The sequence below is a fragment of the Erinaceus europaeus genome, chromosome X, assembly GCF_950295315.1.
Source record: "Erinaceus europaeus chromosome X, mEriEur2.1, whole genome shotgun sequence".
In the NCBI taxonomy this organism is placed as follows: Eukaryota; Metazoa; Chordata; class Mammalia; order Eulipotyphla; family Erinaceidae; genus Erinaceus; species Erinaceus europaeus.
Window position 1 is genome coordinate 1,174,311 of NC_080185.1, and position 59,795 is coordinate 1,234,105.

At 59.7% G+C, this 59,795-nt stretch overlaps 6 protein-coding genes and 1 pseudogene across 11 annotated transcripts; 6 read left to right on the forward strand and 1 right to left on the reverse strand.

Moving 5' to 3' along the window:
• Positions 1-3,404: 3,404 nt before the first annotated feature.
• IKBKG (inhibitor of nuclear factor kappa B kinase regulatory subunit gamma) lies at positions 3,405-21,632 on the reverse strand. Of its 4 annotated transcripts, none has more exons than XM_060182612.1 (10): positions 21,551-21,632; positions 12,761-12,962; positions 11,992-12,203; positions 9,448-9,566; positions 8,168-8,320; positions 6,533-6,629; positions 5,863-6,006; positions 5,614-5,756; positions 5,440-5,501; positions 3,405-5,339 (listed from the first exon to the last, which is right to left on the reverse strand). In XM_060182612.1, exons 2-10 carry the CDS (start codon positions 12,945-12,947, stop codon positions 5,197-5,199), a joined length of 1,260 nt encoding a protein of 419 aa, XP_060038595.1. In that variant the 5' UTR covers positions 12,948-12,962; positions 21,551-21,632; the 3' UTR covers positions 3,405-5,196. The 4 variants fall into 4 exon arrangements, with proteins under 4 accessions (XP_060038595.1, XP_060038596.1, XP_060038594.1 ...); XM_060182613.1 differs by lacking the exon at positions 21,551-21,632 and adding an exon at positions 20,942-21,025 and having other exon boundaries at positions 5,637-5,756; XM_060182611.1 differs by lacking the exon at positions 21,551-21,632 and adding an exon at positions 20,942-21,016 and having other exon boundaries at positions 9,448-9,563.
• G6PD (glucose-6-phosphate dehydrogenase) lies at positions 18,639-26,950 on the forward strand. 2 transcript variants are annotated; one of them, XM_016194878.2, is made up of 13 exons: positions 18,639-18,912; positions 19,466-19,593; positions 23,604-23,641; positions 23,734-23,842; positions 24,045-24,262; positions 24,798-24,956; positions 25,038-25,163; positions 25,295-25,388; positions 25,534-25,720; positions 25,799-26,034; positions 26,121-26,197; positions 26,276-26,368; positions 26,465-26,950. In XM_016194878.2, exons 2-13 carry the CDS (start codon positions 19,474-19,476, stop codon positions 26,553-26,555), a joined length of 1,548 nt encoding a protein of 515 aa, XP_016050364.1. In that variant the 5' UTR covers positions 18,639-18,912; positions 19,466-19,473; the 3' UTR covers positions 26,556-26,950. The 2 variants fall into 2 exon arrangements, with proteins under 2 accessions (XP_016050364.1, XP_016050363.1); XM_016194877.2 differs by lacking the exon at positions 18,639-18,912 and having other exon boundaries at positions 19,463-19,593.
• Positions 26,951-29,412: 2,462 nt separating this feature from the next.
• FAM3A (FAM3 metabolism regulating signaling molecule A) lies at positions 29,413-34,073 on the forward strand. 2 transcript variants are annotated; one of them, XM_007538300.3, is made up of 9 exons: positions 29,413-29,546; positions 30,414-30,527; positions 30,962-30,985; positions 32,525-32,648; positions 32,769-32,827; positions 33,106-33,156; positions 33,335-33,419; positions 33,490-33,616; positions 33,756-34,073. In XM_007538300.3, the coding sequence occupies exons 1-9, from the start codon at positions 29,534-29,536 to the stop codon at positions 33,849-33,851; spliced, it is 693 nt and encodes a 230-aa protein (XP_007538362.1). In that variant the 5' UTR covers positions 29,413-29,533; the 3' UTR covers positions 33,852-34,073. The 2 variants fall into 2 exon arrangements, with proteins under 2 accessions (XP_007538362.1, XP_060038597.1); XM_060182614.1 differs by lacking the exons at positions 32,525-32,648; positions 32,769-32,827; positions 33,106-33,156; ... (1 more) ...; positions 33,490-33,616; positions 33,756-34,073 and having other exon boundaries at positions 30,962-32,501.
• Positions 34,074-38,047: 3,974 nt separating this feature from the next.
• Positions 38,048-41,661, forward strand: SLC10A3 (solute carrier family 10 member 3). The gene is made up of 2 exons (XM_060183192.1): positions 38,048-38,738; positions 39,924-41,661. The coding sequence occupies exons 1-2, from the start codon at positions 38,637-38,639 to the stop codon at positions 41,424-41,426; spliced, it is 1,605 nt and encodes a 534-aa protein (XP_060039175.1). The 5' UTR covers positions 38,048-38,636; the 3' UTR covers positions 41,427-41,661.
• Positions 41,662-42,135: 474 nt separating this feature from the next.
• Positions 42,136-43,106, forward strand: UBL4A (ubiquitin like 4A). Its single transcript, XM_060182615.1, has 4 exons — positions 42,136-42,316; positions 42,406-42,511; positions 42,635-42,840; positions 42,927-43,106. The coding sequence occupies exons 1-4, from the start codon at positions 42,269-42,271 to the stop codon at positions 43,035-43,037; spliced, it is 471 nt and encodes a 156-aa protein (XP_060038598.1). The 5' UTR covers positions 42,136-42,268; the 3' UTR covers positions 43,038-43,106.
• Positions 43,107-52,166: 9,060 nt separating this feature from the next.
• On the forward strand, positions 52,167-53,755 carry LAGE3 (L antigen family member 3). Its single transcript, XM_060183438.1, has 4 exons — positions 52,167-52,363; positions 52,663-52,986; positions 53,241-53,369; positions 53,489-53,755. Exons 1-4 carry the CDS (start codon positions 52,167-52,169, stop codon positions 53,601-53,603), a joined length of 765 nt encoding a protein of 254 aa, XP_060039421.1. The 3' UTR covers positions 53,604-53,755.
• Positions 53,756-56,404: 2,649 nt separating this feature from the next.
• Positions 56,405-56,501, forward strand: LOC132536033 (U6 spliceosomal RNA; annotated as a pseudogene).
• Positions 56,502-59,795: the final 3,294 nt, after the last annotated feature.

The window sequence follows — 59,795 nt, forward strand, 5'->3', positions numbered from 1 at the left end:
CCCCCACATGTGGGGAGCCAGGGGCTCGAACCAGGATCCTGATGCTGGTCAGTGCGCTTTCTGCCATGTGCACTTAACCCGCTGTGCCACCGCCTGGCTCCCAACTTAAGTATTTCTTAACTCAGGGCTGGACACCGTAGATATGCCAACTAAACTCAAGTCCAGCAGATTATGTAGTGGTTGTTTAGCTACTGTGTAATTGGCCTTCAAGTCCTCAACAGCTGGGGAAAAAGTCAGAACTTATGAGAGGGTGACTATAGAAACTGGATGGTGCCAAGACTGGCTCCCCTGGTTTAGCTGCTTTGGCCAGGGACAGGCCACTTCACCTGGAGTCCTAGTCTTAGTCATAGATAATGGGCCCAACCTACACAGCGTCTGTCATCACTTGTCACTTCCCTCGGGATGTCTTTCTCTCTGCCCTTAATGTGGGTCTCTCTGTCCTCACTGTAAGTAACACTGATTAAGACTGACCCACTCTCTGGAGGGACTCTGAGTCACTTGAGGAAAAGATGGCCGTGCAACCTACAGACATGGCCCCAGCTGTGACCACAGAATGAGCCTAAACTGACAGGGACCCAGAGATCATGCGAACCCCTTGGTCAATAGTAAGAGACACAGGCCCCAGGTCAGATCGATGCGGTAGTTAATGATATATGTTTATTTTAGTATGAGAGCCGCTCTACATTAATCCAGCTCTCAAGTCCCACACTCTAATACCACTCTCCCAGATATTTCTCAATCCTGCCTTTATGGCAAGAGCTCAAAAATCATTAAGAGTCCTAGTATCCTAGAAATGTTTCTATCTAAATCGGTATCATAGCTACCTCTCATCCTGAGTTTCTTAGCTCTACTTGACTGCTCTTATACTCCGGCCCCTATTAAACATCTCTACGCCTTCTTACCTTTCAGCTATCGGGCCCCAAATGCTGCCACGACCCCACCCTGACCTGCCTGCAGATGACCACATCAAGCGTCCAGAAACCTCATCTCTTCAGAGCCCTACCCTACTACGGAAATATTAAGGACAGCACAGGTGTGCCTGGGCAGACCAGGATGACTGCCCACCTCGGCAGGAAGCGGTTACAGAAGCGCTAAACTCCGTCCTTGAACATCCCCAAAAGAATTTTGGGTCCCTGCTCCTAGAGGGGGGAATGTTGAGGGAGAAGCACCCAGAAATGGGAGGGGGTGCAGGTGTAGCTGGGGCCTTGGGCTTTAAAGGGGGTGAAACTTAAGGGGCACACGCTCTCTCCTGGGACCACGTGACCATAAAGCTTGTGAGTCCTCGTTTCTCTCTTTCCGAACACGTTTTTGTGTCCAACAAAGTTTAATTTACCTGAATGATCATGTTCCTTTCAAGTCTTTGTGGAGGTTGGCACGGCGAACTGTCTATGGGGGACAGAGGCTGTGGCCCCGTTTTTCCTTGAACAGTGCCAGAGACTGAACCTGGGACCTCAGAGCCTCAGGTAGGAGTCTTCTGGGGAGGGGGGACATAGAACATGTGACCCTGATCTTGTACATTTGGGGGCTCACGCACCTGTGACAGCACTCAGCCACAAGGTGCCTCCCGCCCCAGGCTGTGTTCCACCCTCCATCGTAAGGTCAGCAGGGCCAGTCCACTCAAGTTCCAGAAGATGGAAACGGATGCTCACAGGAAGTATCCGTCGGCAGGGCTCACGAGGCCCTTGGCTCCCCGCAAAACTGACAGCCCCGCTATTCACCATAGTCCCTGAGGTAGAGTCCCAGTGTCGCCAGCTCCGCCAAGTGGTTTGGTGACAGGCTGTGTCTGCGAACACTAAGGGCAGAAGGATCTCCAGGTTCTAAGCTGTGACCAGCACCATTCTGGGTGACTCTGCCACCTAGTGGACAGATTTCTAAAGCCAGCCAAAAAAACCACAAAAGGGGGGAGAGAGGGAAAAACTGGGACACACCTGCCAGGTGTGCAGGTAGGAGAAAGATGGGCAGCAGGTAAATCCTTGGTGAGGCCACAGGAGGCCAGTCCGCCTGTGCCCCGCCCAGGCCCAGCGAGCCTCTGGAAGGCGGGCGTTGACTGCAGGCACCATGCCCTTTGGATATGGGACTGTGCCCCTGCTGCCAGAAGCCTCCCAGTAGCCTCCCAGTCTTGGTGGGGACAGAACCCTGGCTGGCACGGCAGCATTTCTAAGGGGCTGACTTCGGCAGCACCACCTCACCCTGCTGCTCCTTGTCCCCTCAGTAGCCCTTGGGATGGAAACAGAAGCTCGGAGCGGTCCAGCCACGCCCTACACCACCACACTTGCAGCAGGAACTGAGGGCAGGGCCTAGGGGGTCTCCCAGGGAGGGCTCAGTGTGGGACAGAGGTGGAAGGCTCTGGCCCGATGGTGGAGACCAGCACGGAAGTGCACTGCTCTGCGCAGCTTTCGTGAGCAAGCGGTGAGTCTGTGGCTGCTGCTCTTAAAGAGACACCGGCCTGGCGAGCCAGGAGAAACGCTCGCCCTTCCCGTGGTAGACGGTGGACAAGGAGCGCCACTCAGAGCGCGTCTATAAGCGGTTTGGAGCGGCCTGGGTAACGAGTGGGTAGTCGTGTCACCACGCAGGGGAACGGGGCTGACCAGAGGTCCTGATGTCCCAGCACACTGCAGTCCGGCGCGCCCACCCTCCCACTTGCCGCAGCTGAATGTCCAGTCACTAGGGGACAGAAATCTGTGAGGAAGCGAGAGAGCCCAGTGAGCCCCAGGGCTGCCCCAGGCTGAGTGAGTGCAGACCTCCTTACTGAGTCCTCAGGAGCCGAGATTCTGGGTCCCCTCCCTGATGGCGCCGCTTGTGGCTCCCCGGCAGACTGCTGAGGGCTGGAGGGTTCCAGAGCAGCACGTGCACGGGGCAGAGGCGGCTTAGTGGTGGCTTTACATGTGAGGGCCTGGGTTCTGTCCCAGCACTCCCAGACCAGTAAAGCAAGAGAGCCTGGGGCCAACGCTCACAGCAGAGCACACCCCTGGCCGAACAAGGCCCTGGCACCTGCAGGTGCCCTGGAGAAGCCCCCAGAAGATGGCACTTTGTACAGAAAGCCGGCCCCAGAAGTGTGGGTTTGCATCTGTGCAAGGCCCACAGCCCACACACAGCCACAGCTGTCCCCAGGCCCCTGCCCTCCGTGGCCCTGGGTGGGCACGGACACTCTTCCTGCTACTCGGACAAAGGCTCAGCTGCTCTGCTGCACAAGTGAGGGGCAGTCACCACCTGTCCCTGGCAGAGGGCCGTGCCGTCCCAGCCCAGGGAGCCGCTCAGCCTTGTCACCCAGCCAACGCGGCCGCTGTAACTCAGGCTCCCTTCCGACAGCTACAAAAAGACGTGCGGTCCCTAAGGATGAAGGCAAAGTGGCAGATGTTACTGAGGGACGGCCCAGACACTCTCCCACCCCAGCACACCAGGCAGACACTGCAGCGACATATATTTTCTGTATATCAAAGTCATACATGCAAATTAAGGGCACTTAGGAGCTGACATAAATAAAGCAGGAACTGGTGACCGCAGCCCCCACCCACGTCTGCCAGCAGCGGCAAGCGGGCACAGGTAGCTTCTGCCTTACTGGCATTCCAGCCCCCTTCCCGGCTCTGCCGCATGCCCGCAGCGTGCACTCACAGGACCTTGCTGGCACTGCACACACCCGACTGCACCACCCGAGCAGAGCAGCCTGTCCTGCCCCGTGCCCACTGGGCACCAGAAGCCCTTCTTTTGTTCACAGAAGTGCAGGTGCTTGAGGGCCCAGGGGCTGACGCACTTTACAGTGCTCGCCCTGCTGGCTGCCGGGGTCTGAGCTGAGACACCCCCCCCCCCCCCCCCCCGGTGGCAAGTCAGACAGGCAGCACCGAGTTCGCCCACACCCGGGCCCGTGGAAGCCAGGGCAACAGGCACAAGGGAGGCAGGCTGCTCCCCTCACGAGAGGGCTGCAAACACCGACCCTGGAAGCCTCTGGAAACCCAGCCTCCAAGCAGCCAGACGGCTAAAAGCCGACGCCAACACCGATGCCGACTTGCTGGCGGGGGCAGAGAAGTAGCCCTGTGCCACGAGCGCAACAGTGAGAAAGCAGCAGAAGGCGGGTCGGCCCAGAAGCAATCCCCCTGGGGCCTCCAGGGCACCTGACTCCGGCCCCACTTGGATCAGACTTCAGGCCCGCCAGAGGTCCTGGCAGAGAATGAACTCCTCTTGCATTAAGTCACTGTTTAAGGCTGTCTGTAAAGCAGCCGTAGGGAACTCAAAGACCCTCGGGAAGAAAGTGCTCTGCTGGCAAATGGTGCAGGACAGATGCAGCTGCCCAGTCCGCACGGCCCACAGCGCAAATGCCTGACGGCTCCAGGCCGACCAACCCTGTGTCCTAGCAGGAAGGACTGTGACAAAGACCGGAAGGGACCCCTTGACACAGCCTGGTGCCAGCGGGCAGTGGCTGTGCCCTCCTCTCTGCGCTGGGCAGGCCATGACTTTGTGGCCAGGACAGTCAGGCTCGAGGACAGCGGGGCAGTCCCCAGTGGTTTCCAACTTTGCCTGTCACTACAAGAGGCATCTGAATGGGCAGAAAGGGGCTGCTGGCTAGAGGACGGCTGCACCATCAGCGGCGCCACAGTGAAGGAGAGAGGACAGTGCGGCAACCCAGCTTCCACGCAAACACTCCACCAGGTGGCAAAGGAGGCTGCAGGTTCCCGCAGGCAAGGGCTGTGGGCTCACTAACAGAACAGAGGGCGGCCAGCAAAGACAGGGCAAGGCTCCAAGCCAGAGCCAACCATGTCCGCAGAATCAAAGGTCCCTGAGAGCTGAGGAGAGGCTAACGCTCACTTCAGAGCCGCGCACCTAGGGCTGGCCACACCCCACACAGGCTGACGGGGAAACAGGGGAGGGGGACCCTGCCGGGGTGCCAGCCACCCAGCTGTCCTCGCTCAGTGGTGCTGCAGAGGACTCCACTATGGGCACACTACACTGAAAGCCCAGCAGATGAGCTGCTCCACCCAGAGCAGCAACCCCCCAAGAAGCCCAGCCCTGAATCTCAACTCCGCCAGCAGCGACGGAAGCAGAGGAGCCCAGAGATAAGCAGCTCAAGCAGACAGAGAGAGAAGAAAGGGCGGTGGGCCTGCCACAGGCCGAAGCAGGAGGTTCTGCGGCAGCTCAGGGCCTAGTCCCAGCTCTGGGCAGCGAGGGCAGGAGGAGGGCGCTGCCCAGGCCCGGGGGGCAGCCCTACTCAATACACTCCATGACGTGGATCTGCAGGGTGTCCATGTCGGGCGCCTGGTACTGGCACTTGGGGCAGCAGAAATCGGGAGGCTCCTCAGGGGGGCTCCTCCTCTGGCTGGGCAGGGCCATTTGGAAGGAGTGGTGGGCTGGGAAGACACCAGGGCAGGGTGCACGGGGAGTCAACAGGACCCACCTCCAGGGCCGGGGGTGGGATGCCCACAGCTGCCCCCTGCCAGCCCTGCTCACCTGGGGCGGGAGCTAAGGGGGGCTGTGAGAACTCCATGTGGCGCTTCCGCAGATCCTCGATCCTTGGAAAAGAGGCAGCTCTGGTCACTGGCTGGCCCGGCGCCGGCCCGCCCCGGCCCCAGAGTCCCCCTGGCTGACTCCTGGCAGCTGGCCCACCCCGGCCCCAGAGCCCACCTGGCTGACTCCTGGCAGCTGACCTTCAGGCGGCCGTACTCCCTCTGCAGCTGCTCCAGCTGCTCCTGCAGGACCTCCTTCTTCTCCGCCAGCTTTTCCCGAGCCTGGCGCTCAGCCTGGAAGTCCGCCTTGTAGATGTCTGCCTGGCAAAGCCAAGAGGGCAGGTGGCAGCCGTCAGCAGCGGCTGAGCGGGCACTCCCAGCCAGCGGCAGGAGCAGCAGCAGGGCCGAGGCCCACGAGCCAGCTCACCTGGGCCTTCAGCACCGGCACAGTCTCCATCACGACCTTGTGCTGCTCCGCCGCCTCCTTCAGCTTGTCGATCACTTCCTGCTTGGCCACCAGGGCCTCCTCAGCCTGCTGGAGCTGCTGCTTCAGATCTTCCAGCTGCATGCCCTACAGAGGGAAGGGGGCCTGACAGAGCCCACCCAGCCCACAGAACCCTGCTGCCCCCAGCTGCTCCAGGGCCGAGCCCAGAAGCCTGGCACGTACACAGGACACCAGGAAGCAGGGCTGATGGGATGAGGCCGCCCGTGCTGACATTCCCTTTCCAGAGTCCCCAGCTGGCCAGCCCTCCTCCTGCCCTTCGAGGGACAGGCTGCACGTGCCACTCTGCCTCCTGCTAAGCAGCACACGCCAGCGGGCCAGACGTCTGCAGACCCTGGTGGCAGCCTCCCCAGCGCGCGCTGACAGATACTGCAGATGTGCGCATCAGACACGGGGCCTCACACCAATTCATACCGTGCCTGCAGATCAACCGGAAAGGGACCAGCAGCTTGCAGCCTGGGCTGGAGATGTTCCTGGGAGGCAGCTGTGCCCCCTTGGCTGCCCTGGTGTCACTCTGGGTCAGGCTGAGGACGGGCCCCCGGACCGCTCTGCCCCGCAGCCCCAGGCTGGGGAGGAAGACGCCCGCTGTACTCACTCTGTTGCGCTCACTGCTCACCAGGCTGCTCTTGACGTGGTTGTCGTACTCCTGGAAGAGCTGGTGGTAGGCCACCTGCAGCTGGGCAAGCTTCCGCCTGAGAAAGGAGCTTGGGCTGGAGCAGCCCCCTCCGGGTGCCACTCCACACCATCCGCCTTCCTGCCATGTCCACACCTGAAGGGGCTCCTGGGTCTTGGAGGCTCAACAGCTAAAGCTCCCCTCAAAGCCAATGTGCGGGAGGCAGACATACTTGTGGCGTGCCCTGGGCTCAAACCTCAGCAGCAAGTTAACTGCCGCAGCGCTCTGCTCTGCTCTGCTCTGCTCTCTCACGCACCCATAAAAAAGGAAAAGTTAGGGGCCTGGCGGTGGCACACCTGGTTAAGCACTCACTCACAGCACAGTGCACAAGGAGCGGGGTTCAAGCCCCTGGTCCCCACCTGCAGGGGGAAAGCTTCACGAGTGGTGATGCAGGGCTGCAGGTGTCCCTCTGTCACTCTCCCTCTCTATCTCCCCCTCCTATCTCAATTTCTCTCTACCTCTATCCAATAATACATAAAGGCTATTTTTTAAAAAAGGAAAAATTAGGGTGGGGATAGATAGCATAATGGTCATGCAGAGACTCTAATGCATGAGGCTCCCAAGTCCCAGGTTCAATCCCCCGCACCACCATTAACCAGAGCTGAGCAGTGCTCTGGTAAAATAAATAAAATGAAGTGAAAAAGGAAGTTATGAGATAGATGTTCTGTTCTCTTGTTTATTTAGTAATGACAGAGAAGTGCGAGAAGCATGGCACCAGGTTGGTTCACGCTGGGGACTGAACCAATGCTTTATTCACTGAGTCACCTCCCAGGCTTTGGGGGGGGGGGAAGCGTAGTTCTTATTTACCACATCAAGCCTTACCGCAGAGCTCATGAGAGAGCGAGTGTGAGCGAGTGTGTGTGTGCACAAGTGCAGGTGTGTGTATAGTTGTACATACATACAGACATCCACGCACGTATCTTTTTAGAGAGAGAGAATTGGACGAGGAGGAGAGAGACCAGCAGTACTGCTTCACCACTCAAGAAGCTCCGCCCCCTTCAGCTGGGGGCTGGGGGCTTGAAGCCAGGTCCTCGTATAGGGTAGGTGTACTCTACCACTGCACCACCACCCGGCTGCCAAAGTATATATTCTTCCGGGCACAGGTGTAACATAGGAGAAAAACAGGACTTGTACACGAGGCCCCGGGTTCCAGAGCCAGTGTCACGTGTGCTGGAGTGGAGAGGCGCACCTGCTAGCTGCCTGCCTGTCTCACTCAAAGGAACAGAAACAGGGCCAGGCAGAGATGAGCCCATTTGAGTGCACAAGGAATCATGCACGAAGACCCGGGTTCAAGCCCCTGGTCCCCACCTGCAGGGAGGAAGCTCCCTGAGCGGTGAAGCAGGACTGCAGGTGCCTCTCTGTCTCTCTCCTTTTCTGTCACCCTCCCCTCGGGATTTCTGTCTCTACCCAGTAAGTTAGGAAGATGCGAAAAAGAAAGAAAGGAATGTGCGTGAAAGGCTAGGAGGAGCCCGCAGTCTCCTGGAGGCCAACCTGCTGAGACAGGCAGAAAGGCAGCAGGGCGCTGGGGGCGCAGGGGCCAGGCGGTCGGTCACTCACTTCTCCTCTGAGGCGGCCTGGCGCTCCATGCGCAGCGCGGCCTCCATGCTCTGGTTCTGCATGCGCAGCTGGTCCACCTGCACGCTGTGCTGCTGCTGCAGCGCCTCCCGCTCGCCCTCCAGCTGCCGCACCTGCTCGCTGGCGGCCCGGGCCCTGCGCCGGAAGGGTGGGTCACAGCCGGCCTGCTGCCCTAGCGGTGCGGGAAGCCCATCTGTGCGAAGCAGCAATGGGCGAGGCGGGGCCGACTGCCGGCAGCCAGCCAGGGACCAGGATGCCCAGCAGGGGAGTCCCTTCGGAGGTCCCGGTTTCTCCAGAGGACGGTGCCAGGCTGGTGGCAGGGCACCAGGAACACAGGCCATGCCCACAGGTACTGTGGCCCCAGGAAGGGCAGGCCCAGTGGGCAGTCAGGAGAGACTCAGAGCGGAAGCAGAGGCAGACACACAGATGCTTCTAAGAGCTTGAAGACAGGCAGGTGAGGGGGCATGGGGAAACAGCTGGAGGGACTGGCAGCTGTGCACTCAGGCTACTGTCGCCCCCCCCCCAGCTAGTCTAGAAACAGCCCGGCTCTGCCGGACGCGTGAACCCACCCATCTGGAGGGGGGCCTCTCTCTGCCTGTGTGCGTGCTGGGAGGGCAACACAATCTCGTCGGGGAGCTCACAGCCCTTGCAGGTCCCACTGAAACCGCTCCTGTCTCCTGCCAGAATCCCCTCGCTCCCACTGATCTGAACCGCAGCCTGCGTCCCCCGCAGCCCCCACTCCACAGCACGCTCGGTCTCCACCCGCCGCCGCAAGGCTGGCCACCTTTCCACCTGGGAGGGGCGCCGTCATCGCCGTCTCCCCACACTCGTCCCAATGGCATGACAGAGGCCAGTCATTGTCACTGTCACTACCAGACGGGCTTTGTGACGGGAGGGGGGGTGTAATATGGGGGTGGGGCAGGAAAGGAGGCGCTGGCCACACAGAGTGCCAGGGCTCTTGGCACACCCCAGGAAGTACAGCTATAAAACACAAAGAGGCTTGCTTGCGTTCTGCCGTGTTTGCCAGAGAGCCCACAGGCTGATACATCCACCACCACCAGTGCCCTGGCCTTCTTCAACAGGGCAGCCAAACCCAGCCAGGGGGCGCCGCTGAAGCTATGCCAGTCGGTCAGCCATGGGGCTTCAAGGCCCTTGATGGGGGCACCCCTCCCATTCCCGAGATGATCCCCCAAGAATCAGAGGCCCCTAGGTGTCCCAAACCCTCTCACAGCAGCCCCCAGGGACCTCCCTTCCCCACTCACCTGCCCTCCAAAGCCTGTAGCTCCTTGGTGGCAGCCTCCAAACGACTCTGGCTCTCCTGAAGCTCCCCCAGCAAAGATGTGACCTGTGCCTTCACCGAGGCCTTGTCCTCGGCCATCTGCTGCATGACAAAAAGCCACTTCCTATTGGCCGGAGTTCTCTCCAGCTGCCCCTTGTCACCTCTCACCTCGGGAAGTAACCCTGGGGGGACCGGGGGCTGTGAAGGTGGCTGGTCACCAGAGGGTGTTGTCCTGGCCAGTAGAACCGGGCCCGACGCCAGCTGTCGGGCACCAGCAGCAGCCCAGCGCCGCTAGGGGGACCTTCTGGTCCACAGAGAATTCCAGGGCTGTCCCAACTCCAAAGCACACTGCACTGCCGCGGCCTTGTCCACTGTGACAGCAAGGAGTCCACTCAAGAGACCTCCCCAAATGCTCTCCTGCAGTCCCCAAGGCCGGCCTTCCAACCGACAGCTCGCAGCGGCCGACACTCCTAAGGCATGGCCCTCGCCATCCCCCTTGACTCCCCCTGCTCCCACCCCCTCCACCAGGAAGCCCCACAGAGAACACCGGAAGCCAGTGGATGACACCAAGCAGCTGCCCTTGGCTCTGTGAGGGGTGATGGCGGCGCTGCAGCTGTAGGGTCTCCAGGTCTGAGTTCTCAGAGGCGTACAGTGGTGTCTGGAATTGACTTCAGCTCAACATCCAGAGACAGGAAAGCACGTGTCCACCAGGGGGTGCTCACAGGAGTACTGGGCAGCCAGAGAGGGAGCCAGTGTGCAGCCACGGGCAGGCGCAGGCCCTGTGCACACACGAGGCGTGTGCAGGCATGTGACGCGCCAGTGAGCAGAGCCCCAAGGGTATGTATGAAGGTGACCGTTGTTGAGGCCCCATTTCCAGAGTGTCCAGAAGAGGAAAGAAAACCCAGGCCAGGAGTGCGGTGGAGCTGCGGTTTCCCTGCATGAGAGCCCACCCCTCGCTGTCTCTGGCTGCTATGCGAGGCACCCAGGACCTATGCCCTCCCAGTGAGGTTTCTTTCTGGGTGATCAAAATGCTCTAGAGTGAGAAAGAGGCAGCAACTGTGCCTGTCCCACTACACAGGAGACTGAATGGGACTGAACATGACCCTGTGAGGCTTGAGCAGCTTTCTGAGTCACCCAGCAGGCATCACAGCACCCCGGATTCTCCCTGGCACAGGACATGGGCTAAACTGCTGAGTCAGGGTGAGCTGGCCTATCCTTGCCAGAAACAGGTGAGACAGCCACCAATGCCCAGCCCGTCCCCAAGGCCGGCCTTCCAACCGGCAGCTCGCAGCGGCCGACACACCTAAGGCATGGCCCTCGACATCCCCCTTGACTCCCCCTGCTCCCACCCCCTCCACCAGGAAGCCCCACAGAGAACACCGGAAGCCAGTGGATGACACCAAGCAGCTGCCCTTGGCTCTGTGAGGTGTGACGGCGGCGCTGTAGCTGTAGGGTCTCCAGTCGCCCGTTCACCAGCTTCCTCTTAGTACCAAGGCGCCAGGGACACCAGCCCAGGGTGGCCCTGGGTCCAAAGTGGCCCCAGTAAGAAAAAGACTTTTGTTGTTGAAGGCAACAAGTCTGTGATGATGTGTTACTATCGTTAAGACAGCCCTAGTAATCTAATACAAACTAAAACCCCTTCAGCTCAACCAACATTTCCTGAAGCCTTAGGATGTGACAGGCTGGGCACGGGCTGGTAGAGATGGCAGCCTGTTTCCTTCCTCAGGAGTCTGATGTGAAGGGACAGACTGAGGCCAGGCGGGTGAGATGAGCTTCGGAGGTAACAGCACACACCCACACTGGCTTCCTATCACTCCTCTGGCCCCCTCTCGCCCAGAACACAGCTGACCCCAGCCGGGCACTTGGAGGGTACTCCGCTGCACTGGGCAAGTCCTTTGGTCAAGTCTGTTTTTATGCTTCCATGAAATGGGCACAAGATGGGAGTCGGGCGGTAACGCAGCCGGTTAAGCACAGGTGGAGCAAAGTGCAAGGACCGGTTCAAGGATCCCGGTTCGAGCCCCCGGCTCCCCACCTGCAGCGGAGTCACTTCACAGGCGGTGAAGCAGGTCTGCAGGTGTCTGTCTTTCTCTCCCCCTCTCTGTCTTCCCCTCCTCTCTCCATTTCTCTCTGTCCTATCCAACAATGACATAAATAATAACAATAACTACAACAATAATAAAAAAGAGCAACAAAAAGGAAAATAAATAAGTAAAAAATGTATATTAAAATAAAGAAATGGACACAAGAGATCTCCTCCAGTCTTCAAGAAAAACCCCTGACCCTGGTGCCAGGCAGAAGGCCGCATTTGGAGGTGACCACTGAGAAGGGCTCACTGGACGGAGAGGACAGCGTCAGCGCTGCCAGCCCCAGAGCCCTGCCCCATCGGAGTGGCTGGTTTGTGGTTCTCCCCTCGCAGTCCCACCTACACCCCGTTGCCCGGAATGGCTCTCTAGCACGCAGCACCACCATGCTCCCTGGGCCCGGGCGGCGGGCGGCGGGCGGGCAGCGAGCGGCGGCCGGGCCCTACCTGCTGGCTCCTCTGGAGCCGCTCCAGCTCCTGCAGGGCCCGCTCCCTCTGGCGCCGCAGCTCCAGCTTCTCCAGGCCCAGCCGCTCCACCAGCTGCCGCGCCTCGTGGAACTTCTGCAGGACGAACTCCTTCTCCTCGCGCTGGCTGCCCTGGAAGCGCCGCAGCTCCTCGCAGCGCTCACGCAGCATCTGGTTGCTCTGGCGGATGGCGTCTGGTGGGACACAGAGGAGGGGAGGCCTGCTGCACCCGCCCACAGCCCGGGGGCCTGGCAGAGAGGGCACAGGAGCCCCGCCTGTGCTTCTGGAAACCCTGACCATCCGGCCACACGGCCCCCCCGACAGAGAGGTCACAAGAGCGCGGCAAGAAAGCGTGGGCCTGAGCACTCTTCACAAGCCAGCCCAACCCCTTGTCTGTTTGGAGTCAGAGACAGCCTGCCCTGGGCACCAGCGGTGCCTCATGGCGTGGCCTGCCCCACAGCACACGGCAGGGGGAGTGGCGCCGTCTCTCAGGATGAAGGGGGACCATGAAAGGCAGCTCTGACCCCAAGGCACACGGTACACCTCCAGGGGCTGTCTGTCAGGGCTGACCACCCAGACCGGTCCACAGCACCCTGTGAGCAAGGCAGGGTGAGCCTACCCTGGGAGCCCTCCAGAGGCAGAGGGAACAGCGGTGCCCTCAGCTGCCCGCTGCCCGCAGGCACAAACCCAGTCTGCACGCAGGCAGTGGAGGCCGGGAGCCATTCCACTCCGCCCCCAGCGCCATGCTCACCTCGCAGCTCCTGGTTCTCCTCCAGACAGCGCTGGAAGGTGTCGGGAGCTCCGTGCTCGGAGGGCAGGTGCAGCATGGCTGGCTTCCCCAAGGAAGAGTCTTCGCCCAGCATTTCCTGGTCCCCTGCAGGGCCGCCTCCGGGCTGCACCATCTCACACAGCGGGCTCTTCCAGGGGGGTCTGCTCATCCAACAAGTTGGGGTCTGCAAGAGGCGGCAGAGGCAGCAATGAGGCCAGTGAGCCAAGGAGCGTGGGTCCCACAAAACAGGGAGCTGGCTAATGGGCTTGGGGCTAAGCGGTGGCATGCACCCCCCACCAAGGGAGGTGTCACTCAGAGAAGATGTGGTCCAGCGCCAGAGACCCACTCTGCGGGACGCCTCCCCTGGCAGTGAGCTGCAGTCAGGACGCACGGGGACAGGGATGGGGCAGGGGGAGCTGGGAAGATCCCTGAGTGGAGACAGGCATAAGAGAGGCAGCCACGCTCACTTCTGAGCAGGAGTGGCAGGGGCTGGTCCCTCCCCTCAGCCCTGCATTGAATGGAGGCCGAGGCCCCAACAACTTACAGCCACCTCCCAACCCCCAGGACCAACGAGTGGGCTGTGCTCTGGAAACTGGGTCTATGTGACTATGAGAAAGGGAAGGATTTGGAAGCTGGCCGGCTCATCCTGGGTTAGGTGGCCTGGAGTTCATCAGCTCAGTGCACAGTCTCTTCCCCTCTTTTCTCTCTTTTACTGACAGAAACACAGAGAAGAAGAGAAAGACCTTCCACTGCTCATTAAGCTTCCCTGCTGCAGGTGGGGGCCAGGGGCTTGAGCCCAGGTCCCTGTGCACTGTAATGTGAGCGCTCAACCCGGTGCACCACCGCCCAACCTCCAGGTGTCCTTTCCTTTTTTTCTTTTCTTTTCTTCCTAAAGAACTTCTGTTCTTACAATTGTAATGCTAGGAAGTCAATAATGAATCCAATAATCCATGTCCACAACTGATTTATGTAAAAATATTAGGGCTAGGGAGACACTGGAATGGCTATGGGGAAATAAATATAAATAAATAAATAAATAAATAAATACTCAGGCCTGAGGTTCCAAGGCCCGAGGTTCAATCCCCAGCATTGAGCAATGCTATGGTGCGCACAAATCTCTTTCCCCCTTAAAAATACATTATTTTGGGAGTCGGGACATAGCACAGCGGGTTAAGTGCATGTGGCGCAAAGCTCAAGGGACGGCTTAAGGATCCTGGTTCGAGCCCCCGGCTCCCCACCTGCCAGGGAGTCGCTTCACAGGCGGTGAAGCAGGTCTGCAGGTGTCTGTCTTTCTCTCCTCCTCTCTCCATTTCTCTGTCCTATCTAACAACAACATCAATAACAACAACAATAACTACAACAACAATGAAAAACAAGGGCAATGAAAGGGAAAATTATAAATAAATATTTTTTTTAAAATACATTATTTTTTTTAAAAGTAGACAAATCTTCCAAAATAAATAAAAAATAAGTAACTCGATTTTTTAGTCCTTAAACTGCACATCACTTGCGTGTGGCTGTGGCTTTTATTTGTTACTCTCCTTCAACTCTGAAGAAAATGATCATGACGTTTCAGACACCCCACTCCACTGACAACACTTACTTCAGCCCTTACACTAGAAAATTAATAGCCAGTATCAAACTGACCTGAAACCCCAGGTGTCCTAGGGGACAGAGGACAGAGAGACACAGAGCAGGAGCCCAGTGAAGGTGGGGGAGAGACCACACGATGCAGCTGGGACCACTCCAAGTAGGAAGTGACAGGTCAGCTCCTGACACAGCACCGCTGGAGGGAGGGAGCGTGGCCCCTCTGAGTCCAGTGCTAGACCACCAGCCCCAGAGGAGATGGCGCCGCTGTGTGCAGCCAGGAAACGGACGCGCCTCCTCCCAGGAGGCACTCAGAGATCCCCCAGCACCCGCTGGGTACTCCCTGGAGCCAGGGGCCGGAGGAGACCTCGGAGTGCTGCGTGCCAAGGCAGCCGCGAGCGAGAACTGGGCTGGCAGCAGGGCTCAGAGGGAGACCTGGGTGCTCCCTCGATCCGGAGGTAGGCCATGCACCAGCCAGGCGAGTTCTGACCCAGCCCAAGACTGCCCACCTGGAGGCGGCGGCCAGCCTTGCCACAAGTCCTTAGAAGCGGCCGGCACTGAGGGGGCGAGCCCCACCAAGGAAACAAAGACGAGAAATGGAGGAACGAGTACAAGGAACTCCAGATGAAGCCGGGTGTCTGACCACGACACTGGTTCTGCTGCCTCAAGCAGTGTCCCACTGCCACGGCGGCCCTGCGCCCACAGCTGTGCTTCCTGCCAGGCCCCCTCAGCAAGCCACAAGCTCAGGTCGGGGTACCCCAAGGACGGCTCTAGCTGTGAAACCCCATCACCTTGGCACTACCCCCAGCCATCCCCACAGACTCCACCTCAACCTTCATGCCAGTGGTGCCCCCACAGACTTCCTTCCTCAACTCCAGGCTCGCACCCAGGACTTACCAAGTCAGGCCTGACAAGCCAGATCACCTGGCTAGGGTGTCTGTCGTCACTGGCACAAACAAGGTTCAAGCCCGGCCCCCTCCACATGGAAGGAAGCCTCGGTGCTACAGTGTTCACCTGTCTCTACTGAAAAAAAAAAAAAGTCAGCCTGGAGCAATGAAGCCCCAATGATGATTTAAAAAAAGTAAAGGGAGTCGGGCCCAGTCAAGTGCACATAGTACAAAGCACAAGAACTCGCTCAAGGATCTGGGTTCAAGCCCCTGGCTCCCCACTGGCAGCTGGGAGTGTGTGTGTGTCTCTCTCCCTGTCTCCCCTCCCCTCTCTATTTTACTCTGTCCTATCCAATAACACCCCCCAAAAGGGGGGGGGTTCGACATGTTTACCTGGACATCAAGGTGTTCTCTCAAAAGGGGCCTCCCCAAATGCTCTCCTGCAGTCCCCAAGGCCAGCCTTCCAACCGGCAGCTGGAAGCGGCCGACACACCTAAGGCATGGCCCTCGACATCCCCCTTGACTCCCCCTGCTCCCACCCCCTCCACCAGGAAGCCCCACAGAGAGCACCGGAAGTCAGTGGATGACAGCAAGCAGCTGCCCTTGGCTCTGTGAGGTGTGACGGCGGCGCTGCAGCTGTAGGGTCTCCAGGTCTCTTCTGACAGGCAGGACACCCACTCATGCTGTTACTGTCTGAAATCCACCTAAAGATAACGCGAAAGCCCTAGACATCTACCTGAAAGAAATGAAAATGCGCACGACACAGGAGTGCTCCTGGCAGCACTCCTCATGGCAGCAGGGCAGACAACCCAATGTCCACCAACTGATGAAAAGACAAAACCTGGTCTGTCTACATGCTCCATGGACAAACCTTGGAAACACGTTAAGAGAAAAAGCTACCTAAAAGCACACGTATGATCTGTATGATCTTAGTTATATGAACTGGCCAGAAAAGACATGTCCAGAGACAGAAAAATTCGTGAAGGCTTGGGGCTGGGATGATGGGGAGACCGACTAAGGGGATGAGCAGTGTTTTCTTCTCGGACTTTCTGCAATCAGTAGTGAAGGTCACATGACTCTGATTGACGACAAATGAGAGTTGGAACCTCTAAACAGAGAAATGGGGCACAGGAGAAAGCTCACACAGTAGAGCACAGGAACTGCACACCTGAAGCCCCAGAGTTCTCAAGCCCAATCCCTGGCGCCACCCTGTGTGAGTACCGCAAACGCGGGAGCTCCAGTGAGCTGTCTTTTTGCTGTGGAACTGTAGTTTCTTTCGGGTTTTTCTGTGTGTTTGTTTTGTTTTTGTTACCAGAGCACTGTTCAGCTCTGGCTTATGGTGGTGTGGGGGATTGAACCTGGGACTCTGGAGCCTCAGGCATGAGAGGCTGTTTGCAGAACCATGATGCTATCTACCCTCTGCACCCTGGCACCATCCTAAGGCAAAACCGAACAGAACTCTGGTATCTCACACCCAAAAATAAAAGGGATCTTTAAATTATTCAAATGAACGAACTGAGGAATTGAGTGGTGTGTGAATTATAGCTCAATAAAGCTGCTGCTGAAGACAGAACAGGAGACTTGTGAGGGGGAAACAATAAGCCTCCAGGAGGCTATTACGGAAGCTGGGGGTGGGTCTACGCCAAAATGCTTTCTTCTCCTGAACACGTCCAAAACGTTTCCTATAACGATGTCCAGGGCACCACTGTCACCTACAATCCCAAAATGAAGGTCACCCTGCGCCTATCCTCACCCACTTTGCTGGAGGGTTTGCTCAGATATCACGTGGCTCCTCCCCGCCCAGAGTCCCCATTCGGGTCTAGGACACCCTGCAACATCTGGGCTCCCGCTCCAAGGAGCCTCTCTCTGCTGGCTCATGCGCTCCAGACACAGCGGCGTCCTCGCTGCTCCGCCGCTTGCCGGGCCGGCCCTGCAGCCTCAAGTTACGGGAAGGTCTGAGGTCAGTGAGCATCAGCTGTTTGGCAAAGACATCGAACCAGAGCACAGGAGGACGTGGGGCGCTTCGTTGGCGGCGGCGCATAGCTGCGCCCTTTCCAAGGCTCTACCGCTAAAATGCGGTCCGGTCCGAGGGGCAGACAAGGCCTTTCCTCCAACCAGAGGCGCCGTCCGACCTCCCGGCCCGGGCCGCCCGAGTACCCCGGCACCGGAACCTTGCCGCCGCTCCCACACGCTCAGCAACAAGAGCCGAAACGGGCGGGGGCCCGCCGAGAGGGCGACGCCTCGGAGCCCGAAGGCGGCTCGGGATGGCGGGGCGCCCGGCGAAGCCGTGCCGTATTGGGGCAAGAGGACCAACCTGTGAGCGAGTCGGCCGGACGTGAGCGGGCCGGGGGCAGCAGGCTGGGCCGCGACCACTCGTAGGGGCCCGGCGCTCCGAGAAAGCCCCAGCAGCTGCGCAGCCGCCCTTCCCTTCTCGCGTCGCAGACTCCTACTTCCGGCTTCCGGTTCCGAACGCTGGGACCCGGAAGTAAAATACGTTCTGTCTCCGCCGGGAGGCCCGCAGGAGGCGCGAAGCGTGCCGAGGTGCCCGAGTTGCTCCTCTGTGACAGGCACCCCGCGGCTGCCGGGGCGCCGCCGCCTGCGTCCGCACCTGCGCCTGCGCCTGCGTCTGCACCTACACCTGCGCCTGCACCTGCGCCTGCGCCTGCACCTGCGTCTGCACCTCCGCCTGCACCTGCGTCTGCACCTGCGCCTGCACCTGCGTCTGCACCTCCGCCTGCACCTGCACCTGCGCCTGCACCTGCGTCTGCACCTGCGTCTGCACCTGCGCCTGCACCTACACCTGTGTCTGCGTCTGCACCTCCGCCTGCACCTGCGTCTGCACCTCCGCCTGCACCTGCGTCTGCACCTCCGCCTGCACCTGCGTCTGCACCTGCGTCTGCACCTACGCCTGCACCTGCGTCTGCACCTACACCTGCACCTGCGTCTGCGCCTGCACCTGCACCTCCGCCTGCACCTGCGTCTGCACCTACACCTGCATCTGCGTCTGCACCTCCGCCTGCACCTGCGTCTGCACCTACACCTGCACCTGCGTCTGCGCCTGCACCTGCGTCTGCACCTGCGCCTGCACCTACACCTGTGTCTGCGTCTGCACCTCCGCCTGCACCTGCGTCTGCACCTCCGCCTGCACCTGCGTCTGCGCCTGCGCCTGCACCTGCGTCTGCGTCTGCAACTGCGCCTGCACCTGCCGGGCTGAAGCAGCCAGTCGTCCCGCTCCCGCCCCGCCCTGCCGCCGTGTACCGCGAGCCGCAGTCGGCCACCGTTCCGGCCGGGGTTTCGGCGGCTCCACCCACAGCGCAGGGCACTTGGTGGCGCCGCCCGCCTTCCGTGAGAGCCCGGAGGCGCAGGGCGGCGCAGAGCAGCAGACGGTGACGGTGGGGACGGCTGGCGGGCAGCGGCCGGAGGGCCCGCGCAGGTGCGGGGAGGGGGCGCGGCCCGAACTGCGCGCGCTCCCGCCCGCGCCCGCGCCCCGCCCCCGTGGGAGGAGCCTGTGAGGCCCCGCCCCGCCCCTCGCCTGAGGCCGCTCGGCTCAGCGTCGGCCCCCGCCCCCGCCCCCGCCGGTTAAATGGGCCAGCGGGGCGCAGCCCCCGGAAACGGCCCGGAACTGCAGGCTCGCGAGAGACCGGCGGCGGCACGGCGCAGGTAAAGTGGCGGCGAGCAGGCCCGCGAGGCGCGGCGAGGGGCGGCGAGGCGAGGCGCGGCCCAGGGGCGTGCTGCCCGCCGCCTTCCCGCCGCCTTCCCGCGCCTTCCCGCGAGGCTGCGTTGGCCGTGCCCAGAGCGGGGCCGAGCCGGGAGGGTCTCGGCCGGCCCTTTGTCCCCCGCGTCCCGTGCACCCCAGACCTTGAGAGCAGCCGGCCGGATGGCGCTCCAGCTGCACCCATCACCCATCACCTGCTCGGCGCCGAGCCTCCAGCCCAGTCCGGAAGGGGCCGGGCCGGCAGCGCGTGCTGCTCCTTCTGCGGCGCTTTCCACGCTCGCTCCCCCTGGCTGAGGCTCCGCTCGGACCCGCGCCCGGGGAACTGCCTGCAGAGCATGGCGCACGCCGAGCCAGCGGCTTCTAATCCCCCAGCAACCCGGCCCCCTCCCTGGCTGCTCACACCGACTGCTCGCAATCAGCCCACAGCCCTGCAGAAAGGGACCCACATCTCACCACCCTCTCATTCTGTTTCCTTCCTTCCTCCCTTCCTTCCCCCAGAGAGCACCATGTCGGAGCAAATGAACCTGAGTCGGACCCAGGTGTGCGGGATCCTGCGGGAGGAGCTGCACCAGGGCAATGCCTTCCACCAGTCGGACACGCACATCTTTATCATCATGGGGGCATCGGTGAGTCTGCAAGCGAGCCTAGCGTGCGGCTGGGCCGGGTCTCCCCGTACCACAGCACTTGGGAAGAAAGAGCGATTCTGAGACGGAGGCAGCTTGGCTGGAGCCTTGGGACTCCGGGGACCCCTTCTGCTCCCTCCTCCTCCGACACACCACACTCACTGACTTTCTTCACACCTGTGTTTTCCTTGACAAGTCCCTCGGGCGTTAGCTTCCCTGGGGACACACAAGCCTCTCGGCCACCCCTCGTGATCCAGCCCTGCCCAGACTCCACCTGCCCTGTGAGGAAGAATAGCACTCGGGGCTGGACACCTGCTGCAGGCAGGTGAAGGGGGCCACCTCTCAGCTGCTGACCCAGTCACAGCCGGGCGAGCATCTCTGCCCTCAGTCTGCCGTCTGAGCTTGACGGCCAGCTCCTGACAGGGTGGACATTGTGTCCTGGATCCCCGCTTCTAGAGAAACCACTCTTTTTGCCTGTGCATCCCAGCACACCCCCGCCCTGTGCCCATCAGAACTTGTAGAGGGAGAGGTGAGGGCATGGCCAGAGGCCAGCCGCAGCACAGCCATCCGATATCTCGTGACCACGGGCCACGATTGTACTCTGGGTACAAACACCCAAAGTGGCCTCCCTTGGTCCTGCGCCCACAGACACCAGCACCTAGGGCTGACCCTCTGGTGGGGGAAAAAGTCACTCAGCAGTGCTCTGGCCACCTCCCCCCAGCCTGCCATGCCGCCCCGCACAGCACGGCACACGGGCTGGCTGAGCCACCAAGGGCAGGTGGCCTCCCTCTCTGAGCCTCCCACGCAGCTGGCGAGTGTCAGGTCCTAAGGCGCCATCTAGGCCTGTGCGCACTCAAGGTCAGGCGACCAGGCTCCCTCTTACTCCTCCGCTGATACTCAGCTACACAGAGATGTACTGAACAGAAATGGGAAGTGACCCTAGCGACAGGGACAAGGAGCCCTCCTCCATCCTCCCCGGGGGGCCTCCTCAAAACAGCCCCCCAGGGCCACCCGGGTCAGAGCCAGCAAATGTCCCCGGCTCTGTGGACTGCCTGGAACCGAGGTGAGCCAGCAGACCCGTCAGAGCTCAGAGAGGCGCACGTGACCAAAGACAAATAGCCATTGTGCCCCAGCCCCCATGGCACCCGCTCCCTGGGGAGCCCAGTGAGCACTCCCCAGAGGAAAGAGCAGAGGACCCCCAGGCAGGCTAAACCCATGTCCCCTTCCTCCTTGCAACGCCTTCCCTTTCGCTCTCAGCTTGCTCAACCCTCCCCCACACCCAGCTTCCTTCCTGGATGCCCTCCTCTGCCCCCCCCACTATGTGGCCACTTCCCCCCCCCTTAGTACTTACTGTCCCCTGCTGTTCCTCCCCCATCTGACAAAGGGCTCCTCATGGGACAGAAGTCTGCAGGCCTGGCCAGCGCCCCCTCCCTGCCCTCAGCATCTCAGGACTCCTGCCCCCTTGGGCCGATAAGATTCTTGCTGTGTCACTGTGACACTGGCACCCCCCCCCCAAGGGCCAGTGACTCACGCCCTGGGTGTGGGAAGAGGCCTTGTGCCGGTTCTATGAGAGCACGCCTTAGCAGCCCCCAGCTCTTGCCAGCTGGGCCCCAGCCAGGATCAGGGCTCCACCCCAGAAGGTCGGGTGGCCCTTGACTCAAGTGACCCTTGGGTATCTGGGTGGCCCAGCCCTGCTGCCCTCCGCCCCCAGCCCATGTAGACAGACACTTGGGGTTTAGGTCTGGAGACCGGACACCCGAGGGTCAGACTGCGTGGGGTGGCTTCCCGAACTAAGTCAGCACGTGATACCAGGCCCTTGGGCTTCCCAGCTTCCTGGGCAGAGCCTGTCCTGCACTCCGCCCTCCCCCACACAGGCCTGCCCACTGTGCTCCCAGGGGTCCTCGGCAGCCGCACCGGCTGCGTCCTGTGCCCCCCAGCCAGCCTCTCCCCGCAGGCCTACCTGGCCTCCGCAGGCTGGAAGCTAGGAGACAGCTGGGACAGGGCCGCCCCAATGGGAAACAAGGCAAGCAGGTTCTCCTTAATCCCATGGGAGCAGCCAGAATAAACAGCCTGGGTGTGGGCGCCGTGACTCAGCAAATAGGCTGCCCCGCCAGCCACCCCTGCCCTCAGCCTGTCCTGACTTCACGTAGCTGCAGGTGGGGTGCAAGCTGGCTCTGTCCCTCAGGCAGGCATCCTCGCTGGAGCCCGAGCCACTGCCCACCTGCCAGGGACCCTCTCCACAGTGCTCTGCACTTGGGGAGAGCCCACTGGGGACAAAGCCTCAAGCCAGCCTTGGCGCTCCAGGCCTGGCAGCCCCACCAGCCGCTAGAAGGAAGTCCCGGGCGTGGAGGGCAGCACTTCCCTCGGGCAGCTAGCTGTCCACACTTCCTCACTGTCCAGTTCAGATGACCTTCCTGCTCCCCAGGCCAGACCACTGTGCTCTGGTCAGTGGGTGCACAGGAATGGCGCCCTGGACAGGAGTTTAGGGAGAATGGACTTCGAGATGTCTGTCACATTGGCAGGGTCTGCTGCACTGTCACAGCCGCATTGATCTCGCGAGATCACGCACGGCCATCAGTGCCGCGCCTTGTGCAGCTGTTTTGTCGGTGGCCGCAGGCAGCCGGCAGGGTTTGGGATTCTGCCTGTAGGCACTGCCGAGCGAGCCCAGAGAAGGAGGGAGAGGGATCACAGCAGCACGGCGCCGTGCCAGGCCGCCACCCAGGGCCTCACGTGGGCAGGCGGGTCTTCGGCTTGTGTCTGGCTCTGGGGCTCCGGCCCTCTTGTCACCGGGCGGCGCTCCTCCACCGCCGCGGAGTCGGGTCAGCCTGGCCCCCAGTGAGCATGTGCCCGGGCCCGAGGTGGCTGCCCTCTCCCAGGCTGTAGTGGGGTGTCTGCTCGTCCTGAGGGGTCTGACGGGCCAACTTCTCATGTCCTTCGTGCTCTAGTCCTCCCTAAGGAACCTTTGCCGCCCCCCACCTCTAGAAGTGTTTCCGTTGTCACCAGAGCACTGTGCCGCTGGCACTCACTGCCGGCGATGCCGGGGCCCTGTCACAGGGAGTGCGTTCCGGCAGCTCTGGTTCCTCTCCATCGGTTCTCTGGGTGGGGCAGGCCGGCGCTTCAGTCGAACCCAAGTCCCCTTCTCTTTGACTGCCTTTTTGTCTGATCATTTTCCTTCACGTTTCAAGAAGTCGTCTCTGCTCTTGGGGGGCTTAATATACTCAATGGGAACATTTGTTCTCTTGGCAAAAATCTTGCCCTTGTTGGCCTCTGGGTGACGCTGGAGACTCGCCCAGTTTCGCCAGGGTAGCACGTGTGGAGCATTCCTTCTTGACCAGCGCCCCGTTCCCTGAGTGTCTACAGTACCACCTTTCTAAGGTTAGAGAACAGAGTGGGCTCCTCTCTTTCCCTTCGTGTTAGTCATTTTGGCGAAATACTGGGAGACGGCTGCTCCAGCCGCAAAAGCAGGTCTGCTTTTTTATGAAAGAAAGATGTATTCATTTGTCAGTGAGAACCGGGGAAGGGGGAAAGAGAAACAGAGTGTCACTCTGGCACAGGTGATGCGGGGGACAGGACACCCCTAACTCTTTTGACGAAGCAGCCCCGCCCAGAGGCCCTTTGTGTCTTCTCCGCTCTGTCGGCCTTCTCCGGTGTGTTTGCCACGGAATTAATTCTCAGTGCCCGTGACTTCCTGCCTTGTCGTGTTTGGCTTCCAAACCCCACCCCCTTCTGCCTCCCCCATGGAATGCTTGCCCGGGTCTCCAGCTGCCCCTCCGCTAACCTCAGCATCCAGACCACGTGTCGCACGGTTTGCTCTGGCATGGGGCGTCCTGGACGCAGGACTGGGTCCGGCCCACCTACTTGCCAGGGGCAGGTCCGTCAGCCCCAGGTGGCCTCTGTTCCCTCCCCGCTGTGCGGGGTGCAGGCGGGTGCCACCTGAGCCCACACCCCCAGCCGGCAGGGTGCCGCGGTGAGTGCAGGCTCCCCTCTCCTGACCGCTGCTCCCCCCTGTGCAGGGTGACCTGGCCAAGAAGAAGATCTACCCCACGCTCTGGTAAGCCTGTGCTTTCTTGAGCAGTGCCCACCCCTACCCCTGCCCCCGCCCCACTGTGCCCCCACCAAAGCCACCACCTGCTCTGCCCACAGGTGGCTCTTCCGCGATGGCCTGCTGCCTGAAGACACCTTTGTGGTGGGCTTCGCCCGCTCCTCGCTCACAGTGGAGCAGATCCGCCAGCAGAGTGAACCCTACTTCAAGGTGAGGGCCTGCCGGGGTGTCCGCCTGCCGGCAGCAGGCTTCCACGCTTGTGTGTGTGTGTGTGTGTGTGTGTGTGTGTGTGTGTGTGTGTGTGTGTGTGCGCGCGTGTGTGGAGCCATCCGTCCTGCAGGCCACAGCGCTGAGCCGTCCATGGGCCACCCTGGGGCGGGAGGAGGCAGCAAGCTGTACACTGTCTCTGCAGGCCGCCCCCGACGAGAAGGCCAAACTGGAGGAGTTCTTTGCCCGCAACTCCTACGTGGCCGGCCAGTATGCCGACAGGGCCTCCTACGAGCGCCTGGACGACCACATGCGTGAGCTGCAGCAGGGGCCTCAGTCCAACCGCCTCTTCTACCTGGCGCTGCCGCCCACCGTCTACCAGGCCGTCACCAAGAACATCCGCGACACCTGCATGAGCCAGACGTAAGGCTGCACCAGCCTGTGCTCCCAAGCTTCTTCAGGGCCGCTTGTCTGGGGAGTCAGGGTGCTGTGGGGGGCCCTCCTGCACCAGTGCTTCTGGGGAGGAGGCAGGCGGGGCTGTCCAGAAGCCTTTCTTGAGATGCAAATCCTCACTTGGCCCCTGCCAAATCCCATCTACTGCTGCCGGCCCCGCGGTTCTGGCTTTCGCCACTAGATGGCAGTGTTGCTCCATGGAACTCCTTATTCTCTGGCATTTTGCCTTTTCCCAGGGCACGCCAGATGGAGCTGGGAGCTGGCTGGGCACATGAACTGCCCGGCTCTCCACGAGGGTTGTGCAAAGACTTGCAAGCCTGAGGCTCTGAGGTCCCAGGTTCACACCCCCCACACACACACATACACACCCGTTCCACCACAAGCCAGAGCTGCCTTTGCTGCCCCCACTCAGCCTACTCCAGCGAGTCACCCGCTGCAGACCAGTGGAGGGAGGCGCCCCCATGGAATGGGGCTGGGGGTGACCCACCTGCCTGACTCCTTGCAGAGGCTGGAACCGCATCATCGTGGAAAAGCCATTCGGGAGGGACCTACAGAGCTCGGACCAGCTGTCCAACCACATCTCGTCCCTCTTCCACGAGGATCAGATCTACCGCATCGACCACTACCTGGGCAAGGAGATGGTGCAGAACCTCATGGTGCTCAGGTCTGTGTCTGGGTGGGGCGGCGGGTCGGCGGGGCAGCGGGGCTTGGGAACATGCTTCCAGCCCGCCATCGGCACCCACAGGTTCGCCAACAGGATCTTTGGCCCCATTTGGAACCGAGACAACATCGCCTGTGTCATCCTCACCTTCAAAGAGCCCTTCGGCACGGAAGGCCGTGGCGGCTACTTCAATGAATTTGGGATCATCCGGTGAGCGCTGGGGGTGGGAGCCTCTCCCCTTCCACTGCTGTGCCCCACCCCCAGTTGGCCTTCTGTGTCAGGATGGCCTGGTGGTCACTAGGGCCCCAGATCCCAGCAGGCCCTGTTCTCCCCACCCCCAGGGACGTGATGCAGAACCACTTGCTGCAGATGCTGTGTCTGGTGGCCATGGAGAAGCCCACCTCCACCCACTCCGATGACGTCCGTGACGAGAAGGTGGGTTCGGGCGAGGGGCACTGCACTTGGGATCCCGCAGATGTGTTGGGTGCAGGCGTGGCCAGTCCCCAGAAAGCCTTGCTGCCTCTCCCCCCCCCCATGGGCTGCCCAGCCAGGCCCCCAAAGACCCTCTCTGGCACCCCAGGTCAAGGTGTTGAAATGCATCTCCGAGGTGCGGGCAGAGAACGTGGTTCTGGGGCAGTACGTGGGGAACCCCGACGGCAAGGGTGAGGCCGCCAAGGGGTATCTGGACGACCCTACGGTGCCAAGCGGCTCCACCACGGCCACCTTCGCAGCCGTGGTCCTCTACGTGGAGAACGAGCGGTGGGAAGGTAGGTGGGGGAGCGGGCGCACGCGGGGGCCGCCCGCAGACGAGTACCCCATGCCCACGCCCGCTGGCCTCGCCCCAGGGGTGCCCTTCATCCTGCGCTGTGGCAAAGCCCTGAACGAGCGCAAGGCCGAGGTGCGGCTGCAGTTCCGAGATGTGGCGGGCGACATCTTCCGGCAGCAGTGCAAGCGCAACGAGCTGGTCATCCGCGTGCAGCCCAACGAGGCGGTGTACACCAAGATGATGACCAAGAAGCCGGGCATGCACTTCAACCCCGAGGAGTCAGAGCTCGACCTCACCTATGGCAACAGATACAAGGTAAGGGTGCGCCCGCCCGGGATCGTGGCGGGCGAGAGTTTGGGACGGGCTCCGGGGACGCTGAGCACCGCCTGGTGTCTCCGCAGAATGTCAAGCTCCCGGATGCCTACGAGCGCCTCATCCTGGATGTTTTCTGTGGGAGCCAGATGCACTTTGTGCGCAGGTGAGGCCTGGCCCGCCCCTCTCCCACACCACCCCCACCGCCACATGCCGCAGCCCTCAGCCCACACTGTCCCCTTAGTGACGAGCTCCGAGAGGCCTGGCGGATCTTCACGCCACTGCTGCACAGAATTGAGCAGGAGAAGGCTCCACCCATCCCCTATGTCTACGGCAGGTGCGGGCTCGGGCATGGGCGCAGGGTGGGAGCCCTGGGAATGGGCGCAGTGCCCACCCTCACACCTCCCATTCCCTTCTGCCTGCCTCTCTGCAGCCGCGGGCCCCAAGAAGCGGATGAGCTGATGAAGAGAGTGGGCTTCCAGTACGAGGGCACCTACAAGTGGGTGAACCCCCACAAGCTCTGAGCCTGGCTGGCCGGCCAGCCAGTGTCCCTCCTGTCTGCATCGCCGCCCGCTGCCCCCCCCCCCGCAGGACCACAGCCACATTCCCACCCCACCCCCTTCAGGGCCAGCTACATTCCTCAGCCAGCAGCACTCCAGCCGTCCCCAGGGGGGAAAGGAGGTGGCCCTCCCCATCCTGGGTTCTCACGTAACACAGGAGGGTGAGAAGCGGGCAGCCCCTCGGAACTCTGGGAGAAGGGACAGGCTAGCACATGGCACCAGCCTAGGTGCCTCTTCCATTCCAGCAACACCCCTCCCCCAGGTCTCAGGTCCCCGAGAGGCCACGCCCCTTCCGCCCCCACTCTGCACTCCACTCACTCCTCCCACGCAGCAGGTGTCATTAAAAGCAGGACAGACCATCTGTGCCTTGTTCTTTGTGGTTCCAGGGGCTCGGGACCAGCACGTTCACATCAGGGTCCCGGTCGCTGGGCCATGGGGACAGGCTGCTGCGTTTTCCGCCCCAAGACAGGAGTGGCAGCAGATGCCAAGGGCAGGGGCCGACATGCAGCACGCCGTGTGCGGCTTCTGAGGTCCCACGTTGGCAGCAGCTGCGTTCCCCGTGGCCGCCATGACGAATTGGCACAGGGGCTGGGTGAAAGGCCCCCACGGCCCTTTGTGGGGACACGTCGTGTGGAGTAAGGGCCCACTCAGGAGGCCGCTATGACCAAGTGCACACAGATTCTCCCACCCCCGCCGTCTTGTCTCACCCCGGTGGTCGGGGCACAAGCCCAAAGTGACCAAGCAGTGGGCATTGCCTTAGTGAGGACAGCGCGAGGCTGAGGCTCCAGCCGCAGCGTCACCATGGGCGTGTGCCCATCCTCCAGTTTCTGTGACTAGGAGAGGGACGCCCTTGTGGGCCACAGAGACCTGGCTGAACAGAGAAGGAAGGACATGGGCCTCCCACTCTCAGAGGACCGTCCCGTGTGCAGGAGTGGACCAGGACTTCAGCCAGAGGGGCCCCTCACAAAGGGGCAAGAGTTGAGGCCTGCAGGTGGCCCTGTGCTGCAGCAGCTGCACCTGCCCTGCTACCAGCAGATGGCGCCAAGTGCCTGTGTGCTCGGGAAGGAGCCTTCCAATCCCCACAGTCTCAAGGCTGGCAGCAAAAGGCTGAGCAGGAGGGATGGGGAAAGCACAAAGCCCAGGAGCCCTTCCTGTCGCCCCAGGGTCCTTGAGCTCTGAGCCCCACAGACCACAAGGCGGTCCACCATGTGAACTTGCTTCCCGCACCATGGGGGTCTTCAGAGTGGAGGGGAGCCCCGGTTCCTTCTGGCCCCAGCCTTCAGTGGCACAAGCAGTGACAGGAGTGAGACAACTTCCACGGTGACCACAATGACAGACAGGTGGGCCCAGGGGATGACGGTCACCCAAGGCTTCTGCTCGGGGTGCCACACTGTTTGTGGCTGAAACAGATGAGGGCCGTGATGGGGACAGTCAGCTGTCCAGTCTAGGAGGAGTTCCTGGGTGGGGACATGCAGCAGTCCCCTCAGCTCTGGGTGACTGAGCAGGCAGGGGCCTGCAGAGCTGATGAATGGGGCGGGGGTAATAGCATAATGGTTATGCAAACAGGCTCTCATGCTTGAGGTTCCCTGGTTCACTTCCCTGCACCACCATAAGCCAGGGCTAAGCAGTTCACTGGTTGGAAAATGTATATGCATGCATATGTATGGCATAATGGTTGCGCAGACCTTGGCAGAGATCTCAAGTGAAGGCCTACTGTCACCTGAAACTCGCTTGCCTAATGTAGGATAAGGCAATAGATCCTAGGTGAAGACAGTTGCTGTCACCTCTGGGGCATGAATGAGGGCCCAGAGATAGCAGCTGACTGGCACTCCAGCTCTGCATGTCACATTGGGGCTCAGCCCAGGAGGCTGGAGGAGAAATTATCTGCCTGCACGGGGGCATGGTCATGAGGGCCTGTGACAAGCCAGTGTGATCCCCTCTGTCCCCAGGGGAAGCAGGAAACCTGGAAGTGGATCCCAGCAGTCTGGGCTGCCACTGAGGGTGGTGGCTGTGCCCTAAACGCTCAGGGGGACTCGCTAAGCAATGTTTCTAAAAGGCGTGCGCTCTACAAGACGTGTCAAAACGCCCTCCAAGAGCCACCAAGCCCAGCTGACAGTGTGCTTCCTCTACCAAGTCCCACGAGCCTCCCCCAGGCTTAGCAGCAAAAACATCCAAGAGTTTGGCTCCCGCTCACAGTAATCTGTAACCCCAGGCTTCGTGACCAAGCCCAAAGGGCCCTGCCCAGGCCGTACAGATGACAGCTGCCAGTCCAGAATGAGGGAGCACTGTGGGCTGTGCGAGATGGCCATGCCCCTCAAAGGCCGCGGAAGCCCAGCCTGTGTCTCTGCCCACCGACTCCTAAGAGGCTCAGGCGGCACCCGATTAGGGCCTTGCGCGCGCGCCGAGCAAGACTTCCTGGGCGGGGCCCGGGCGGGCGGGGGCGGGGCCCGGGCGGGCGGGGACGGGGCTCAAGCCTCCCCTGGGATCTGGTCCGAGACCCGGCGGAGGGCGGGCTGTGGCTCCGCCCTCGACGCCATTGCCCGGCTGGCCCGGCAGTTCGGTGCCGCTGTCAGGCCTGCCTACTAGCCGAAAGGCCGTCCCCCGCACCTCCTCCGCCGGGCGGCCCTCGGCCCGCCCCGGAGCAGGGCCCGGTCGCGGAGCCCCCGGTGCAGAGGCGCTTTCGCTCACAGCCAAGGAGGCGCCAGTGGGCGCGCGAGAGCCGACGGATGCCCGAGGCCCCGCCTGTCCCGGCAGGCTTCCTCTCGGCGTTCCGGAGGAGCCGGCCCGGCAGGTGACCGGGCCACAGTTCGGTGGCCCGCCCGCCGCCCCGGCAGCTCGGCCCTGACCGCCGCCCAAGCCCGCTCTTCTGCTCGGCCGCCCCAGGGCGCACGGTCCCCAGGCAGGCACCTGCCAGCGGCCCCCACGCAGCAGCAGACGTGGACATGAGGTTGGCAGGTGGGTGGCTTCCACCGTGGGTGAGAGGGAAGTGGGAGCCCAGGGGCCACAGCTCCGTGTCGCGAGGAGCCCGGTGGGCCCCTGGGGTGCTTTTCTATGCAAGCGGAGGGCTCTGCACCAGCACGCGTGCCCTGGCCCGGAACCTCTTTTCACCTCCGGGGGCCTCCATTCCCCAGATGGGAGGTGAGGACGCCACACTCCGCTGCTCCAGCTCTGATGACCGGCTGTTGGAAAGAACTGTGACCGAGTCTAGGGAGGAACGAGAGGGGCGTGGTCTTGGAGAAAGGGAGGAGGCAGCTGCTGGGGCAGAGTGGGTAGGCAGCGTGTGGCCCTACTGGACCACCTTCCTAGCAGCAGGGCCTAGGCAGCCCCCGACACGGCCACAAGCTCAGGGCCAAGACCGGAAGGGCGTGAAGCAGCCCAGGGAGGTGACCCGGGCTGAAGGTCATGGGCAGCATGGCTACCAGCTGCTCTGGGGTAGGGGAGGGGAGGGGAGGGGAGGAGAGGAGAGGAGAGGAGAGGAGAGAAGGGGAGACAGGTGCCCAAGACCTTGAAGGGCCTCAGACTGGGGGCCATGGGGGGCAGAGTCGGTGGGTGTCTGGGTGTCCCTCTGGGCTGGCTCCGAGGCAGAAAGCTGGAGGCCCCGGACCAGGGCTTTCCTGCACGCCCTGCACCCCTGCCAGGGTGGAGCCGGCTGAGAGCCTGGGGGTGGGCATCGTGGTTTCCTTCTTGTGCCTCCCAGGGGCCTCCAGAAAGGACCGCGCTCAGGCCCTCTGGGGACTTGTGCCCTGACGGGGGGAGCAAAGGGGAACATGCAGGGGCGAGCTTCTGAGCGAGCGGGCTTCTGCCTTGTGTGCACTGCCCCAGGTCCCCTGCGCATCGTGGTCCTGCTCGGCACCGTGGGCCTCACCTGGGTTCTCCTCAGCATCCTCCTGGGAGGGCCCAGCCCCGGCTTCCTCCACCTGCAGCAGCTCTTCGCCAGTGAGTGGGGGGCTCCTGCTTGCCGCTGCCGGGGCAACTGGGCGGGTGGCACCACATAAGTGGTACTGGGACAGTGGTACCGGGCCAGGGAGGTGTCTGTCTGTCCTAGACAGACCCCTTCTGACTGCTGTCAGTTCCCTCACTGCTCACCTCCCACCGGCTCCTCGGGCAAGGAAAGGCCCTCCCAAAGTGGGGGGTGGGAGTCCCCTGGAGGCTGCAGCCCAGATGAGGGCAGGGAGTGGGGGGAGGGTTCCCAACTGGACTCTGGCACTGCATGTCCCAGGTGGCAGGCATGCCATGCCTGAGGGTAGTGCTCAGCCTTGGGCAGGAAGTGCCCGGCCACCTGGCCGCGCCCCTGGACCCTGGGGCGCAGAGCAGCCTGCCTGCTTGGGCCCGGGACACCTCCACACTCACAGAAGCGACTCTGCCCACAGGCCCGGAGAACTCAGTGACTGCAGGTAAGGCTCCCAGCCCACCAGAGCTGCCCGTTCCTCATGCCCAGCAAGCACACCCCTGCTTCCAGAATGCTCAGCAACAGGCAGAAGGGCGCTATTTCTGTCCCCAGAGGGAGGAATTGGGGCCCGAGGCTCCATCGTCTGGGCCTGGGGTGGTCGCCCCCATAATGGAGGAGAGAGGCTTACCCCCGGCCCACGCTGCCTCCAGAGCCAGCACTCTGCATGGCTGTGCTGTTGCACTGTCCCTCCCCGGCCTGCCCAGGAGGGCACACGTGTCCCGATGCTCAAGGACTCAGGTTCAAGTCCCTGCACCACACGGGAGCACCTGCAGCAGGGCATTTCACAGGCAGTGGACCCGCCGCACTGTGGCATCTCTGCTTCCCACACTGCTCTCCCTCTCAGTCTGGCTGGGGAGTGTCAGAAGTGCTGCTTCCCACACGCCAGAGCTGCACAGCTGCCCTCGTGTCTGCTGCGTGGAGGCCTCCCCACGAGCCCCCGTAGGAGTCGCAGTTCTGGCATGTTCTGTCTGTTCCAAGCTGTCGGTATTCTCCGGAAGACCGTTCCCTGCCACACTCCTGCCTCGAACTGCTGACCTCCACCCAGCCCTCACTCTCCCCTGGCAGTGGCTGGCGAGCTCAGCACCCTACTTCCTGCGGCCATCTGTCTCTGTCCTGTGGCAGCCACCCAGAAGGGCCACCAACGGGAGGGCTTAAACAGCAGCCGTCAAAATTCCCCACCGTGGGAGTTAGCGGTGTCAAGCCTAGCGGCCGGTGGGGGTGGCCGGCAGGCAGAGCAGGTGCCTTGTGTGGGCCTGACCCCTGGCACCGTGGGGGGCTCTGTGAATGGACAGCAGTGCTGTGAGGCGTCCCCTCTGCATCTCTCTATGTCTTCAGTGGGCGGGGAGGCTGCTCGGCACACCCAGCATCCTCGAGTCTGGGGCTGTCTCCGGCCCCAGTGAAAGCTGGGCCTTGCGTCCCGGGACCGCATTCCCCCAGAGGCCCACTGTGGCCATGCCCTTCCACTGCTGCCGGGTCTCCATGGTGACTTCCCGTGTCTGTCCTCATCCACCGGTGGACTTAGGGCCCCCGACCCAGGCTGAGTTTATCTTAACCAGTCCTATCACCAAAGGCCGGTTTCCAGCCTGAGGTGCAGGGAAGTGGGGCGGGGCTGCAGCTGACCTCTGGGGGGGGGGTGTGACACAAGTTAGTCTGTGACAGGCTCTTCCGGCATCCCGCCAGCCCTGCAGGACTTGGGAGCATCCTTCTGGCTGCTCCTGCCCTGTGCCTCTAGCTGCTTTCTCCCAAGCCAGTCCTATCACCTCTTCCCTTGTCTGCTGCCAGAGGAACAGCGGCATCCCTGGGGCTCCCGTGTCCTGGCACTGCGGTCAGCCCCAGTGGGAGGATGGTATCTATGGCAGTATCCCTGGCCTTGGTTTGAGCCATGTCCCCACCCCTGCCCCCTCCCTGTGGCCACTCACCCCTCCCTATGGGCTGGGTCCTGCCTCCCCCGGGGCCATGGGTCACACTTGCTGTCCCTACCCAGAGCCACGGGCCAGAAAGTACAAGTGTGGCCTGCCCCAGCCGTGTCCTGAGGAGCACCTGGCCTTCCGCATGGTCAGTGGAGCCGCCAATGTCATTGGACCCAAGATCTGCCTCGAGGACAAGATGTGAGCCCCTGGGGTGAAGCGGGGGGCGGACAGGCAGAGCTGGCCTGGGTCTGCGCGGCCACAGGGCCTGCCCCCGAGAGTCACGCACACGTGCCAGTCCAGGGCTTTGTCCCCTGCTAGGCTTATGAGCAGCGTCAAGGACAACGTGGGCCGGGGACTGAACATCGCACTGGTGAATGGTGAGTCCCAGGCCAGGGCAGAGCTCGGGCTGTGACACGCAGCCATCCATGGGCTCCCCAGTGGACCTGGGAGGGGTCTGTGACAGCAGGAAGAAGCGACCCGATCAAGGAGAAAGAAAGGAGAACTCTCGCTGGGGAGCTAGAGGGCGCTCTGTGGGGAGCTCCGGGAGGGTCTCAGAGCAGCAGAAGCCTAGCAGCCTCGTTGAGCCGCACCTGAGTCTGGCACAGGGAGACAGGTGGGTGCCACCTGCCCAGCCAGCCCACTCTGCTCTCCCCAGGGGTCAGCGGGGAGCTCATCGAGGCCCGCACCTTCGACATGTGGGCCGGAGGTGAGTGCTCGTGTGGGGCAGGAGGCTGGCGGCCACGCCTCGCCTGGCACCACAGGGGAGGCCCACGGCGGGGGGGGGGGGCAACTCGGCTGTGCTCTCTCCGCCTCTCTGTCCACATGAGGGAGGACGGGGCGGCAGAAGAGGGCGTTGGGTTGGGCATAGGCCTGTCTGCCTGCAGATGTCAACGATCTACTGAAGTTCATCCGGCCGCTACACGAAGGCACCCTGGTGTTCGTGGCCTCCTACGATGACCCGGCCACCAAGTAAGTGAGGGTTAGCCAGCCACGGCCTGGCCCCCGAAGGCGCCACCTCACCCCTTGCTCTGTATGGCAGGATGAATGAGGAGACCAGGAAGCTCTTCAGTGATCTGGGTAGCAAGAACGTCAAGGATCTCGCCTTCCGGGACAGCTGGGTGTTTGTGGGGGCCAAGGGTGTGCACAATAAGAGCCCCTTCGAGCAGGTATGTGGGGGCTGGCCCCTTGCCATCTGGGGGTCTTTTCAGTGGCCAGGCTCAGTGCTCCGAGCCGGTGAAGGGAGCATCAGGGCAGGCCCCCACAGGGTCAGAGGCGTCAGCCCCCGCGCTGCTTGTGCCCCCACAGCACGTGAAGAACAGCAAGCACACCAACAAGTACGAGGGCTGGCCCGAGGCGCTGGAGATGGAGGGCTGTATCCCCAGGAGGAGCACGGCCGGCTAAGACGGCAGCTCAGGCCACCACAGCACAGGACTGAGCGTGGGGCCCTGAGGTGGTGAGCGGGCACGGAGCAGCCCCGAGTCCTCCTTCACAGACTGCTTACCCTGGCACCCCGGTCTCCAAGCATCCCCGGGCCGGCAGCCACTGCCCTGCAGGTTAGGGCAAGATCCGGGAGGCCCGGGTCCAGCACGACTCACCGCCCTGCTGAGGGCGTCTTCCCAGGAGGCCCTGCTTCCACCACACCCAGAGGCTCTGCTGAGCACCTGCCAGCAGGTCCGTGGCCAGGGGCCGCAGGCACCAGGCAAGTGAGGTGGCCCAGCCACAGGCCCTAGTACACTTGCGTGGCAACCCACCTGCTAAATGACTGCTGAATAAATCTGTGGTATCCATGGCCTGAGGTGCACTCAGTGGCATAAGGGGCACAGCCTGGGGCCCAGTGACGTGCTCCTGCAGCCTCAGCGTGCCCTTTGTCTCCAGGGTACCTGCCACCAGCGGCCAGGCTGAGGCCAAGGGGTGCTACAGGCCAGGAGCGTAGTGGCCACCCAGAGGCCTGCAAGAAATGAGCGTGCCCTGTGGCACCGCAGAAAGCTCCCTGGTGCCCCCGCGCCCTGCACAAGTCTCTAGGGACCCACCAGCGGCCTCGTCCTGCCTCCTCCGAGCAGCGTGTCTCCCAGCTCTCACGGCTTGCTTCTGACAGCAGGCCTGCGCAAGATGGCCTGGCCTTTATCCAGGCGGCAGTGGGAACCCATGAGAAACTCCCAGGAGTTTGGCTTGGCAGCACAGCTGAGGCCCAGAAGTAGCTGGGGGCCCCAAGGAGAGAAGGCAGCCCCGATGCCCTGGACAGAAATATAGGCTTGTGGGAAGGCCGGCCTCCTGACCCCTAGCACTCTGGAGGTGGCATGGCGCAGAGCCCCCCACCCCCGAAAAGGTATGCCCCGGAAATGGCTGCCAGCCTGGGGCCATGGAGGCTTAGGTGCTTGCCTGTGAGCTGCTCACCCTAGAATTCAGCACCCAACCACACCAGGGTCATGTGCTTAACTCTGCACCTCCCAACAGGCTTTAGTTTTGCAACGTGTGGCAGCACAGAACAGAAAAAGCCAAAGGCCCTGCGTCCCCAGCTCTGCTGACACAGTTCTCAAAGCCCACAGCTGGCACAGGGCTCCCCGCTGCTGCTGGACAGTCTGTCTGGGTTTGAGAAATGCCGGCCGCCTGGCACGGAAGGGCTCCAGCTCGCTCGTGCTTCTCACACCGAGCTAACTGCAGGCCCAGGCTGCAAAGTCCCCATGGGCCACACTGGGGCATGTACCCGGCCCACAGGCAGCCCTGTGGACTCAGAGCAGTCTCCCCAAAGAGACGAGAGGCTGGCCTGGGAGGTGGCTCGGTGTGGCTGGAGTTCTTGACTCAGAAATGCGAGGTCCTGAGCCCTGTCCCAGCATCATGTGTGCCGGGGTGACACTGGGTTCTCTCTGCCTCTGGTTCACAGTAATAAAAAAAGAGACGAAGCAGTGGGGTGCAGTGGCTTAGTGCCGGTGGGCGCACTGCAGCCCGGCAGTCTGCGCTGGCACACCCTCCCAGGTCACTGTGACTCTGCTACTAAGCCTGCTGGCAGGCGTCCCATCCCCAGTCCTGGTCAGGCTATTCTGGAGCTACTTCTCAGCTGAGCGATTGGCAGAACACTCCCTCCTCCTGTAGGCTAAGGAGTAGCCCCTGAACCAATGCCATTCTCTTGGCTGGAGTTCAGCTGCCCTCGTTCCCACAGAAAAGGCCAGCAAATTCCCTCACACTCGTGCCGGACACCCTAGCAGTGTGTCCCGGCTCTCCAGTGGTCTGGGGGACCAGCCTTCTTTTTTTTAATTTTTTTTTATTTATTCCCTTTTGTTGCCCTTGTTTTTTTTTTATTGTTGTGGTTATTATTGTTGTTATTGATGTCATTGTTGGATAGGACAGAGAGAAATGGAGAGAGGAGGGGAAGACAGAGGGGAGGAGAGAAAGACAGACACCTGCAGGCCTGCTTCACCGCCTGGGAAGCGACTCCCCTGCAGGTGGGGAGCCAGGGCTAGAACCGGGATCCTTACACCTGTCCTTGCGCTTTGCGCCGCATGCGCTTAACCCGCTGCGCTACAGCCCGACTCCCGGGGACCAGCCTTCTGAGTAAACTCTGCTGGCCTTGACCACCGGCTCCCTTTCTCAGTCCGCTGGGGTACAGGTGTCAGGCTGAAGAGACGGGGTGATGGACCTGCAAAAGCCTTTCCTGCCTGAGGCTCTTGAGGCCCCAGGTTCAACATCCAGCACCACCATCATCCAAAGCTGAGCAGGGGAATAATAATCATAATAATATAATAGCGGCGCTGGCGCTGCACAGGTGTCCTCCATCGAGGCTGTGACTTCAAGGTTTCCCTTCCGGCTGTCTGCTGACCCATCCCCCGCACCCTGACCCTGACCTGCTCTACCTGCTGTTCGGGCGGTCGGGTGGCCTGACTCCCACTGACGCCAGACCTTGTCCATTCAGCTGATCGAGTTTTCGCCACACAGGGCTTTGAGCCTGCACTACCCCTCCAGCACTTCTTTTCAAGATGGTGAGCCAGGAGACACCACAAGCACCTACGCTGTGTGGTGCCTGCATATGGTGTAGGGACTCGAACGTAGGTCCACAAGCCAAGAAGCTACCTCCTGACCCTGCCTCCACTCTTCAATGCTACCGACACCATGCCCAGTGCCCTTCACCAGGACATCCCGGCTCCACCTAAGAGGGCCGATGCAGACACTGCACACACTGAGTGCCGTCCACCTTGGAGAAGCCGTGCACACAGACGGCCTGTGGCACACTGCTCCTTTGGGCAACAAATAATCTGGAGCTCAGGCCTCAGAGGGGTCTGACACCAAGAGACAACTCGAGCATGCGCTTCCTGCCATGTGCCCATCAACCTGAACTTGAGAAGCTACAGCATGGGCCCCTTAAGTTTACTTGTTGATGAGAGACAGGAGGGAAAAACACGTGTGCATCTCTCCGGCACACGTGCACACGTGATGCCAGGGATCCAAGTCAGGACCCTATGCTTGAGTCCAGTGCTTTAGCCACTGTGTCCCTCCTCCTCCCAGCTTGCTATATTCCCTCTTTTTCTTTTTACCAGAGAACTGCTCAGCTCTGGTTACGGTGGGGCTGGTAATTAAACATGGGACTTAGCTACCACAGACATGACGGTCTTGCAGAACCACTATGCTATCCCCTGAATGCATCCAGCTATAATTCTATTTCTAAATATATGTACATTGGATAGACAGAGAAATCCAGAGGGAAGGGGAGACAGGCAGACCTGCTTCAGCACTCGTGAAGCATTCTCCTTGCAGGTGGGAGGTGGGGTGATGGCATGTTTCATAGAGAAAACCGCACTGAAGTTGGGCTGGGGCTGGCAAGAGGCTCCCTTGAGACCGTGCTCGCTCTGCCAGCCTTCGCCCAGCTCCAAGCCCCAGCTCCACCGTCGGGGGGGACCGGTCCTATGGTGTCTCTCGCCAGCTGAAGCATTTCGCTTGGAGCAACGAAGGCCCTGGGACGACCAAAGAAGCGCATTCAAGTGCACTTCGCCGGGGCTCTGTGGAGGCACGTCCACCTGAAACATCGAGCCGAGGTGCCGCACACCCCATTCTGGACATGCTAATGGCTGCCCGTGCAGCTCCCTTGCCAGGTGCCTGCAACTTGGCCAGCTCAGCCGGACCCGAGCGACCCGCCGGCGGGCTGACCCCCGGGCCGTGGCAGCGTCCGTCCGGGGACCTCCGAAGCCCTGGACGCTGCCCGAGCCCGTCTTCTGGCATCGTATCGTCCCTGCGTCCTCGCCGCCCCTCTGCCCAGCCTGATGCCGTCGGCTCCTCGGGACCTGCTGGCGGCCAAGTAGTTCTGAGAGGCGGACGGGCCCCCGGAGAGCGCCAACGGGGGGCGGGGGGCGGGGGAACGGGGGCGGGCTGCGAGGCCACCGAGAGCCCCGGGGTCGCCGCCTGAGGCCCGAAGAGCCGCGCCCCGCCCCGCCCCGCCCCGCCCCGCCCCGCCGCGCCGCGCCCCCAGCCCTGGCCGGAAGCTGGCCGCCCGCGCTCCGCTGCCCACGCGTCACTTCCGGCAGGAACGCCCAGCCGATAGGTGAGGGGCTGGGGCTGGGCCCGGGCGGCGGGGCGGGGCTGACTGGGGCTAGCGCGCGGCTCCCGAGGGAAGGCGGGCGCGGAGGGCGCCGTCCTGGGGCGGGCGCCGGGGTCACCCCGCACGGCCTGGCCTGGCCTGGCCCCGCGTAGGGGAGAGGCCCCCGCCCACAGCGACTGCCGGGGCCTCCGGCCGCTCCGCAGGCGTCGCCCAGCGCGATCCCGCAGCTGCTGGTAGGAGGCCGGGGTGACTGGCCCGCACACGGGGCGAGGGGCGCGCGGAGGCCGCCAGACCCGACCCGCTGCTGGGGACGCGCCGCACAGGTGACCCGCGGCCGGGACAGCCCCCAAGCCCGCACTGCCTCCGCCCTACCGCCCACACTCCCCGTGAGCTCCAGCCTCGCCCGCGTCAGTGCGGGGACGCCCGGCCGGACGCGGGTCTTCAGGGAAGTGGCCCGGAGCCAGCAGCAGGAGCCCCGGGCGACTGTGCCGACACATGGGACCCTGGCCGCCGCCTGCCCCACTTCCAGCACCGCCCCTCCCACCCTAGACACTGGGGTACACGTGGGCGCGCGCCCACATGTGCCGAGCAGCCCCAGGAGCTGCGAGTCGGGAGCCGCCCGGGGAGCGGGAGCGTCGAGGGAGGAGAGATTCTCGGGCGAAATGGGGCCCTACCTGACCCCCTCCCGCTGCCACTCCCGACACCCCCCCAGGGGACCCGGGGCCCGCTGTCCAGCAGGACCCCCGTGTCACCTCAACCACAAGGTAGGAGAGGCAGGAAGCTGCCCCTGGGGCCTTCAGCCCCACGGTTACCGCCGCCCATGCCACTTTGCTGGCTGCTTTCTGGACACGCGTCACCCCCACACTGACACCTGGCCCCTGACGGCCGGCCTCTGTCCTGGCACGCTCGGCACTCTTTGCTGTGGCCAGGCTCCTCCCTGCGTGCCCTGTGTTTTCATCCTGGGGGGTTCGATGCCCAACTGTCACTGCTCTTAAAGTTAGTGGGGAATAGGGAGTAGTGACCAGATTGGGGGTGGCTCTCCTGACTCCCTTGCTATCGGGGCATCTGCACCCGGCACGGTGTCGGCTGGGTGTGGCAAACTGAACTCCCCTCTGGGCAAGGCAGCACTGCTGGTGGGGGCACACTGAATGGCACCCAGGGACCACCTCTAGGCATTGTCTTTCTCTTTGAAAGCTTTATTTTTCTTTTTTAAAAATTCATTAATGAGAAAGAAGCAGGCATCACTCCGGCACATGTGCTGCCAGGGACTGAACTCAAGATCTCATGCTTGAGAGTCCAGTGCTTTATCCACTGTACCATCCCCCGGACCACTTGTGTTTCTTTCTTTTTCTTTTTACTTTTCATTATCTTCACCTACTTGTTGGATAGAGACAGCCAGAAATAGGCAGGAAAAGGGGGTGCTAGAGAAGGAGAGGCCCAGCAGCACTTGTTTCACCCCTTGCAAAGCTTTCCCCCTGCAGGTGGGGTCAGGGGGTCGCGCTCAACCAGGTGCGCACTACCTAGCCCCGCTTGTTTTTATTTCTGACACAGGAAATAGTTCCACATGAGGCAGGGAGCAAAGAGACGAACCAGGAACCTCCGGCATGAAGTCAGATCAGCTACACTTGAGCTGCTATCCCTGCTGGCGAGAGACTCACTGTATTTGTTGCACATAGAGAATTCATATGAGACAGGAGGAAGGAGGGAGTGAGACAGAGAGGGACAGAGAGAGGGGCAGGCCAGAGCATCACTCCAGGACACACAGTGCCTGGAATCAAAGCAGGAGCCTCAGGCATGAAAGTCCGGTGCTCTAGCAGTCCCAGCTATTCCCCAGTCAGGGCACTTCCTTGGTCCCCGCTAGGCGGGGACACTGCTTAGCCCCCCAGCACTGGGCTTCTAGCTCCCCCTGTCCCTGGGCTCCAAGCTCTCTGTATCCCTTCTCTCCTCAGGAGTCGCTCTGCCATCCAGGACAGCAGTGGTGGGTCAGGCCCCACTCATGGGCCCTTCTCAGGGCAGCTCAGAGCCCCCAGCAGGCCCAGGCCCACTGCCCTTCAGGAGGCACCATGCTGTTAGGGAAAGGTGCGGGCAGCTCTCCGAGGTGGCTCCTGGCTGCTCTGCTGCTCACCAGCCTGCCGCGGGGCATCCAGGGAACAGGCAGTGCCAACCTCAGCTTGGCAGCAGGCTACCCTGTGCCACTGGCGGGGGGCTCCTACCTGAGCATCGGCGACGGCTCCGTGAGGCAGTTTGAGTTCCCCGAGAAGAGCCAGGGCGTCATTGTGATCTCCAGCCGCTACCCAGGACAGAGCAATAGGACGGGGCCCGGCCCCACGCTGAGGGTCAGCTCCCTGGACACGGAGGTGCTGACGGTGCGGAACGTGAGTGCCATGAGCTGGGGCGGAGGGGAAGGCTTCGTGGTGAGCATCCGCTCGGGCCTGCCGGGGCTCGCCCCGCTCCACATCCAGCTTCTGGATCCCCGTGCGGCTCCGCCCTCGCTGATCGAGGAGCGGCGTGATTTCTGCATCAAGGTGGCACCCAGCGAAGAGCCCCCCACCTCCCTGGGCGTGGGCCTGCTGCATTTCTCCGAGAACCCAGTCCTCTACCTGCTGCTGCCCCTCATCTTTATCAACAAGTGCTCCTTCGGCTGCAAGGTGGAGCTGCAGGTCTTGAAGGGGCTCCTGCAAAGCCCGCAGCCCGTGCTGCTGGGCCTGCTGGGCCAGTTCCTAGTCATGCCCTTCTATGCCTACCTGATGGCCAAGGTCTTCGCGCTGCCCCAGGCCCTGGCCCTGGGCCTCATCATCACCTGCTCCTCGCCTGGCGGCGGGGGCAGCTACCTCTTCAGCCTCCTCTTGGGTGGCGACGTCACCCTGGCCATCTCCATGACCTTCATCTCCACGGTGGCGGCCACCGGCTTGCTGCCTCTGTCTTCCACTGTCTACAGCTACCTGCTCAGCATCCACGAAACGCTGCACGTGCCCATTTCCAAGATCCTGGGGACCCTGCTGTTCATCGCCGTGCCCACGGCAGCCGGCGTGGCCATCAGGTGCACGCTGCCCCGGCTCTCACAGCTGCTGCTGCAGGTCATCAAGCCCTTCAGCTTCCTGCTGCTCCTGGGCGGCCTCCTCCTGGCCTACCGCATGGGTGTCTTCATCCTGGTGGGCGTCCAGCTGCCCATTGTGCTGGTGGGTCTCACGGTGCCCCCGGTCGGCCTGCTGGTGGGCTACTGCCTGGCCGTGTGCCTGAAGCTGCCCGTGGCGCAGCGGCGGACCATCAGCATGGAGGTGGGGGTGCAGAACAGCCTGCTGGCCTTGGCCGTGCTGCAGCTGTCCCTCTGCCGCCTTCAGGCTGACTACGCCTCCCAGGCGCCCTTCATTGTGGCGCTGAGTGGCACCTCGGGGATGCTGGCCTGGGTGGTGGGCCACTCTATCTATACCAGCCTGTGCCCAGTCTCCTGAGGGCACGCTCTCCCGTGCCCGCCCCCACCACAGCCCCCACTGCTCAGGTGTACCGACAGGCCTTTAGTTCTCATGCACTATGCACTCAGAAAAACCCAAACTTACTATTGTTTTTGCTTTTTTTTTTTTTTTTTTTTACTTCTTTTGTATTCTCCAGCTTCCAGTGCCAAAGAGGGCGAGCAGTCTCAGGCAGGTGGGCCCCGCCCAGAAAGTGTGTGAATAAAAGAGAGAAGCAAACGGTGTCTCTTCTGGTCTGGTGGCGGGGCGGAGGCAGGCTGGGAAGGGCGTGGTGGGGGCTGAGGACCGGCTCTGGGCGGGGGCCGCAGTACTTGACCCCTGCTGCTGACACGGTGGCCTGACCCCTGCTCACCAGGCCCGGCTCGCGCGCCCTCCCTCCCTCCCTCCGTCCCTCCCTCCCTCCGTCCCTCCCTCCATCCCTTCGCCGTCCTTCCAGTCGGAGCGCAGGCTGCTCGAGCCGGAGGCCGCGGCAGGCTTGGGGGGCCGCCGACGCCCCAGCCCTCGCTCCCGGATGGAGGCGGCCTGGCCGGGCCCCCACGGCCTCTCAGTCGGGTCGGGGCAAGAAGCGCTCCTTCCCCCTGGTGGGGATGGGGGCGCCCTCCGGGCGGGACCCCGGAGACTCCTCCCCGGGGGCGGGGCGGGGCGGGGGCGGGACGAACTGGGCGCGCGGGGCTGCGGGGCGTCAAGTCGAGCGGAGCCGAGCGTCGAGCGCGCCCCTTCCGGCGGCGGCGGCGGGCGGTTCCGGCGCGCGCCCGGGGCGGCGGCGCACGGCGGGGGTCGGTTGGGCCGGGCGAGCGCGGAGGGCACGCCGCGCCGCCGCCGCCATGCAGCTCACCGTGAAGGCGCTCCAGGGCCGCGAGTGCAGCCTGCAGGTACCGGGCGGCCGGGCGGGCTGGCGGGCGGGCGGGCGGGCGGGCCCCACAGCCGGGAAGCTGAGGCCCGGCTGCCACCCCTCGGCCAGGTGTCGGAGGACGAGCCGGTGTCCTCGCTCAAGCTCCTGGTCGCCGAGAGGCTGAACGTGCCCGTGCGCCGGCAGCGGCTGCTGTTCAAGGGCAAGGCCCTGGCCGGTAACGGGCGCCCGGGGGTCGGGGCGGGCCGTGGGGGAGGCGGCCGCGCCCTCCGGGTGACAGTGCCCCGCCCTGGAAGCCGGGGACCCCGCTGCCCCACGAGCCCCGCGGATCTCTCGGCAGATGGGAAGAGACTTTCCGATTACAGCGTGGGGCCCGACTCCAAGCTCAACCTAGTGGTCAAGCCGCCGGAGAAGGCGCCCCGGGAAGACGACGGCGCGCGGAGGCCGCCCGAGAGCCCGCCGGCCGCCTGGCAGCTGGTCTCCAAGGTCCTGGCCCGCCACTTCGGCGCCGCGGACGCCGGCCGAGTCCTGGAGCAGCTGCAGAGGGTGAGGAGGCGGCGAGGCCCGGCCCTGCCCTACCCGGCCCGGCCCGGCCCTGCCCGGCCCTCAGGCGCCCGGTCTTCTCTCCTCAGGACTACGAGAGGTCCCTGAGCCGCCTGACGCTGGACGACATCGAGCGCTTGGCCAGTCGCTTCCTGCACCCCGAAGCGACCGAGACTGTGGAGAAGGGCTTCCCCAAATAGGATGCGCGGGGTGCGGGGAGGAGCCCCCCGGCCGCCGGCACGTGTGGCATTAAACGTGTGCTCGCTGGCGCCTCGGCTCGTGGTCGTCGTCGCCGCCGCCGCCGCCGCTGCCCGGCCCTCGCCCGGCTTCCTGTGCGGTGGCCGCCTGGCTCCACACCGGGGGCGGGCGACGCGGCGGATCCTCTTGGCGGGAGGACCTGAGGGTGCCCGGGGGTGGGCTTTGGCCTCCGGTGCGGTGCGGCGCGGCCGAGCCTTTCCGCCTGCCGAGAGGAGGCCCGCCACCCGCCCCGGCAGGTCTCGGCCGTGCGGTGACACCAGTGTGCGCCACGGGAACGAGGGCCCAGCTCGCGGGTCACCGCCGGCTCGCCTCCCGTGTCCTGCCTGACCCTCGGGGATGGCGGGACGGCTGTGAGGCAGGCGACGGCGTAGCCCTGGCCCCAGGGCGAACGTGCTGACACCGTGCCGGAGCCGCCCGGGGGCTTCCAGTCCGCTGTCCCCGCGGCCAGGCGGCAGGGCCCAGGGCCCTTCGCCGGTGAGCCGGGCCGGGCCGCGTGCTGACGTGTCGACTCTGCCCCGCCTGCGCTTCCCGTGAGCGGCTCACGCACAGGGCGGGTGCGGTGAGGCCAGGGGCCAGATGCACACAGCGGAGGGTCCCTCAGGCACAGCGCCGCTTTCTCGCCCCCGCATCCTGTCCCCTTTGTCCCAGATCGCACCCTCTGACCCTTCCCATCCCTAGTGCGCTCTCCTCCCAGCCGCTGCAAACAGACATTCTTGTCCCTCCTCCAGTCGCCAGACCGGGGAGTGTGCCGGGCCCTGGTGAGCAGGGGACCTGGTCGGATGTCCCGGAGCAGGAGCGGGGTTGGCGGGGCTGGGGGCCCACAAGGAGCCACTGTGGGGCGAGAAGACACTGCTGGGCAATAAGCAGGGCCATGCTGAGACTGGGGCAGTGAAGACCACAGAACCAGGAGGCTCGGCCGGGGACCCCAGCCATCAGCAAAGGGGGCGTGATGGCGCAGAGTCTGGGGGTGGTCTCAGCACCCCTGCCAGTGACCCACCCGGGGAAGGGGTATGTTGCGCCGAGCTGTCTGCTGCCGGCTGTGGGGCCCTACGACCCACAGCATGCTCCCTAGGTCATAGGGTGCAGGGCCAGGCGGCCTGATGGAGAAGCCTAGGGCTATCGCCTCACGGAGGGAGGCGGAAACATTCTGGCACACACCGGCACGACGAGCCACAGGAAGGCGGGGTCCTCACAGGTCCAGGGGGGCTGTGCTGAGCTAGGCCAGGCACCTGCCCACCCCCCATGAGTTGGCCTCCCACTCCTGGGGCCTTTGCCATCCGCCCGCCTGGGGGGGCAGGGACCCCTCAGTCCCCAGTGTTTCTTCCCCATCACCACTTGCTCCTTCCCTGACTCCCTTTTGGTTCTCCCACACACACCCCTGACTCTGGGGGGGGGGCTCAGGCCTCTGTCCTCAGGCCCCTTCTCCCTTTTTTTTAAAGAATATTTATTCATGAGAAAGCTAGGAGGAGAGAAATAACCAGCCATCACTCTGGTACATGTGCTGCCAGGGATGGAATTCAGGACCTCATGCTTGAGAGTCTAGTGCCTTAGCCACTGTGCCACCTCCCGGACCACACCCCTTCTCCCTTTTTTAAAGAAACATTGTTTTTTTTCCCTCCAGGGTTACTGCTGGGGCTCGCTCGGTGCCTGCAGTAGGGATCCACTGCTCCTGGAGGCCATTTTTTCCATTTTGTTACCCTTGTTATTTTCTTGTTACTGGATAGGACAGAGAGAGATCGACAGGGGGAGAGCAAGACAGACACCTGCAGACCTGCTTCACCACTTGTGAAGCGACCCCCTGCAGGTGGGGAGCTGGGGGCTCAAACCGGGATCCTTATGCCAGTCCTTGCACTTTGTGCCATGTGTGCTTAATCCACTGTGCTACTGTCTGGTCCCATTTATTTATTTTATTTTTTTACTGGAGCACTGCTCAATTCTGGTTTACAGTGGTACAGGGAATTGAACCTGGGACTTGGGAGCCTCAGGCATGAGAGTCTCTTTGCAGAACCATTCCACTATTTATCTCCACCCTTAAAATTATCTTGGGGCGCGACCAGGTGGTGGTGCATCTGGTTACGGACCTGGGTTTGAGCCCCTGCACCCCACCTGCAGTGGAGACATTTCATGAGTGGTGAAGCAGGTCTTCAAATGTCCCTGTGTCTCTGTCCCTCTCTGTCTCCCCTCTTCTTAATTTCTTTTTTTAAAATAGTTTTTATTTATTTCCCATTTTGTTGCCCTTTTTATTATTGTTGTAGTTATTGTTGTTGTTATTGATGTTGTCATTGTTGGATAGGACAGAGAGAAACGGAGAGAGGAGGGGAAGACAGAGAGGGGGAGAGAAAGACAGACACCTGCAGACCTGCTTCACCGCCTGTGAAGCGACTCCCCTGCAGGTGGGGAGCCGGGGGCTCGAACCAGGATCCTTAGTCGGTCCATGTGTTTAGCGCCACCTGCGCTTAACCCACTATGCTACTGCCCGACTCCCCCTTCTTAATTTCTGTCCTATCCAATAAAAGAGAAAAGAAAAAAAAAGGCTGCCAGGAGCAGTGGATCTGTAGTGCTGGAAGCGAGCCCAGCAATAACCCTGGTAGGTGTGTGTGTGTGTGTGTGTGTGTGTGTAATATTGGATATCATTGGAATCCCAGTTCAAGCCCCTGGCTTCCCACCTGCAGGGGAGTCGCTTCACAAGCAGTGAGGTAGGTCTGCAGGTGTCTGTCTTTCTCTCCCCCTCTCTGTCTTCCCCTCCTCTCTCCATTTCTCTCTGTCCTAGCCAACCACGATGACATCAATAAAAACAATAATTACAACAATAATTAAAAAATCTAACAATGACAACAACAATAAAACAAAAAGGCAAGACAAGGGAAAATAATAATTTTTTTAAAAAATTAAAAAGTTATCTCTTCTGTTTTCATTTTTTATCTTTTTAAAAATTTTATTTATTTTCCCTTTTGTTGCCTTTGTTTTTTATTGTTGTAGTTATTGTTGTTGCCAGATGCTGTTGTTGGATAGGACAGAGAGAAATGGAGAGAGGAGGGGAAGACAGAGGGGGGGAGAGAAGGACAGACACTTGCAGACCTGCTTCACCACCTGTGAAGCGACTCCCCTGCAGGTGGGGAGCTGGGGGCTCGAATCAGGATCCTTATGCCGGTCCTTGTGCTTCACGCCATGTGTGCTTAACCCGCTGCGCTGCCACCCGACCCCCTCTCTTCTGTTAGCTTACCAGAGCACTGTCAGCCCTGGCTTATGGTGGTGCAGGGATTAAACCTAGGACTTTGGAGGCACAGGCATGAGAGTCTTTTTATAACCGTAATGCTATGTAGCCCCACACTTATTTCCTTTAAAAACACTCCAAGAAGGTGTCTAAGCCAATCTGAGTAATCCCAAGTGAGAGGCATGCTTCCCTTGTGAGTAGCTTCCTGTCTCGACTGCAAATAAGGAACTTTGCACATTCCTTTTTTCATTCTCATGAAATTACTTTACACACTGGGAAGGAGGTTTGTGCTTGATACTGTTTCATTAACAAGCAATAAAGGGACAGAGGACCTGGTAGAGCACACACGTTACCATAAGGGAGGACCTGAGTTCAAGTCCCGAGGCCCCACCTGCAGAAGGGAAGCTTTATGAGTGGTGAAGTAGTGCTGCCTGTGACTCTCTTTCCTTCTGTATCTCTCCTCTCCTCTCAGTTTATCTCTGTCCTATCAAATAAAAGAAAAAGAAGAGTGACAGGCCTGTTTGTGGCTCGCTCAGCAGAGCACCTGTCATCATGAGCAAGGACACAGGTTCGAGGCCCTAGCTTCCCGAGTCTTTCTCTCCCTCTCCGTTTCTTTCTGTCAGAAAAAGAAGCAGATAATAATAAAATAAAAAGGGAGTCATGGAGCTACGCAGTGGCACATCTGTTTAAATGCACACCCTAGCATGCTCAGGACCCAGGTTCAAGCCCCCACTGCCCACATGCAGGTGGGACGTTTCCCGAGTGGTAAAGCGGGGCTGTAGGTGCTTTTTGTCTGTCTGTTTGCTTGCTTGCTTGTTTTTACCGTAGCCCTGCTCAGCTCTGGCTTACGTTGGTGCGGGGCATTGAACCTGGAACATTGGAGCCTCAGGCATGATACTCTCTTGGCATAACCATTATGCTATCTACCCCCTCTCACCCAAAGATGTCTCTTTTTCTCCCATTCTCCACTCAATTTCTCTCTGTCTCTATCCAATAAATAAACAAAATAAAATAAAAAATAAAAGGAGTCAGGCAGGCACTGAGCCAGTTATAAACCTGGTGGCAAAGAAGGAGGAGGACGAAGAAGAAAAAGACAACAATAGGGCCAGGTGGTGGCGCGCCTGGCTAAGTGCACACATCACAGCATGCAAGGTCCCAGTCTCAAGCCTCTGGTCCTCACCTTCATGAAGAGTGAAGCTGGGTTTAAGGTTTCTCTCTGTCTCTTTCTCTCTCTATGTCTCCCTCTCTTATTCAGTCTCTCTCTGTCTCTATCCAGTAATAAATTAAAAATATTTTTAAAGGATTTTTTTTTTTATCGGAGCACTGTTGAGCTCTGGCTTGTGGTATGGGGGACTGAACCTGGGACTTTGGAGCCTTAGGCATGAGAGTCTGTTTGCATAACCATTATACTATCTACCCCCTACTCCAAAGGGAAAAAAAAAAACAATCATATTAAAAGAAAGAAAGGAAGGGAGAGAGAGAGAGAGTGAATTTGCACAGCAGGTTAAGCGCACGTAGTTCAAAGCACAAGGACCGGCGTAAGGATCCCAGTTGGAGCCCCGGCTCCCCACCTGCAGGGGAGTCGCTTCACAGGCGGTGAAGCAGGTCTGCAGGTGTCTATCTTTCTCTCCCCCTCTCTGTCTCCCCCTCCTCTTTCCATTTCTCTCTGTGCTATCCAACAATGACTACAATAATAACTACAACAATAAAACAACAAGGGCAACAAAAGGGAATAAATTTTTTTAAAAAAGGAAAGAAAGAAAGACAGTGATGATGGTGATGACAACTCCAGAAGGCAAAGTGGATAAAACATTGGGTCTCTAGCAGGAGATCCTGATTTTGATCCGATGTGCCACAGTGATACTCTGGTTCTCTCACTAACAAATTCATCTTTTTAAAAAATAATCATTATTTTATTTTATTGTTTTATTGGGGAATTAATGTTTTACATTCAACAAAAAATTATTTTTATTCAGTAGGACAGAAACATTGAGAGGGGCAGGGGAGATAGAGAGGAAGAGAGACACCTGAACACTGCTCACTGCTTGTGAAGATTCCATCCTGCAGGTGAGGACCAGGGGCTTGAACCTGGGTCCTTGTACATGGTGACCTGTGCTCAGCCCAGTGTGCCGCTACCTAGCCCCTCCATTTCATTTTTGTTTATTTACTCTATAAGCACTCCTTTTCATTGTTCACTTCTGTTATTGCCAGAGCACTGCTCAGCTCCGGCTTATGGTGGTGCTAGCAATGGAACCTGGGACCTTCCCATTTTTTAATGTTTTTAACTGGAAAGCAGCTGAACTCTGGCTGCTGGTGGTGCCGGGGTTGAAGCTGGAACCTCAGAGCCTTGGGCAGGAAAGTCTGTTGCGTAAACCACTGTTATTTTCTCTTGGCCCCAAACCTTTTCAATCATGAATATGACCTACCTGCAGCACTGCTTGACCACTTGTGAAACTTCCTCCCTGTTCGAAGGGACCCCAGGCCCTAGGGTATAAGAACATGCGTGCTCTAGAGGTCCCGGAGGTGGTGCGCTGGGTAACGCATGCGACGTGCTGTCAAGTGTGAGCTCCCAACTTCAGTCCGCAGCAGCACATGTGCCAGAGGGAGGTCTTTCTTTCTCTCCTCCTATATTCTTTAGAGAACCCATGAATTTTAAAAAATATTTTATTTTGTGGTCCAGGAGGTGGTGCAGTGGATGAAGCGTTGGATTCTCAAGCATGAGGTTCTGAGTTCAGTCCCTGGCAGCACATGTACCAGAGTGATGTCTGGTTCTTTCTCTCTCTCTCTCCTTCTATCTTCATGAATAAATAAATAAAATCTCTAAAAAAATTATTTATTTATTTTTGAATTTCTATATTGGGGGATTAATGTTTTACAGTCAACAGTAAATACAATAGTTTGTACATGCATAACATTTTTCAGTTTTCCACATAACAATACAACACCCACTAGGTCCTCCTCTGCCATCATCTTCCAGGGCCTGACCCCACCACCACCAGATTTTATTTATTTATTTATGAATGTATGAGAACAATAGAAGTGAGAGACAAAGAGCCAGATATCACTATGGTACACGTGCTGCTGGGGATTAAACTCAGGACCTCATGCTTGAGAGTCCAGTGCCTTATCTACCATGACCACTCCTCCTTTCTTATTAATAAGTAATATATAAATAAGTAAATACTTACTAATAAGTGAAATCTTTTAAAAAGAATGTGATGGGAGTCGGGCTGTAGCGCAGCGGGTTAAGCGCACGTGGCCTGAAGAAGCGCAAGGACCGGCGTAAGGATCCCGGTTCGAGCCCCCAGCTCCCCATCTGCAGGGGAGTCGCTTCACAGGCAGTGAAGCAGGTCTGCAGGTGTCTTATCTTTCTCTCCCCCTCTCTGTCTTCCCCTCCTCTCTCCATTTCTCTCTGTCCTATCCAACAACAACAACATCAATAATAATTACAACAATAAAACAACAAGGACAACAAAAGGGAATAAATTAATATATATATTTTAAAGTGTGATATAATGACTGCACCGTCTTTTCCTTCCTCTCTTTCCCATTTCCTCCTCCCCTCCTCCTCCTCCTTTTTCTTTTACTATACTTTATTTTAATGAGATGGATACAGAAAGACAGAGGGTGGATGAGATAGCTACACCAGCACATTGCTAAGTGCTGGATTATGGTGGCATGGGGGGCTGAACCTGGGACTTCTGGTACCTCAGGCATGAAGGTCTTTTGCAGAACCATATGCTATTTCCCCCACCTCCACTTTTTATTTAAACCATTTTGTTGGGAAAATAATGATTTACAAGACAGTTGTCAGATGAGTATAATTTTAAAATGTTTTTTTCTTTATTTCATTTTGATGGGAGAGAGAGAGAGGCAGAGAGAGGACAGACACCATAAGCTCTGGTTTATGGTGGGGCTAGGGATTGAACCTGGGGACTCAGAACCACAGGCATGCAAGTTTCTTGCACAACCATTATGCTGTGTATCCAGCCCTGAGTGTCATTTCTTTTCTCCATGTTGTGTCTGTACTTCACCCCCACTGCCAGCTCACGTCCTCCTGCACCATGGTTCATTAGGTCCTCAGTGCTCACCCAACCCTTTCCTACCCCCCTTTAGCGTCCTTGGCTCTGCTGCAATAGACCAAGATTAGTCCTGGTGTTCCTGTTTGTTTTGGGACAGAGACAGGAGTGGGAGATAATGTGAGCGGGCTGGGGAGACAAAAATAGTTACGCAAACGACTTTATTTTCTTTATTGGAGGGATTAATGGTTTACAGTCAGCAGTAAAAGACAGTATTTATTTTCTTCTTAAAAGTATTTTATTTATTTTTATTTTTTGAGAGAGATGCAGAGAAAGACACAGAAACACCACAGCACTGCACAGCTCTGGCTGATTATGGTGGTGAGGGGGATTGAACCTGGGACTTCAGAGCCTCAGGCATGAGAGTTTCTTTGCAGAACCATTATGTTATCTACCCCTTTCCTTTCCTTTCCTTTCCTTTTTTTTGAGTTTATTTTTTAAATTTTATTTATTTATTATTGGATAGAGACAGAGAGAAATTGAGGGGAAGGGGAGATAGAGATGGAGAGAGACAGAGAGACAGCTGCAACCCTGCCCACCACTTGTGAAGCTTTCCCCCTGCAGGTGGGGACCAGGGGCTTGAACACAGGTCCTTGTGCACTGTAGTGTGTGCACTTAACCAGGTGCGCCACCACCTGGCCTCCCTTTCCTTTCCTTTTCCATTTTTATTCATGAAGCAGATACGAGGAGAGAAGAACCAGCTATCACTTGGGTGCGTGGGACTATCATGTGGTACCTGGGACTGAACTCAGGACTTTACTCTTGAGAGTCCAATGCTTTACCCACTGTGCCACCTCCCGGACCAAATGCAGTAGTTTATACATGTGTAACATTTCCCAAGTTTTCCACACAATTCAACCTCCATAGATCCTCCTCTGACAACTTTTTTTATTATTTACTGAATAGAGACAGAGAGAAATTGACAGGGAAAGAGGAGATATAGAGGACAAAGCTAGCCAACTGCAGACCTGCTTCATCGCTTGTGAAGCACCCCCCTGCAGGTGGGGGCCCGAGGTTTGACCCCATCCTTGTGCACTGTAATATGTGCGATTAACCAGGTGCAGCTGGTCCTGCGAACATTTTATTTAAAATACTTTCCTGATCTGCAGGGCATTTTTCCTTTTATTGAATACAGAAAGTTGGATTTTAAAAAATATTTCATTTATTTATTCATGAAGAAGATAAGCAGAGGGAGGGAAAGAGCCAGACATCACTCTGGTACATGTGCTGTCGGGGACTGAACTCGGGACCTCATGCTTGAGAGTCCAGTTCTTTACCCACTGTGTCACCTCCTGAACCACCCTGCAAATTTTCAAAAACGCATCTTCCATACGCTGGCCATCCCATGTGGCGGAGCGGGGAGGAAGAGGAAGAGGGGGAGAGGGGGGAGAGGGAGAGGGAGAGGGGGGAAGAGAGGGAGAGGGAGGGGGAGGGGGGAGAGGGAGTGTCTGCCTCTCCCTCCCTAGGCATGTCAGGATTAGGGTGTCAGGAGCGCACTTGTGCGGAACCCAGGCCTGGAGAGACTCCGCCGGAAGCCGCCCAGGTTCGGCGCGGCTCAGGAGCGGCCTGGGGGCGGAGCCTGAGGCCGGGGACGTCTCGTCCGGCGCGGCGAGGGGCGGGCCCCGGTGAGGGAGCGCTCATTGGCTGGGAGGCAGACGCGTGAACGTCACAAGCCGCCGCCATGGTGAGGCGGAGGGCGGGGCCTGAGAGGGGCGGGGCCCGGCGAGGGAGCGCTCATTGGCTGGGAGGCAGACGCGTGAACGTCACAAGCCGCCGCCATGGTGAGGCGGAGGGCGGGGCCTGAGAGGGGCGGGGCCCGGCGAGGGAGCGCTCATTGGCTGGGAGGCAGACGCGTGAACGTCACAAGCCGCCGCCATGGTGAGGCGGAGGGCGGGGCCTGCGAGGGGCGGGCCCCGGTGAGGGAGCGCTCATTGGCTGGGAGGCAGACGCGTGAACGTCACAAGCCGCCGCCATGGTGAGGCGGAGGGCGGGGCCTGCGAGGGGCGCGGCAGCGGGCGGGTGGGTCGCGGGTCTCCAGAGCGCTCAGGCGGCGGGGCTGGGGGAGGACGCACCTGGCGCCTGGCGGCCTCCGCAGCGGGCGCAGCGCAGAAGCCGAGCGGCGGGTCCTAGCCGCAGGCGGCAGAGAGGTACATCACTGCCGGGTGAGGAGGCTGGGCGTGGCGCCGGCCCACGGGGCGGGATCGGCGGAGCCCGAGGCTCCCACGCTGCTGGGCGGGAAGGGGCGGGGCCTTCTTGACTCGCGTTTTGGCGCAGGCGCGAGGGGCGGAGCTGCGGGGCTGCGCGGCGGTTCCCGCGGCACCGGCAAACGCGAAGAACCGAGCGGCCGGCGCGGCGGAGGTGGAGGCGGGCGCGGGCCCCTGCAGCCATGCAGGCGGAGGACGCGGACCCAGACCTGGGCGCTGCCGCTGACGGGCAGGAGGGCCGGGCTGACCAGGAGCCCCCAGGCCAGAGGGGAGGTGCGGGTGCGGCGATGGCGTTCGCCCACATAGCCCCACCTGCCCCGGCAGCGCACTCCCCGGGGCCGGGCGGAGACGCAACCTCTTCCACCGGAGAGCGCGAAAATCAACTACATATTTTGTAACCTGCCCGAGGAAATAGTAAGGGAAGGGTCAGCTGAAGACAGGGACAAGAGGGGTGCAGAATCGCTGGAGGTACTGGCTAAGGGTGGCCTGTGTGAAGGCGACATAGGTTGGAGAAGGGGCACGGAGCTGAGCTGAGCTGGTGACTGGTTGGCTGTGGGTGGTCCGCTAGGGTTGACACCAACGAGGCAGAGGCCAGGGGCCGCAAACACCCAATCAGACTGGATGATGCCTTAACCGAATCTCTACTAGTGCTCTCAGCGTGCCCTTCCCGACCGCCCTGGAGGCGGAGATTGCACTTGGGTCTCTGGCTCCGGACCCAGAGCCTCACAGAGTGGCAGTGCAAAAGGAGCTTGTGGTGATTGGCAGCGTGCTGGCAGTGTAAGTTCTCTATGGGACAGGGCGGGAGGGGCACTGCCATAGAGATGGCCACTGGTTCCTGGGAGGGTGGACGGACGGATGTCCCGATTCAACTGGACATGCCTCTTCTCCACTTTCAGTCGCTGGAGAGCTGAAGACACTCGCCTCCTCAGGATTGCCGTGATCAACTTTCTGAACCAGCTCTCTCTGGTTGTGCGGACCATGCAGCGCTTTGGGCCCCCTGTGGCCCGCTAGCCCTGAACCGGCAAGGGACTAAGCCCCACATTGGGTCCCACCGCAGCAATGCTGCCTGTATATCTGGGCCTGATGTGTCGCACTGGATCATAACAAGTTGGGTTTATATTTCGCTTCGTGCTTAAATGTTACTTAGTCAAAGCACAACTTAAGTGGTCTAAGTTTCTTCTCAACAGTGACATCTCCAGACAGTCTCTCCCTTACCATAAATTGGAGGAGAGCATCTGGACAGAAGTGAAGATAAGTAGAGGCCAACTTTTTTTTTGCCTCCATGGGTATTGCTGGGGCTCCGTGCCTGCACTATGAATCCACTGCTCCTGGAGGCTGTTTTTATTCCCTTTTGTTGCCCTTGTTATTAGTATTTTTGTTATTGTTGTCATTGCTGTTGGATAGAAAAGAAAGAAATGGAGAGAGGAGGGGAGGACTGGGGGAGACAGACACCTGCAGACCTTCTTCACCCCCTCACCCCCTATGAAGCAACCCCTTGCAAGTGGGGAGCCATGTGCGCTTGACTCATCGTGCCACCGCCTGCCCCCCCCCCAACATATTTTAATGACTTTACATATTGGAGACAGAAGGAGTTTCACATGACACATCCAGATGGACAGACAGGCCAGAGTACTACTCGCACATAGGGCTCTGAGAATCAAACTAGGAACCTTGGTATACAAGCTTAGTGTCTTGCCAGCTGAGCCAACTAGGTTGATATTTTGAAATATTCCCTGGTAACTTTTTTCTGGTGTTTTCATCTAACATGAGGTTTTCCTCTAGCAATCTACCAAAATCACTGAATGTATCAAAATACAGACAGCATAATGGTTCTGCAAAAAGACTTTGATGCCTGAGACTGAGGTCCCAAGTTCAGTCCCCAGCACCATCACCAGCCAGAGCAGTGCTCTGGTATCTCTTTCTCTTTCTGTAAACCCCCCTTTTTTAAGGCCTTGTTTTATTATCTATTAGATAGAGACAATCAGAAATCAAGAGAAAGTCGGAGATAGAGGGGAGGAGAAAGAGAGAGACACCCACAACACTGCTTCACCACTCTCAAAGCTTTCCCCCTGCAGGTGGGACTGGGGCTCAAACCTGGGTCCTTATGCACCGTAACCGCTCAACCAGGTGCACCACCACCCAGCCCCTGTATCCCACTTTCATTAAAATAATTAGCGACAAAAAATACAGAAAGGCAGGATGGTACATTATAAAATATACACGTTTAATGTGATTTTAGAACATTTGATTATTTTCAGGTGTTCTTACCGATGACAATTCAATGGAATGGAGTTTTTTCTTTATTAAATAGTACTCTTATTTTTTTCAATTTTCTTTTTTTATTATTTATTCATTCTTTTTTGTTGCCCTTGTTTTACCGTTATTATAATAATTACAGTAATTGTTATAATAATATAACAATTATTGTTGTTATTTATGTCACCATTGTTGGATAGGACAGAGAGAAATGGAGAGAGGGGGTGGAGAGAAAGACACCTGCAGACCTGCTTCACTGCTTGTGAAGCCACTCCCCTGCAGGTGGGGAGCCGGGGCGTGAACTGTGATCTTTATGCTGGTTCTTGAGCTTTGCGCCACCTGAGCTTAACCCGCTGCGCTGCTGCTCGACTCTCCAGTACTCTTTTATTTTTGTGGATAGAGATAGAAGGGAGGGAGAGAGAGACTTGAAGCACTGCTTCACCATTCATGCGGCTTCCCCCTGCAGATGGGGAGTGGGGGTCTAAACCCGCGTCTTTGCTCATGGTAACGTGCTCAACTTAACCAGGTGCATTGCTGCCTGGGCCCATCTGTTTTGTTTTTGGGTTTTGCCAGATTATTACTCAGCCCAAAATTGAACCTAAGACCTTCAAGCCTCAGGCATGGCAGTGTTCTGCAGAACCACTGTGCTATTCACTTGGACCTTCGGCTTGTTTTTTCCCACCAGGGTTGTTGCTGGGGCTAAAGTGCCTGCATGGTGCATGGTGACTCCACCACTCCTGGTTAGAGACGGAGGAAGTGAGAGGGCAGGGGAGATAGAGAGGGAGACAGACAGACACCTGCAGCCCTGCTTCACCACTTAGGATACTCCCCCTGCAGGGGGGAGTAGGGGTTTGAACCCGGATCCTTGTGCACTTAACCGGGTGCGCCACCACCACCTGGCACCACTTTTATAGAGACGAAAATATGGAGGGGGAGAGAGACTGCAACACTGATCCAGCATTTGTGAAGCTTCTCCCCCTGTAGAGGAGGACTTGAACCTGAGTCTTGCCCCTGCCCCTGTCTCTGGACATTCATCCATCCATTCATGGCATTAAGGCCTTGTGCATAGACAATCTGGCCACTCCTGACAGACTTTCCTTCAAATAGATGGAACCGGCGGGGCACTGGAGCTTCCCCTCACACTGTGACACTCCTGCATGGTACCAAGCAGGCACGAGCCTGGGCTGCCAGCCCACAAGACAGCCCTAGTGGGTAAGCTAGTCTGCATCTCCAGCAAAGTGCCAGTTTACAAACCTCTCCATCAGGGTTTCCTTAAGATAATAAAGTAAGGGAGTCGGGTGGTAGCGCAGCAGGTTAAGTGCAGGTGGCGCAAAGCGCAAGGACCGGCGTAAGGATCCCGGTTCGAGCCCCCAGCTCCCCACCTGCAGGGGAGTCGCTTCACAGGAGGTGAAGCAGGTCTGCAGGTGTCTGTCTTTCTCTCCCCGTCTTCCCCTCCTCTCCATTTCTCTCTGTCCTATCCGACGACAACAATAACTACAATAATAAAAAACAAGGGCAACAGAAGGGAAAAAATAACTTTTTAAAAAGAAGGTAAGGCGCTCGCTTCAGCAGCACATACACTAAAATTGGAATGACGCAGAGAAGCACGGCCCTACACAAGGATGACATGCAAATTCATGAAGACCTCTGTTTAAAAAAAGATAAAAGGGGCTGGGTGGTGACGCACCTAGTTAAACACACAGTACCATGCACCGTGGTCTTGAGTTCGAGGACCCTTTCCCACCTGCAGGGGAAATTTTGCAAGTGATGAAGCAGTGCCGCAGGTATCTCTTCCCCCTATCTATCTCCTCTCCCCCCTCTTAATTGTTCTGTCCTATCATCTATTTTTAAAAGACTACGAGGGGCAGAATTTAATTTTTCCCCCAGGGGAGTGACCTCACCAACTTGCCAACTGTCTTCTTTGTTTTGTTCCCCAGAACATTGCTAAGCCCCAGGTTACGGTGGTGCCAGGGTGCTTCAGGCATGAAATCTTTGCAGAACCACTCTGCTGTCTCCCCAACCCACCATATTTATTCATTTATTTATCTGCCTCCAGGGTTATCGCTGGGACTCAGTGCCTCCACTACAAATCCACAGCTCCTGGAGGCTGTTTTTTTCCTTTTGCTGTCTTTGTTTATTGTAGTTGTCATTGCTGTCACTGTCGGATAGGACAGAGAAATGGAGAGAGGAGGAGAGGACAGAGGCAGGGAGAGAGAGAAAAACACCTGCAGACCTGCTTCGCCACCTGTGAAGTGCCCCCCTCCCCCCGTAGGTGGGGAGCTGGGGACTCTTATGCCGGTCCTTGCCCTTCACGCCATATGTGCATAACCCGCTGCACCACTGCCCAGCCCCCAACCCTCCATATTTTTCAGATTTATATTTTAATTATGAGAGAACTAGGAGTGTTACTCTGCCATGCACAGTGTCAGGGATGGAACTCCAGGACCTCATGCCCACAAATGTAGTGCCTTTCCCCACTGTCCCCACCCAGGCCTCCATGCCAGCCCGTTAAAACTCTTTGCTACAGTGAGAAATTCTCCCTAGGAAACATCCCCCTGCCTCCACAGTGCTGGCCACACATGTACTGGGACCACTGGTTCCATCAGCAGTGTTCAGTACTTGGTATTTCTCCCCAAAGTAGGTGTGGGGATTTAGCCGGAGGCCACTTAGGTGCTGAGAAGGTGTAGACGGCGTGGATCTGCGCAGCAGTTCCTCAGGTCTCCAGGAGTCAGCGCTGCATCTGGCTTCACTGTTCCTGATGGTTGTTGCCGAGGCTTCACCACACTAGTCCAGATTTTTCTTTCTCTGATTTTTCTCTCTCTTTTTTTTTTGCCTCCAGGGTTATTGCTGGGACATTGCCTGCACCACGAATCTCCTGGAGGCTCCCCCCCCTTTTCGTGTCTTTGTTGTTTCATCTTGTGGTTATTATTGTTGTTATTGATGTCGTCGTTGGCTAGGACAGAGAGAAATGGAGAGAGGAGGGGAAGACTGGGGAGGGGAGAGAGAGACGGACACCTGCAGCCCTGCTTCACCGCCTGGGAAGCGACTCCCCTGCAGGTGGGGAGCCGGGGCTCGAACCCGGATCTTGAAGCCTGTCTGCGCTTGCACCACCTGCGCTTAACCCGCTGCGCTACCGCCCGGCCCCTTTTTCTCTTCTATTTTCCTTGACCAGAGCGCTGCTCAGCTCTGGTTTACGGTGGCACTGGGGGTTGAACTTGGGACCTTAGAGCCTCAGGTATGAGTCCTTTGCATAACCATTACGCTGTCTCCCCAGCCCTCACCCACTTTTTTCAGACAGGAGAGACAGACTCTACGAGGCCGAGCAGTGGCACCTGGTTGAGCACACACATCACCATGCACAAGGGCCTGGGGCTGAATGCCTGCTCCCCACCTGCAGGGGAAGCCTGGTGAGCAGTGCAGCAGGTCTGCAGGTGTCTGTCTCACTTCCTCTGTCCGTTGGCCTCTGACAACAGGGCTCAAACCCAAGACTTAATGCATGGTAATGGGATGTTATCTAGCAGGTGAACTACTTTCTGGTCCTCCCTGGGGTTTTTGATGGGTGCCAGCCGCACCCATCCCTCTGGGGGCTGAGCTCTTGGTGCTCCTCGACCTCATGGTGACATTGCAGATGCGCCTGGAGCAGCGGAGCCGGAGCCGCTCTGGAGCCGGAGCCAGAGCGGCGGCACTTCTTCCTGCACTCCCCGCCCAGGGGCCCAGGGCCCAAGCTCTCTCTCGGCTCCATGGCCCCTTGCCGCTGCACTCCCATGCTACGCCTCCTGTTGCTCATGTTTGCTGAGGGGGTGTCCAGCAGAGGCATCTGTCAGGCCCCATGGCTCGCTGTGTCTGAAACTGCCTCTGAGGAGCCTGGGCAGCTGTGCCACCACGGGCATGTGACTGACTCTCTGGCGGGAGGCCTGGCCGTGCACACTGCGGCGAGGAGGATCAACTTTTAGGCATCTCGTTTCCTGAGGGGATTATGATGGGAAGTCAGCTTCTAGCTCTTTGCAGCTCAGCCGATGCGTCTTCCCAAGCAGTTCTCTTCTGCTAGGTCCTGCTCAGGTTCAAGTCACTGGCCTGCAGTTTGCTGGCCGGCCGCTCTCGCAGTTCTGGGCCCCGCAGTGAGTCTGGGTCACACCCAGCTTTTCTTCACTTTGGAGAACGTGCGAAGGAGCAGAAGCCGAGGGACCTTGGCCTGGTGGTGTAGCTGTAGCGTTTACTCCCCAGAGCCCTGGTCGGTGTCGGCACACGCTGGTGCCGGCCATCAGCCTGTGTGCCAGGAGCCGCAGGCACGAGTCGGTATCAGCACTGTACCACGCCCACAGCCCACGGTGCTCAGGCAGGTTCAGGGGGCATATTCCCACACCGCTAAGCCCTTCCGAGGTACACACTGTCAGGCACCTACCACCTCAAGCGGCTGGGGGCTGTGGGGGCACAGTAGCTAACTCCAGGACGGCTCTGCTCTGAACCCTCCCCACGGCTCCCTTGGACTCTGGTATAAGCTTCCCCCAGCCTCCTCCTGTAGAGGTGTGGCCTTCCCCTTCTGTGGCTCGCCTTGAGGTCTGAGCATCCCCCCGTATGAATGTCATCCTTTCGGCAAGGTGTTGGGAACGACATCCACCTGCATTTGAACGTGTGTATGGGAGTAAAGCCACAGCAACTGGCAGCTCAAGAGGACTTAGGCCACTGCACACACTGGGAGTGTGGGCCGACCTTGACCTCTGTGCTGGCCTGAGCTTCCACCTCCGTCAGTCTCCTAGCTCTCACCCTGCCGGGACTGGGTGGCCACAGCTACTCCCCTTCGTGGCACTGAGGTCTCGCCCAACTGCAGAGGGAGGCCTGGGGCAGGGCTCTTGGGCCGGCTGGCCTCTTACACCCCTGTAGGGGCAGGGGGCTGGACACTGTTGGCAGCTACCAGGGCTGTGGAACCACCTTCTTGGACTGGGGTGA

What these genes read in the sequence shown, in the direction of transcription:
- G6PD (XM_016194878.2), top strand. Translation starts at nt 19,474, where the DNA reads ATGTCGGAGCAAATGAACCTGAGTCGGACCCAGGTGTGCGGGATCCTG. An exon ending in CAGAACCTCATGGTGCTCAG is followed by an intron (nt 24,957 to 25,037) that starts GTCTGTGTCTGG and finishes CGGCACCCACAG; the next exon opens with GTTCGCCAACAGGATCTTTG. An exon ending in GGAGAACGAGCGGTGGGAAG is followed by an intron (nt 25,721 to 25,798) that starts GTAGGTGGGGGA and finishes GCCTCGCCCCAG; the next exon opens with GGGTGCCCTTCATCCTGCGC.
- IKBKG (XM_060182610.1), bottom strand. Translation starts at nt 20,965, where the DNA reads ATGGGGGAGGAACAGCAGGGGACA. An exon ending in GGGAGGAACAGCAGGGGACA is followed by an intron (nt 12,963 to 20,941) that starts GTAAGTACTAAG and finishes CGCCTCTTGCAG; the next exon opens with ACCCCAACTTGTTGGATGAG. An exon ending in CAGGCCGCCTCAGAGGAGAA is followed by an intron (nt 6,630 to 8,167) that starts GTGAGTGACCGA and finishes CTCCTTTCTCAG; the next exon opens with GCGGAAGCTTGCCCAGCTGC.
- LAGE3 (XM_060183438.1), top strand. Translation starts at nt 52,167, where the DNA reads ATGGTGAGGCGGAGGGCGGGGCCTGAGAGGGGCGGGGCCCGGCGAGGG. An exon ending in CGTCACAAGCCGCCGCCATG is followed by an intron (nt 52,364 to 52,662) that starts GTGAGGCGGAGG and finishes GTTTTGGCGCAG; the next exon opens with GCGCGAGGGGCGGAGCTGCG. An exon ending in ATTGGCAGCGTGCTGGCAGT is followed by an intron (nt 53,370 to 53,488) that starts GTAAGTTCTCTA and finishes CTCCACTTTCAG; the next exon opens with TCGCTGGAGAGCTGAAGACA.
- SLC10A3 (XM_060183192.1), top strand. Translation starts at nt 38,637, where the DNA reads ATGGGGCCCTACCTGACCCCCTCCCGCTGCCACTCCCGACACCCCCCC. An exon ending in CGTGTCACCTCAACCACAAG is followed by an intron (nt 38,739 to 39,923) that starts GTAGGAGAGGCA and finishes TTCTCTCCTCAG; the next exon opens with GAGTCGCTCTGCCATCCAGG.
- FAM3A (XM_060182614.1), top strand. An exon ending in CCTGCAGCAGCTCTTCGCCA is followed by an intron (nt 30,528 to 30,961) that starts GTGAGTGGGGGG and finishes CTCTGCCCACAG; the next exon opens with GCCCGGAGAACTCAGTGACT.
- UBL4A (XM_060182615.1), top strand. Translation starts at nt 42,269, where the DNA reads ATGCAGCTCACCGTGAAGGCGCTCCAGGGCCGCGAGTGCAGCCTGCAG. An exon ending in GCCGCGAGTGCAGCCTGCAG is followed by an intron (nt 42,317 to 42,405) that starts GTACCGGGCGGC and finishes CCCCTCGGCCAG; the next exon opens with GTGTCGGAGGACGAGCCGGT. An exon ending in TCCTGGAGCAGCTGCAGAGG is followed by an intron (nt 42,841 to 42,926) that starts GTGAGGAGGCGG and finishes TTCTCTCCTCAG; the next exon opens with GACTACGAGAGGTCCCTGAG.